We start from the raw sequence: 72,089 nt of genomic DNA on the forward strand, positions 1-72,089 counted from the left end.
TCACAGATCTGTAGAAGGGAGTCAAATCTGTAAAAGTTGTTTCATTCAGATTCAATAAAAGAGATGTTTTCCAAGTCCCATGTTGCCTGCTTTTCTCAAGAGTGCAACTGCAAGTGTTGGACCAAGCAATATCACCATAATACAGCAGTCTCTGAGCAGCTTGCAGACGAAAAGCCATAAGTCTTGATCTGATGTCCACAAGACCTTACACTGGCAAAAAAAAAAGGACAGCTGATCGGACCCAATGCTGTCCTGACCAAAATAAAATCGCCTTCTCCCTTTTTAGGTAATAGGAACAATACAGCACGTTGACATGTAGCAGGTAGAATGCCATCTTTATAACTTTCACAGAAAACTTCATAAATGTCCATTCCAATATATTTCAATTTTTTTTTATAAAATGCAGAAGTCAACCCATCAATTCCAGGAGAGCGTCCGGGTTTCAACTGTCCAACAGCAATAGTGAGATTGCAGAAAGTAAAGTAATTTGTGTGTCCAAAGCAGTCTTAGAAACAGTCTATTTGAGGAAGTTCATGCAAAAGTTGCGCTGCACAACTAGAGTTGCAATGATCAGCTTTGTAGAGAGAAGAATAAAAACCAACAGCATGACGACGCATTTCTATAATGTCATTTGTAATCTTCCCATCTGGAAGACGCAAAAATGTCATCTGCTTAAATTGTGCCACTGAACGTTCTAAATAAATAAAAAATAGGAACTTGGGGCATCCATCTCAGTAACTGATGTAAAACGTGACCTCACCAAAGCTGCTTTCACCCTCTCATTCAAATGAAAACTTAGCTGTTTCTTTTTCTGTTGTAAGTAGTTGAAAAAAGCTGTGTCATGTCTTATAATTTCTGTCTCTATAGACTCTACATCTCTTTCCAGAGCTTTAATTGTTTCTCTTTGAGTAGTTGTACTATATACAGTATACTGTTGACTGTTTTATTTGAGTTTTTCCAACCTCCCACCATTGTTTTAGATTTTCAAAATCATTTTTCTTCCCCTTCCAATGATTCCAAAATATCACAAAATGTTCGGAAAATAAAGCATCCTGTAACAGTTTAATAAGAAGATTAAACTTCCTGTAATAAGAAGATTTTCTTGGAAACTGTTTAACAGTTAACGGTCATACAGTGCGAGATAAAATGCAGGTAGCTAATCTAAACCACTGTTTTTCAATAGAAGTTTTAAATGACTGACAGAAATAATCAGTTTGATCAAAGACAGTGGATACTCTATGCTTAATTTAAAGGGGTCATATAATGGTATATGCACTTTTACGAGTTGATTGCACTGAAATGTGTGTTGGCAGTGCCTGTACACAACCATCATATAATGCTAAAAATCCATCCAGTGTTTTTTTTTATTTTTTTTATCTCCTTATATGTTTTCCCGTCTCAAATCGAGCCGTCTGACCGTGTGACGTCACACGGTCGGAGGCCCCTCCCACGATTGTTAATTGACAGCAGCGTTTCAACACAGACCCGCCCTGAGCGAGCTGTTGTCGCTCTGTTGTTTATTTATAGTAAATAACTAAATAAATAAATATATATATATATATATATAGGCAGTAACTCAAAAGACTGAGGTGGGCAGCTTGTGTCTATACCATGGATTCGAGAAGACAGGATGGTCAGCTGTTTCTTAGTCGTAATTCTGAGGACACAGAGTGCTTTAGTGACCCAGAAAGCATTGCTGATCTAATCTCTTCACTTCATTATGTCTCTGTCAAGGTCACAGTCAAGAAAGAGGAAGATTCTGCCCTTCCGGAGTTTAAATTCTTCAAGAAAGTCTTTATACTGTGGCCTTTCTTTTAAATTAAAAGATTTTTTCTTCTTCTTTAAAAGCACACACAGAGCTGTGTGTCTTCGTTGTGCATTTTCGGAAGCAGAGAAGCTCGCAAAGTTACAAAACATGCTGTGTCAGAGTGAACCCTGATCGCTGAACACAGAGGGGTGGGGCGGTCTATTTTTGTTAGCATTTTTTCTTTCGCCAAAAACAAAACGAAAATGCTATTTTTGGTGGCCGAAGTTTCAGTGCATCCTAGCTAAAACCAGATTCTTTTATGTCCACCCCAAAACCAGAGTCATCTTAGATTGTACTGAAATTTGAGTCCAAAGAGCCAGTTCAAATGTACTGAACTCCGAGACTTATTTGCACTACAAGGTACAACAACATTCAAGTCTCTGATTGAAATTTCCCCTGATGGAAGCATGACTTTTCTAAGTAGTCTTTAGAGATAGCCAAGTGATCTGGCATTTTTCATCATCTTGAAGAGGGTGATTTAGTGATGGTGGACAGACACAGGTTATTTGAATCAAAGACCTACTAGATGAAATTCATGCCACACTATTTATCCCACATTTTATAATCCCAAATGGGTAGTTTAGCAATGAGGAACTTGCCCTGGAGCTTAGTTTGGGCTAGTAAAAGACGATAAAAGTCATGTAAATTAAAATATTTTTTTTAGTTTCACAGACAGATTTTTTTAACCCTTTAGAACCGAATGTGTCGTCGCCGACACAGATCAGCAAGCTGTATTCATTGTACTGTAACACTTCAACCGTTTGCACTATCAAAACTATTTAAATTGCCCCTGACAGTAGACAACATGCGCTTTTCGGCAATATACGGCTTATTATGGTAATTTCATGCTTTCCGTCAGCAAACGACAGCGGCCTTTCTGGGAGAGCGGGAAGGAAGGATTTGAACCGAGAGATACGAAGCGCGGCAGGTTAGAGTGTTTTGGATTGCATAAAATAATAAAAGACACAAACAAATACATGATGAAAGAAGTGGTAGACAGAAAAAGAGGGGATTGGGATGATTTTTAATGAAACTTGGGAGGCGGATGGCCATTACTTTTTCACGTATCTTTACATGAGGTGTATGTGTGCGTGCCTAATATGAATGGACGCATTTGTATGTGTGCGTGAATAAAAAAAAAGTGTCCTAAATGTAAACTGTGCAACCCAATGTCACAAAAAAGACTTGTATAGTTGTATTATACTTAATTTTTTCTTTCGTTCGTGATGTTTCTGTTTTTTTTTTAATAAAAATCGGAAAATTTATTCTAGTTTTTTTATTTTTGTCTATTTAAATTCTATTTACAAACTCACCACACACAATAATGGTCAATAAATAACTGTAATTTGTTGAAAGCTAATCTTTTTCTGAAAAAGATGACACCTTGCACATGAAGATAGCACATTGTTTTAGAATTTTACAGTCAAAAAATCTAAATATGTGAAAAACACCTATTTTAGCTTCAGGTTCTAAAGGGTTAACAACATAAGGGGGTGGTAACACTTTAGAATACTGTTTCTTACTGCATACCTAATAAGGAATTATTGAAGAACTAATAGGTAATTCTTCATTAACTACTTCTTCACTACTGTTAACTACAAAGGAAGATGTGTTAACTAATCAGCATGTAATATAATTGTATGATTGTTAAGTAACAGTTCGTTAATCAATAACTAATGATTTCTGTCAAACCTCCTGAAGAACTACTACTAAGTATCTACTAATTAAGGTTAACAAAAACTAACTAAGAAGTAACAAATGAACAGTCACACAAAACTACATTGAGTTGTGGCAATTCTTATTTACTAATGTTATTAATAGAAGTAGTTATGAAAATACAATTTTAACAAATACATATAAAATCTACTTCAGAAAGGAACCCCACTCAAGTGTCTTGCCATAACTAACCTCAGATTAGTTTTTATATTTTATACAGTATTGTGTGTGTCTGTTTTCCTCAGCATAGAATGCCATTGAGTAAATTAATGTATTTCATGCAACGACTGAGGGAAACTGAAAATATAGGGAACTTATTAGTAATTCATAAAGAATTATCAAATATATATCCAGGAATTAGGATACTTATAACATGAAACAGTATTCTTGTAATGGTCACCAGCTGGGCCCTTGAGAGCCACCAGAGGGCACTCCACATCAGACTATTATTCACTCCCTCACAAACTACATTTCCCATAACTCACTGCCCGGACTCATCATTACTGATTCCATTAACCTGTGTCTCATTACCCTGTTAGTCTCAGCCTATTTATACCATGTTCACTCATTCACTCACTGTGATGTTTTGTATGTTGTTACACTGCATTTCCAAGCGGTTTCCCTGGTCTAATGTCTCTTGGATTTTTAGCCTGTTCTGTGGATTACTCTTTACTTTTGAGTCTGACCCCTGCCTGTTTTGTTTGTTCGTTTGTTTCTTTGTTTGGACTGCCTACCTGTGTTTTGACCTTTTGCCTGTTCTTTGGATTACGTGTCTGGATTGCCCCATAAAATAAAGCTGCATTTGGATCTCACCTTCAAGTCTCGGAGCAGTTTCGTAACAATTCTAAAGTGATAATATAGGGAACTTATTAGTAATTAATAGGGCTGGGAATCGATAAAAAAAATATTTAGTAGCACAATTTATTGTAATTAATTGCATTTCCCCCCAAGCTTGTAATCATCAATATTTAAACGTAGAATCACCTAATTAAATTAAACACAGAAAAAAAAAAAAAAGAAAATACCCTATATTCAAATAATATTAAACGTCAATATATCAATTCATTATTCTTCATTTAGTTCTATGCAACATCCTCAGATTTAACAGACCATTTAATTTTTTTACTAATTAGTAAGCTTAGAATTATAAGGATCTATCTCCGTTTAGGGTAGTTCTGAGATATTGAGCATCATTCCATCAAGTATTTTACATTCCATCTGGCAAAACTGAGATGGAACATTTTTATTTTATTAATAACTAATAACAAAATTTTTATTTTGTTTTTCACAAATAACACCACACAGGCATTAATAAACACCTAATGGATCAGATTATGTCAAAAAACTCAATTTCGACCAAAAGTGGAGATAGAACCTTATAATTCTACGCTCACGAATTATCTAAATAAAGTATAGTCCTACAAAGCTATTATTACCAGAGCATGTGATCAGATCAGGTCATTTTACCATTGTTGCCCAGCATGGCTATACCAGCTCAGGAGGGCTATTACAAACAGCAGTCTACTACTGAGAAATTTCACGTTAATTGAGCGGAGTTTGCTTTTCCAGTGCGTGATCGGTGTATGATTGGAGCGTTTGGACCGTGAACAACAGAGCAGAGAGCGTAGCGCGCCAACACACACACACACACACACACACGGAATGGAGAGCGCGGCCCACAGACGGAGCGGAAAAGACACGCTCGTGAAACCTGTTTGCCGAACACGGAGGGGCGGGGTGGTATATTTTCCAAAAAACGAAAATGCCATTTTCGGCAGCCGAAAATTCGGTGCATCCAGCTTCTATGATATTTGAATTTAGCTTTGCTAATTGTACACAGCATCTTTTTTCAAACGCGCCATCAGGCAACTTTTTAAATGCAAACATTCTTCCTAAAACTCCATCCTTGTCCTTCTCCATCATGACATGGTGAGTTGGTTCGGCACACTCACAATAGCAGCCGCAACAGGAAGTCGTTAAAACGAGGCAAAAAAAGTGCTGCGTCAATTGCGTTATTTTTTTTAAATGCGTTATACATCTCAATTGAATCGCAAAGATTGACGCAATAATTCCCCCAGCCCTAGTAATTAATAAAATAACTATTAGATAATTCTTCAGGAATTACTTACAACCTGAAACAGTATTCTAAAGTGAAAATATAGGGAACCCTTTAGTATTTAAAGGGGGGGTAAAATACTTAGTTTCAGTCAATCTCATGTTAATCTTGAGTACCTATAGAGTAATAGTGCGTCCTTCATATCTCCAAAAAGTCTTTAGTTTCATCATATTTATAAAATAAAAATACAGCTTTCCGATTCTATCCGGAAAAAGCCGAGGTCCTTGATTCTGGGCGTGGGCGGAGCTATAGAGTCAAGCGGGAGCAGCTTGAGCCAGCAGTAACACTGGGTTCTTTGGGAAGCTGAACAAGGTAAACTTTCCCTCACATCCCAAAACACACTTTTTTGGAGACATTCTTGACATCAACCATTCCTATTTAGCGCTGCAGATGATGATTTCCGGTAGTAACGCGTCGATGAGCGCGGTCTTTCTCTCCTCTGGTCGACGTGTGCGTGAACGCGCTTTTCCGAGAGCAATGCTCATATAAGGAGTTCCACTCTGGTCTACGTCATTAGATCTACGATAGAAAAAAACCAGCCGAAACGTGTTGCAACCCGGAAGTATGATTTTCAGCACAGAAATTCTCTGTTATTCGTTCAAAATAACTTTTCAAACTTTGGCCATTATTAGCATGAGAATCCATCTCTTTAACACTGTAAACAACTCTGAATATATGAAACACCATTGTACCCCCCCTTTAATAAAGAATTACAGGTCCTTCTCAAAAAAATAGCATATTGTGATAAAGTTCATTATTTTCCATAATGTAATGATAAAAATTAAACTTTCATATATTTTAGATTCATTGCACACCAACTGAAATGGTCTTTTATTGTTTTAATACTGATGATTTTGCCATACAGCCAGTGTTGGGTATAGTTACTTTGGAAAGTAGTTAATTAGGTTACAACGTTACCATCAATTAAAAGTAATCAGTTACGTTACAGCGTTATCTATTCATAAAAGTAACGCGTTAGAGTACTCATGCGTTACCAAAAATTAAAAGCCGTTTGCAGCGCCTCACACATGCTGCAGCTTAATTGACAGACAATTAAGTCATCAATAGGCTATTCCACATAGCGTTTTATTTATTTATTATCACAGAACATATTAATCAAAATTCACACCTTCCCAGCCCGGGTAGTAGAGATGCGCGGATGGGCTATTATTTCAATAAAAAAAATCAATAATTATAATGCCAATATTAATTCAGTATAGAAATGCAGACATCCCAAGTCTACCGGAAGGTCCGGGAGTCTCCCGCATATTGATAGCGGCTCACTGATGCCCGCGAATTAGTTAAAATCTCCCGGAATCTAGAGCGAGCGCGCCCGCGAGACAGAGTCTGTGCTCCAAACCGCGTACCGCGTGCATATGGCGTTATTTTCTTGTCAAATGTCGAGAGCGCATTATTGTAGCGCGAAAGTACATTAATATAATGCGCGAGCGCGAATCTCTCTGCTCGCGCGCGGGAACTGGGCGCGCGCTCTCAGATATACGCTGCTCTTGTAAGAATTTTCTCTGGGCTCGCTCAGAGAATATGCCTGCACTTAAAACCTGTTCAGTGCCATCGCGAATCTCTCCTCTTTGCTTAAAGTAAGCGTGTATGTGCTCAGACTGTGACCCGTGCGTTCGCGCATGCCTAAGTACTCTTCTCTTCCATTTCTTTCTCTTTGCTCTTGGCATAAACGCTGTCAAAACGGCAACAACCAATCAGAAATAGGCTTCAACGACTGACCAATGAAAACGCGACATCGTACATGGAATCTTATTGGTTGACATTGAACCGCAGTTCAATCAAGACGAGCCGAGATGGATCCGCCGAATCGACGAGTTTTATTTGTTTTGATGTTAAATATGTCAAATGTATCTTAGAAATGTCTGGGAAGAGGGCGATTGGATTATTTTACATAGGCCTATAAATTACCTAGACTGTTAACCACATTGTTCACACTAAAGGTGCCATGCCCATTGAAAGTGAGATTTTTGAGCCAAAAAGATTTGAAAGCCGATTCCAAAAGGCAAAAATAATATTTTACGTCTGATAATTAACATATTGTCTCGTGCAATCACACCAGTTATTAACCATTAAGTACGTAGCGAGATCAACTGCTAAATTCAAATCTGAACAAATATTTAGGGGAATCTAAGATAAGACTCTAAAGGTATATGAAGATACCTTTTCTACGTGTTGCCCGAACTATACCTTATTGTTGCTTAAAGGGAAAAATGAAAATTAAACCCAAAATTAAAATCAGTAAAGTCATAATTTACCCCCACTCAAGTAGTTTCAAACCAGTATGAATTTCTTTGATCTGTTGAACACAAAGGAATATATTTATACATATACATATAAGAATGTAAGTAACTAACGTAAGTACTCCACCACCACGTAGCCTACTACTAGTAGAATAGAAAAAATTTGATATGTGTATGAAATATGACAAGAGTTGAGCGCCTTTGTCTCTGGTTCAGTGCAAAAGCACATTTGAATTTAGCAGTGAATCTTTGCATTTATTCTTTGCCACTACGCCAATACTCTGTATCACTGGGTGTGTTACAGCTTCAGAATTATATTCGTATATATATCACAGTGATAAGGTAGCCTATAGCTAAGAGTGGTCCAGACCAACCTTACTAACGAATGACTTACAGAAGTTATAATTAAATAAGAACGTTTCGGGAAACACGTATTAACGTTAGATATAGCTTTAGCTTAAGGTATAATAATTTAAAGAAGGTTTCGGGAAATCCAGGCCTGTAACATTTCCTTTCAGATAACTTTGTCTGGAGTACCCATTTTTACAAAACATATTGTGCAGATAGACAGTCTAGGTCATTCATTTATATGTAAAATAATCCAATCGCCCTCTTCCCAGACATTTAAGATACATTTGACATATTTAACATCAAAACAAATAAAACTCGTCGATTCGGCGGATCCATCTCGGCTCGTCTTGATTGAACTGCGGTTCAATGTCAACCAATAAGATTCCATGTACGATGTCGCGTTTTCATTGGTCAGTCGTTGAAGCCTATTTCTGATTGGTTGTTGCCGTTTTGACAGCGTTTATGCCAAGAGCAAAGAGAAAGAAATGGAAGAGAAGAGTACTTAGGCATGCGCGAACGCACGGGTCACAGTCTGAGCACATACTTTAAACGAAGAGGAGAGATTCGCGATGGCACTGAACAGGTTTTAAGTGCAGGCATATTCTCTGAGCGAGCCCAGAGAAAATTCTTACAAGAGCAGCGTATATCTGAGAGCGCGCGCGCGCGGGAAGAGATTCGCGCTCGCGCATTATATTCCGTGCGCGAGCAGAGAGATTCGCGCTCGCACATTATATTAATATACTTTCGCGCTACAATAATGCGCTCTCGACATTTGACAGGAAAATAACGCCATACGTGCACAGCAGAGAGAGCAAGAGACCGCGCGCGTGTGCCTTAATGAAGCGCATGTAAACGAGACTCCCGAGGCTGAAAAGCCTCTCCACGGGTTCGCTGGAGGGTGGTGGGGTATTGAAGCGCAGAAACACTGTCTTGATCCTGGGGAAATTGTTTTATTCGGGATTTTCCTTTCCTTAAAATATCGGATTACTTTTTTTTAAAAATAACGAAGTTCCTGATTACTTAACGCACAAAATTACTGATTACTTAACGCACAAAACTAACGCGTTAAGTTACACATTTCACGAAAAAGGTAATTAGAGTACTCTAACACGTTACTTTATAACGCTTTACCCACAACACTGCATACAGCTCATGAAAACCCAAAATTCTCAAAAAATTAGCATATCATGAAAAGGTTCTCTAAAAGAGCAATTAACCTAATCATCTGAATCAACGAATTAACTCTAAACACATGCAAAAGATTCCTGAGGCTTTCAAAAACTCCCAGCCTGTTTCATTACTCAAAACCGCAATCATGTGTAAGACTGCTGACCTGACTGCTGCTGTCCAGAAGGCCATCATTAGCTGCGTTTACATGGACCCTTGAAGGCTCAATCGGATTGAAAAACCTTCATGTAAACACCTTAATTGATCCGATTGAGCTCGATCCGATTGAAATTTCGATCGGATTGAAAGGGGTGGTTTATTCCTTTTGTAATCCGATCAAGAGAACATGTAAACACTTAATCGGACTGAAAACCAAATCTGAAAGGAATGCGCATGTGCAATGACAGCTACCGAGTTTATACAGTACGATTGCGACTCGCATTGTCAATGGTATTGGTGCTCGCACCCATGGCCGTCAGTTTGGTTTGAAATGTGCTGGGGGACAGAGACGCATAATTTTTTCTTTAAACACTTGCATTTTCCTATCAACAGTGGAAACAACTTTAAATACTCAATATTTTCTGGTCATACAGAAAGGAATAATGCATCAGTCGCAAGTACTTTTATTTGGGTAAACTCACAATAACAAGAAAACGTTGTGCTTTTGTAAAATAAAATAAAACAAACAGGGCGCGCTATAATTATCTCCATTCCGTGAACTGTAGTGCGTTTCAATAATGAACTGAAGTACAGTGTATAGCCTCAAAAATATGATGAATATTTCTATATAGCCTAAAGCTCGAAATGTCCACTTTTAAACAAAAAAATTTGAATCGAAAGCAAATACCGGCTGATTAGGCTGTAATCCATATGAAAGGTGCATTTCTCTCTAAAGGCGCATCCACTTTACAGCGGAGATGTAGTAGATATGTTTGGAGCCGACACTGATTTAGAAATATATATTTTATTAAAAAACAATAAAAATGCCTCATTATTTTTTCAGACATATTATCATTAGTCTGCTTTTGCCGGTGCTTTGCGGCAAGATTTGTGCTTGAGCGCGGAATAGGCTATTCCTCCATGCACTCAGTATTTAAGCAGAAATTAATATAAACGTGAGAAAAAATAAAACGAGCTCCACAGAACATAAAATATTCATTTTATTTTATTTTTCGTGTTCGCATTTATGAGGAAAAAACAATGTTACGGACGTGACACTTCTCGGTTATGGACGCGACCGCTCTGAAATCGGCACTAAAAGATGCTTTAAAACATTCACAGACCTCAATCAGAAAGCACAAAGCCTTTCTTTAAAGTGAATTTCGTTTTGTATTAATTGTATCTTAATTTTAATCAATGTTTCATCAACCAATTGCCTGGATTTAATAAATAATAAGTAAAGCAAATATATCTATATCGCGCTCGTCGTCTCCTAATTAGCAGCTGGAGTATGTAAATGTTAAATCTGATAAAAAATAAATAAAAAAAAGCAATGGTAAGAGGGTGGCTGTTATGCGCATCGTGGAACGGCGGCGGGAATCGTCTTGTGCACTTGTGCGTAACTGCGTATGTCTAAAACGATCAAATCAGATGTAAAGCTTGTGACATGTAAACGCGCACATCAACCCGATTACTTTATTTGTCGTCCATGTAAACACCTTGTTCGGATTCTTTAATCGGATTGATTTCATTCGGATTGAGCCATGTAAACGCAGCTATTGACACCCTCAAGCAAGAGGGTAAGACACAGAAAGAAATTTCTAAACGAATAGGCTGTTCCCAGAGTGCTATATCAAGGCACCTCAGTGGGAAGTCTGTGGGAAGGAAAAAGTGTGGCAAAAAACGCTGCACGACGAGAAGAGGTGACCGGACCCTGAGGAAGATTGTGGAGAAGGACCGATTCCAGACCAGGTCAACGGTAACAATTTTTTTTCTCTCTTTGCCAGTCCTGATTACCCCATGTGCTCATTGTGAATATTGTGAAATAAACTTTGTTATATTTGCAACAAAACACACTGTGGTTGTGGCCCTCTTGAGTTCTCCACATCTCTTGCGAGATGTTGGGGTTACATCAATATCAATGCCTTTAACGATTCCCTTATCGATTCCTGATAGCACTGTGTGGAAAAAAGTAGTCATATGCTTTTTCGGCAAAAAAAAGAGTGGTTTTAATTGTTTTAAAGCTTACACTTGAGTAAGCAAACTGTACTTTTTATGTAATTTATGTAATAAATGGAACCTTATTGTAGAGTGTTGCCGATAGTTATACACCGATTCAGACATCTCATGAGTTCAGTGTTGGAAAGATCAGTTGTTTTAACCATTCATTAAAATGAAACGGTTCAAAGGAGTCATTAGTTCGCGAATTGGACGTGTCATTATCGGACGTGTACGCGTTAGCTGTGTCCCAATGTGAAGGCTGCATCCTTTGAAGGCCACAGACTTCGAAGGAGGCTCCAAATGTAGCCTTCATTGGATATCTAATTGAGCCACCAGGTGTTCCCAATTGACACCAAGCAAATGGTGCGAGAGAAGAGCTATTATGCGCAGTTGAGTGAACAACACAGGTTTACTGTGCGTGTGTCGCATTAGGTGGGCTTCTGCTGCTTGCAAGCGTACTCTTTTTGAGGAGAGTGGATTTCCAAATTTGTTGCCCTGATTCCATGCGCAATGCGCAAATACACTGCAGGCTCACTCTCGCTCGTTTCCAAGGGAAATCATCAACGCTATCATCCCTTACATGTGTTTTATTTAACTGAATACATCATAATAAGCTAAAACGCATGCGCAGGTCACTTTACTTCCTGAACAAGTGCGCACCCGAGTCTGTGTTGCTGTCATATTCACGCGAACCGCGGCACCCAAACTCAGACCTCCTCCTCCAGGTAGTCTCGGGTTAGGTACCCCAGTGTGCCCTCGGGTCATGCGAACCGTGCCCCGTTCCGAACTACCCAGCTAACACAGTTACGTTGTGAAGACGTAACCGGACCGGACCATATTCGTCGTAGCGACGTACCACATAACGTTCCAGCAACGTAACTTTGTGATTCCCATAATTGTCGTGGCGACGTTATAGTGGTACGTTGCAGGAACGTGACGAGGACGTCTCAATGACCAAACTGGCATGTTGCGAGGACGTAACATCAAAGGACCATATTAGTTGTAGCGACGTACCACATAACGTTCCAGCAACGTAACTTTGTGATTCCCATAATCGTCGTGGCGACGTTATAGGAGTACGTCGCTGGAACGTGGCTGGTACTTCCTAACGACCAAAATAATACGTCCACATTTATGTTTAATATACTTCTCACCTTTAGTCCTGGGAATTAAGATGTGCTTGATCCATAACCTCGAAATCCACATACAACTGATAAACTCAAACATTTCATCATCTGCAGTAAAACCTTATTCTAATTATAGGGAATTGTGTACTATCGTTTTCAGTTAATACATTTAGGGATCAATACGTAATGGAAACCAATACAAACCCCTATTAAATTCTAAATAGAAAATGGCCCAACACCCACACTGTATTAATTTATTAATCAGCATTTATTCAGTGTTACTTTGTACAATTACTAAGCCAATACATTTTTAACATTAATGTTACGAGTAAACAGTTATGAGTACAGAAATGAAACATCAATTAATTAATCAAAAAACATAATCAATGAATAATGTAACCAACTATTAAAACGCATTCTTTTTATTGAAAAAAGTGTCTTATCATTAGGGATGGGTGTAGTTAAATAATAATTTTACCACTGATACTTAGCAATACTCTTATTGATACTACTCTTCATATACTCTTTATAATTTGGCGGAAAAACAAAGACCTTAAAAAAATGAAAAGATTCAGCAGTTTCTTTATTATTAATTTTATTTGCAGAAATAGGTTAAATTATTTCCTGAGTGTCATGTGAGGCTACAAATGTCTGGTGGTGATGTGCTTCATTGCTTCACTACCAGTAGCTAAACCTGAACAATGTGACAATTACCAAAGATCTACAGTCCTTGAGCTTCTCTGAAGCTAACAAATAAAAAAAAACATATTGTTCGTAAAGAGTAAAGATATGTAAAAAATTAAAATAAAAAATATATAGATTTCTAACATCTCTCCTGTATTATTTCACCTACCAAAATATACATCAATAGTTTTTTGTTCAAGAAAATGAGCATGATGACTTTCTCAGAGAGAATCTGAGATCTCTCATTCCTGACTGTGTCCCAGCTGTGGTAAACGCTCCTTCAGACAGTGTTGAGGAGGCAGAGGGAGATGATGGAGCGCCGTGGGAGAAGAGGAAGAGTGTCTTTCTTACCCCACCAGCGGAGGCGGGTCTTCTGAGGCACGGATAGGAGGAGGGTCGCGCTCTATATATTCACTAGAAGCTGATAAATTAATTGTACCATGCTATTGTAGTCAGGTTTATAGCTTTTTGTTAGTAAGGTATAAGAAAATTGTCTAACTTACGCGTTCCTCCTCCTCTTCCTTGTCCCGAGCTGCACTGTCACCTCATCGTCCTTCTAGGCAGCTAAAACAGAGAAGCACTTTATTAAATGTTGCTAATCTACAACTTTTAATGCTTTTGAAAGTCATTTATGCTCACCAAGGCTACATCTATTTGATCGAAAATACAGTGAAAACTGTAATATTGTGAAATTTTATTACAATTTAAGCAACTGTTTTCTATGTGAATATATGTTAAAATGTAATTTATTCCTGTGATCAAAGCTACATTTTCAGCATCATTAACTTACTTCAGTCTTCAATGTCATATGATCCTTCAGAAATCATTATAATATTATGATTTGATGCTCAAAAAACATTTTATATTACATTCTAACATTTCTAATACTATCCAGTCATTCTAGATCAGTGGCTCCGTGTAAGTGACGTCATCGATAAACAGCAAATACTAATATTGGATAAATTATCAGTTGGTTAAATTAATTAGCCAATTTCCACTCACCCATTCAACTGCCAGCAAATCCTTTACAAAACAAACAAAAAAAATCTCACCTACACATAAAGTTGTGATTAAAAGCCTAAACTATAACCAAGAGCTTAGGTTAGCCTAACAGAGCTAGCTAAGAGCTCTTCTGAAAACGGTCCCCACTAACACAGAACGTTTAGGGAACGTTAGGGAACGTTAGTTTACGGTTCTCTAAAGGTTAGTTTGAACCAAACCAAAAACGAACGTTTAGGGAACGTTCCCTCAGGGTTATAACGTTCCCTAAACGTTAAGGGAACCAACCAACTAAAACGTTCTCCTGTGGTTGCACTGTACCTCCACACAACGTTCCCGTTTGGTTGTTTTTGGTTGTTTTTGGTAATGTTTATTTAAACAAGCTCCATTTAAGTTTTTGACGTAGCATATAAAAGGTTTGCAGTCAGTTGATTTAATTCACTCAAAAATGATTGGTCTTATGAAATCCAAGTAAAATAAGCAGATTATCAAAAGAATATACTGATCAATTTAGCAAACAATACTTTTGTGCCTGATTTCGTTTTTTTAACTGTATTGGTTGAAAATACTTAAAACAAGAATCTATCAATCGAACGATTTTCACAAATAAGAAAATTCACTTCCAACAAAGTAGCTAAGTTCAGTGTACAAATTCAACCGTTACACCCCCACGCCAGTAGGGGCAAGCCTCTGTTTTCAGGTGACCGATTGAAATCCTGTCCTGTGTCCTGACTTCCGTGTTCTGCGATTTACACCAAAGTCCTTCTGGATACACAACTTGCCTGGGAATCCGTCTTCTTTCAGTGGTTTCGTGTAAATGGACGCTCAAGATAAATTGTTTGAGCACAGGTATGGAGCCCTTAACGTTATAGTGCTAGTTCATTTTCGTCTCTTTAGAAATACACACGTTGCACCCACTGTTTGTGATTTTCACGTAGGATAATAATAGTTTGGTAAAATATTTTTAAAATACTTTTCTGCTATCACTGTTAGAATACATTCATGTTTAATTTATTCCTGTACCGTTGGCATTTTACACTCACTTATTTGCATGTATGCAAAGCAAGGCCTCTGATTAGGTGGCAATGGCGTCAATGCGTCTCTATTCAGTCATTTTCAGACATTCCAATGCCGTGTTAAATGTGTCTGATCGCTCCTCTATCAGCTTTAGAAACTGGTCAGACAATAACAGCTATAGTCTACATAATCCTATTACTGAAATTGACAATCTAAAACAGTGAAATTAAAAAAGCCATTTCACTACATGCTAATCTTGAGCAATATAATTTTCTCCTTCTTTCCACCTTTTCTCACACCAAACAACGACGTAATCAGAAAGCGCATTTTGGGAAATGTGTGGATCCGACCGTTCGCATTTCTGTGTTTCTATGAGCATCATTGTGGTAAGTGTATGTTTTTACGTATGTTTGCCTGAACCATGTTTGTACAACTAAACGTAGCACAATTTGTGTGTATATATTATAAAATAATCTGTATAGTGGATGTAATGTCCGTCCGTAATGCTCGAACGATGCAGTAAGTTATCGGTCTGCTTACTCGAGCACATACGGATGTGTAATGTCACACACTGTAGCATTATACTTTTACGTTTAAACAGTGCATTAAAAAAACAAACTCCTTATCTAATGTTTAAGAAAGAAATAACATATTCGTGGTCGGAGATAGCAACACTCCATTTTAGTTTAAAATTACCCTCTAAAATGCTGATTGGCCAGGTTTGCTGACGACAAGGCATGTGACGCAACACGGACGTTCCTGATTGGCTGGAGGAAATGGATAGAACTCAGTAGACCGTTCAGGAAGTCTTGGAAAAACAACCAACAACGACCAACAACAGCAACCATCGAGCTTCACATTCTCAAAAAGTAAGTGAAATACGTTACAGTTTCATGGTTGTAATGCAAGGGTTTGGGGTTTAACTTTAAGCCGTCTTTCTCGTGGGGCTTTGTTATATTGCGGTACTGCGTATGTTCATATGACTGTTCTGGGTCCTGTAGCCATGGTATTATCTTATGATACAGCCGAGGGATGTATGTAATGTTATGTATGCTGTAAAGCCTGTTACATGGGTGTAACGTTAACGTAATTAACGGTAGCGTTTCCCAAAACTGCCGGGGCTATTGGTTCAAGGTATAATGGAGCTAGGTAGCGAACGTTAACTTAATATCTTATATGTCCCTAAGAGCCGATGTGGGTTTAACGTTAGGGTTTAACACTTATCTTACGATACATCCGAGGGTTGTATGCTGTAAAGCCTATAACGGATATATTGTAACTTAATGTATTATGTATTGTATGTTGTATTAAGAGAAGCTCTGTTCACGAAACTGCAGGCTAACCTGACTTTACTAGCTAGTAGAGCGACAAAGATTGCATCTCCTTGGTTGTCTAAATATATCCATCGTCTATTTAAATAAGCATGTAAACGACCAGGAACAACATTAGTGAATATTTTAGACCAACATTTTCTTGACAGTCCTGCATGATTTTTAGGACATATGCAAACAACTTTATCCCCATATCTGTCTACAGCACAACCATGAACCATGACAGGGTACATAATGTACATGCATATCTCTCTATATGGTTCATACTGAATATTCTTATATTTCTGTTTTTCTAATATTACTGGTCACTGAATATTCTTTTTTCATTGTGTGTATTTGCTGTATACACTTGAAATTAATCTTAATGCAATCTATGTTGTGCTCTATGCCATGCCAATAATGCTGCTGTCTCTTAACAGATGAAGAACTTCACGATTGTTGAGTTTTCAGACAGTGCTATGGAGGTTGTGCCATCTTCATGGGTGGACAGATCTACAGGGGTATGGAGTTGTTGTGTAGATTTCTTTTTCTTCATAATTTCTTTTACCATTCTAAATGTTCTCCTCACCACACTGTAAGAAATTATCTGAAATAAAGTACATTTTTCCAAAAGGCCATCCTCTGCTACTGGACTGCACATAATATGAAGGCCCAAGTCAGCGCCTGCCATTTGCCCAACAAAAGCTGGGCCAAAAATGCAGTCAAGAAAATCTGGCTGTGTACAGGTGACTTATTGGTGCTATACTATATATAAATAAATATGTTTTCTCTGTATGGAAATACTGCTTTGTTCGGCTACTGTCTCACAAAAACTTTGTTCTCTTAATGTAGATTCCTATGACAAAGCCATGAAAAAAATGTCGGCGACTGATGGACACTTCCAGCATTGAGACGGAAGACGATGCGAGTGTCCACAAAAGGCAGTGTAAACGCCCAAGGAGGTTCATGACGGATTCTTCAAGTGATGGTAAAACCTTAAGTACAGACATTATTTACACAATTAAAATTTTCTTTTAGCAATCTGTACAAATTTTTTGGTCTTTTATTTCAGATGAATCTGTTCCACAAATGAGAAAGAGTGTGAGAATGGAGTGTGTGTCTGGAAGCCCTGTCCGTAAGTTAACATTTAAGAAACCTGAGTCATATTTCCTACCATGGAACTACTGACATTCAACCTAGTGCATATCATGTGACTATTCTGATGTGTTTGTCTCTTCCTGCCTGTTTTCAGGTCCGCAGCTGCCTCCACCACCTGCATGTAAGTTTTTTTTTTCTTCTTTTTTTTTCTTCCTCCTCCATTTGCAAGAAACCTACCATAAATGAAGTGACCAATATTCATATCTACTTTCTTTTTAGATGAGTCAACACCACACAGAAAACCAGCCGGTCGCCCAGAATTGGATGGGTCTATTATGACGCAAGCTGAGGGTACAGTGGCTTTGCATTTTCCATTTCCAATTAAATACTATTTCATGACAAGGAACTTGAGAGTAACTTGACTTTTTTGTTGTTGTAAACAGCAGAACTCATCACACAGAGGGAGGTGAGACATCACACAGAGGGAGGTGGCTCAGCCATGGAGACGGAAATGAGAGGTAAGAAGACTCACTTAAAGGAACGCACCGACTTTTTGGGACTTTAGCTTATTCACAGTATCCCCCAGAGTTAGATAAGTCCATACATACCCTCTTCATCTCTGTGCGTGCCGTAACTCTGTCTGACGCACCCACCACTAGCCTAGCTTAGCACAAATACTGGAAGTAAATAGTTCCAGCTAGCATACTGCTCCCTATAAGTGACAAATAATGGCAACATTTTCCTATTTACATGTTGTGATTTGTATAGTCACAGCGTGTACAAATAACAAGGTCACATGTGAGACAGCCATCTTCTAATCATATACATACTCTGAACTATATTCTCAGAAGGCCGAAGCACTGCTACTTCTGCGGAGTGATTTACTCCAACTCTGAGCGAACTCTCTGCTCCTCACCACGGGGCTTCTCAGGGGCTACAAGCAAATCACTCCCCAGAAGTAGCAGTGCTTCGCCTTCTGAGAATATAGAATATAGACTTATCTAACTCTGGGGGATACGGTGAATAAGCTAAAGTCCCAAAAAGTCGGCGTGTTCCTTAAGTTGTTCACATATTCAAGTAATGTATAACAACTAAAACTAACATAATTAATTTTTCCATAGCCATGTGGACATCCATTACCCGTATGGCACAGCGAATGGAAAAGATGGAGCAGAGGCTGGATGAGGTGCTCATGCTCTTAAGGAGCTCCCAGTCCCAGTCACCTCCCTCTGCTCCTGTCGATGATATGTTGCTGTCGCCCTGCTCGACAGTCACAGAGCTGGAGGAGTTTGACAGGAGTCTCGGTCAACAGGAGAGGAGGGGAAAAAATGGTAATTAGGTTGCCATAGTCCTGCCCTAAGATTAACACTATATAATTGCATAACTTCAAATATCATTATAACTGAACTGACGGCTCTTACAAAATGAGATTGTACAAGCTCTCCACTTTGTTCTACATGTATAATTTGTATTTCTATGTTTTACAGCAACTTTTCCTGACAACTCTTGGAGGTTCGACCAGAGGTACTGCCATCCGTCGCATGCTACGGCGAGTGGCAACTATTGACGTCCATCAAACAGTTTAGTCTGCGGGGCAGAAAGGCAAAGAAGGCCTTCCAGGACCTGACAATCTGCAGGGTTATAACAGGCAGGTGTTATTTTATTGTTCACATCAGTAATATGCTTAGCTTGGAGGTTTTAATTTGACTTGTAACTTTACTTCATTTTGACTTTACTCTAGCGGCCTTCCAGAAAAACTTCCCGGCGGTGACTGCAGCAGAGACGGAGGACTTGATTGGGCAAGTGCTGAAGTTTGCCCCACACAGACGGTAAATTAGAATACTTCTATGTGATGTTCATAATTATCAAAGGAATGGGAAAACTATCAATATTTGTCATAATAAAAAAAACAGGGTTGTTAGTAAGGCAATTTGTCTTGTCAACGTGTTCATTCTCAGTATGACATATCAAACTTTTGTTTATTTTTTAGGCCAGCTGAGAAGGACTGAGAAGGGCTGATCGGTCAAGACAATGGAGCTCTTTTTTTATTTATTTTTTATTAAACAATTGTATTTTTGCCACTTTGGCCATTCACTTTATTGTCCCTTTTCAATGTGAAATTTGTCTTGGACTCAAAGCTGCATTTATACACAACATATATACATACACACAACAACAAATGCACAACAACAAATGCACATTACATTATCATTCCAATATGCATCTTGCACACTACATTTGCACTCTTCATCACACTCTTTGTACTTAAATTTCTGTTTTATTTGTATAGTTGTAAAACTGATTCTATTCTTGTATTTTTTTTTAGGCCTTTTATATTTTTGGTATTTTGTAATTTTATATTGTCTATATTAAAGTTTTAAATCCCATCAAGTTTGCCTGTTCATTCATTCCTGCTAACATATAAATTAATTTCTGCTTGTATAATAATTAATTCCTGCTTATGCACAGACAGTTTAAAGTAATAATAAAATTGGTACCATTGTTAGATTTTTAAAGGTTAGTGGAATGTAAAAAATAACCTTAGGGGAACGTTCTAGGAACGTTACCTAAAGGTGGCAATGTTAGGGGAACGTTCTAGGAACGTTACCTAAAGGTTGCAACGTTAGGGGAACGTTCTAGGAACGTTCCCTAAAGGTTACAACGTTAGGGGAACGTTCTAGGAACATTCCCTAAAGGTTGCAACGTTAGGGGAACGTTCTAGGAACGTTCCCTAAAGGTTGCAATGTAACCAAAAACGAACGTTCCCGGAACGTTAAGAAAACTTTCCATGGGAACCAAAACCTAACCTTAAGGGAACGTTCCGCAACCAAAAACGAACGTTCCCGCAACCAAAAACGAACGTTCCCAGAACGTTCTGGGAACCATAAATTGTTACCTGGGGTTGAAATGCTAACGGACTTTTTCGAAGACACTAAACTATTTCTATGAAGTAAATATTCAACAGATGTGTGTCAATAACACGTAAGAAAAATGTCAAGAACAGTTGTGTGTATTATTTGTGTGATTTTAGACTTAACTCACCTGAAAGTAGTGAAAACAACAGCGATAGATGGAGTTTTGCTTTTTGTCAGTTGCAGTGGTCCGCGCCGTATCCATGGCAACCACTCCAGTGTTTGAGGTTTGAAAGCGACTCGCAATGTTCAACCAATCATAGTCAGCCAAGCAGCATTTACATAAATAAACATCTAGAATTAATACATTAGGCTACATTAATAAAAATCTCATGAATTTAAAACTCATTTTGAAGCTCGACCCGCTCATATGTGCAAAATGCCGCCACTCCACGTGAAGAGTCATTTTTATAATTTATTGTTTTTTTAATAATTAAAAATACATATAATATATTTTAATATATAACGTTTCAGAAACATTATGGGAACTTCCTCAAAATACGTCTTATCCCGAGGAGAACGTTAGAGATGTGGTCCACTGGTTCACTGATAACTTAATAAAATCTGAATATTAAATGTAGATTAAAAAATATATAAAAAAATATAAAACTAAAAAGTAAATGTCCCATATAGGACGTGCCCACGACGTTTCTGGAACGTTAGCCAAGATTATAAAAAATGGAACTTTATCACGACGTCCTCACAACGTTCTCTATGGAATAAACTAGCGACGTCTTTTGAGGACGTGCCCACAACGTTTCTGGAACGTTAGCCAAGATCATAAAAAATGGAACTTTACCACGACGTCCTCACAACGTTCTATATGGGATAAACTAGCGACGTCTTTTGAGGACGTGCCCACGACGTTTCTGGAACGTTAGCCAAGATTATAAAAAATTGAACTTTACCACGACGTCCTCACAACGTTCTATATGGGATAAACTAGCGACGTCTTTTGAGGACGTGCCCACGACGTTTCTGGAACGTTAGCCAAGATCATAAAAAATGGAACTTTACCACGACGTCCTCACAACGTTCTATATGGGATAAACTAGCGACGTCTTTTGAGGACGTGCCCACGACGTTTCTGGAACGTTAGCCAAGATTATAAAAAATGGAACTTTACCACGACGTCCTCACAACGTTCTATATGGGATAAACTAGCGACGTCTTTTGAGGACGTGCCCACAACGTTTCTGGAACGTTAGCCAAGATTATAAAAAATTGAACTTTACCACGACGTCCTCACAACGTTGTCATAAAGTAATGTCACGCTGACCAAATGACGACTAACTGACGACGTCGTCACAACGTACTGTGTTAGCTGGGTAAACTGCCAGTGTGAAAGCACCCTAAATGTTGCTTTATTGGTTCAATTTACTTGAATAATCTAATGATACATATGAAAATACAAATACACAAAGCTGTTTGAATGTTGACTTAACCCTCTGGGGTCTAAGGTGTTTTTGGGGTCCTTGAGATGTTTTGACATGCCCTGATTTGTTTTTTTTTTCAGTTGCTTATAAACATATTAATGGCAAAGGTGTAATTACACTCTATTTAGCACGAACATGGCTATCATAATATGTGAGCAACATGTATGTACATGTTTGCATTTTTGAGAGAATATTATTTATGCGTGGTTATTCAAAAAACTCAAACTTAAATTTTCTGATATAAGACCACATACGACCAACTTCACATATTCCCATAATACTTTTGACTAATGGATGTTGTCGGCTAAAGTGTTTACTTCAAAATGATCTGAAAATCATCCAAAATGATCCGAAAATCAGATTGATTTAAATTTTGTAAGACACTTTTGTTTGGAAAGGCAATATGCAGGTGGGCGTGAATGATCCAACAAGGTCATGAATAATGTCCTCATTCACACCTGAGGACACAAAGACCTGCTAATGCTGCATACTAATGAGCATTTCATAGGTGTCACTGAGCCACAAGATAGAAAATGCAAAGACAACACACACACACACAAATATATATATATATACATACACACACATATACACACACACACACACACACACACATACATACATACCTACAGAGTTGGTTCTGAGTTGGAAACATCTTGAAAAAAGTGTATTTTTCCACAAACTGTGTATGCTTGCAAATTGTATAATATCCAAGGTAAACATTTCTAGTAATTGTGCAGTTAATTCTCATTCGTATTTTCAGAAAGTTTTGGATGTAGGCTATCCTCTCCCCAAATTTGTCACTAATAAAACACAACAATAATTTAAAGAGAAGGCTTATATTGATCTTTTAAGATTTTGTTTGCACCTTGTAAATTAGGTTTTGATGTGGCAGTAAAAACTTTATAATCTATCCAAAACGAAATGTTGTCTTTCATATTTTGTCTGTAACATATGTCTTTTATAGGCTAATATATATTAGCCTAGGGCATAAATGTTAATTTGCAGTTTAATATGTTGCTTATACAAAGACATTTTATTTCAAAGTATTCAGTCGATTTTTACTCATCTCAGTTGGAAATATAGATAGTTTGCTAAAAGCAATATTCATTCACACACAGACACGCGCGAGCTGTAGTAGCTAAACAACAACATGCGCGTTCATTCATTCAAACACAGAAACGCGATTCAAATTTAAACAGTCTTTTGCGGTTTACAGACACCATTTCACATCGCGATTAGAACAAAGCACTTACTGATGATCTGCAGGATCCGTTGTTAGGCTACTCCAGCACGTTTGAGGTAAAATTTCCAGGATTATCACGATATTATTATTCCTCACAGCGAGTGTAGTACCAGCTGTTGTGGGCGTTGACTGGTTTGCATGTGTTGCTCCAGATAATCTGTGTTTGAATAGCGCACGCTCTCCATGGGCGTGTCACATTAGCAGAGTAATGAGGTGCCAGAACGATAATGAGAACGGCTGATCTCTCGCTCTTTATATATAGATTACATAAACAGAGAATATTTGTTTTAGTTTTGAATTAGATAATTTAAAACTACACACTTAAATGATTATAGAGATATATATCTCATGTCTGAGTGAATAGTATTCGCTGAGTTTTGTTTGAGTTTAGAGACGTGCTTCAGAAAAAAAGTTCACGGAGACGGAGAGGCAGAAAGCACTCCCTGTATATTTTCTTTATTTTACAAAAGCACAATGTTTTATTTCGATTATAAGTGGACACATAAAAAAGTAGACATTTAACAGCTTATTTTTTCATATTTCTTAAGTCTGTATGACCAAAACTCGGAGTATTTTAGGTCTATTTTGCTGCTATGTAAAAAAAAAACGAGGGTTACCTTACCAAGATTCGATTTTAACATGGTGAACATATTTTGACAGGTTTTTAACCCTGTTTTGTTTTTACACAATTGAAACATTGTGTACATTAAACATTTAAAAAAAAAAAACTCCAGGACAAACGTTACTGTAACTAGTAATTGGCAGCTGTCACAGTTGCTGCAACAAGATCTCCATAGGTTAGTTAGCAACAATTTGTTAATAATGTGATGGTGGACTGTAAGGAACTACATTCGTTAAGCATTCACGTACAAATGTAAAGTACTCAAATACTTTTTTCCCCTCACAGGACAGCAATACTAAAAAGTACTTTAAATTTAACAACCTTCAACATATTCAGAAGTAAAATGCAACATAGGCTACAGTTGGTCAACCAGAATGCCTATTACCGCCGCGCAGGGCCGCATTAATAGACTCACTGGGCCCCGGGGCTATGAGTTACTGCAGGGCCCCCCACCACTTACACCAACTGGTCACCAACTACAGAGAGAGAGAGAAAAAAACTAATTTTTCTAAAACACTGCTGAAGTTATATAATCTAGAATCATTCAGAATAACAGTTGCAAATTCCTTTACAATATACAATTAAGAAAATATCTTAAAATCTTTTTTCCTGCTTTTGCAGAAAGAGAAGTCCTTGATAATGTCACTGAAGTCAAGGAATCGGAGAATGTCATTTTCCAGGGACATAAAAGTAAGATGGTTTTGTCTCTGTTGCAACATGGATGAACGAAGACCGTTTTTGACCAAAGACAAAGCGTTCCAAAAGAACGCTCTCCAATGGCGTTAGTCACAGGCAAAGTCAAGAAAATACGAAGAGCTATATAGGGAACACAGACTGCAGTTTAATTTTTGGTATAGTCCTTGAATTGAGCAATTTCATCAGGGAAATTGTCTTGCAAATCTGTGTGGTATTTCTTCTGAAGACACATAGCATTAGAATGTAGTTCTTCAAATGTGATTATATGTATGTTGCTCAGAAATCCAAAACTTTGCTCAAGATCTTTGTATGATTTGTAGCGTATTGATACCTATTTCACAATAAAAGTGAGCTGGTCTGAATGTGAAATGTCTGGGGTGGAGTCAATGATTTTTCGAAAAATATTTGGCCATCCTGATTTTATCCAGGATTAGAGAGCAGCTTGTCACCCATCAAATCAATTAACTCCTCACACACAGTAGATGAAAGATATGAAGGAGTCCCCTTGCCTGCATTGCCAAATCGTGCAATATGCACTCTAAGAAATAGATCAAATTGACTGATTAGTTCAAGGCAACCCAAGTTTCCATTCTGGGGTGATCCAAATTGTTGGTTGTCTCCTCTGAAAGCAAGTCCTCGCTTAGATATAAATTTAATAACAGCAACTACTCTTTGAAGAACCTGAGTACTGGCTCTCTGTTTTGTACTGCTGTTTCAATTTATTGTCAATTTTAACCTGCTCTGCAGTTCTTGAAATCCTCTCAAGCATGCATTTGCGATGCGACTCAGATCCCTCATGCTTGACAATCCGTTCATTTGCATGCTTCCAATCGTTAACGCCACCACCACTTCCAAATTTTGAATGGGTGTTCTTGTCATTTACATCAAACAGCCGGCACACAAAACAATACACGGCTCCCTTAGATGGGGAATAGAGCAGCCAATCTCGTCGGACATTTTCACCATTCACTAGTCTGCAATTAAAAATACTTTTGATTTTTATATTGTTGTTCTGATGCAGATAAATCAACAGTCATATTTTGACAAAACTGTGGTCCTCTATCAGCCCAGTACTCCCGAACCTCGTCGTTGATCTCTCCCCAAGTTCCAGGATCAGTGCTTGTGTACGCTGGGATATCAACGGCGTGCAGGGTAGGAGAGGAAGCCGATGAAACACATTTTTACACATAAGCTGTTAGATTAACACTAACCTGTCAACATGGCTTGCTAATAGCGAATATAGGGGTGGGCGATCGAGTTACAAGAAAGTAAAGGATCACAACAATAGAAGCGGATCCGATCGGCATACTAACAAGTGGTTTGACCGCCTGGACACTTTGTTGGTACACAGCCCGGCATTTTCAGGAGCAGCGGTGACAAAAGACTCTGCAATTGCGTTGTTGGAATCCATTCAGGAATCTGAGGACCAGTCGGTTGACGGTAAATATCACATGTACATGATGTTGTCTTAAACTCATTGCAGTGATAAAACAAACTAACTTTTTTCAACGTGTTTTTACAGATGAAATTAATAGCTCCAATGATGTGCAGGCAACGGAGACCAGCATGTTTTCCCCTGCAATCACCAGTAGCCCTCGTTCCATGTATCCCGCCGAAATGCACACACACGCCGAGATATTAAACAATGTGGTCTGTTGACAAAAAATATTTTTCAAAACTGACCTAATTGTAATCCTAATGGTTTTGGGTCATTGTGTTTTTTTATTTTTATTATTGCAAACCTAAATGGCCCATGATAAAAAATATGGAGCATGATGGCCCAACACAAGTTTCAAAGTTAAGATTTTGTAGTTAAAACACTTAAGTATTTTATGGTTTTATTGTTTTCAGGGTGGGCTTTTGTTAGGGCTGGGCGATAAAACTATAACGATAATTAACGCGATATAATTTTTCTCGATAAAACGATATCAGGAGTTCGATAATGTTTTTGCGCTAAAAGCGGAACGAAATTCATTTGAGCCGCGCGCCACACGGACCGTTTATCCGCTCAGCTCAAAGTCCAAACGCAGCGCAGTGCGAGCTCACTAGAGCAGATGCGTTTATTCTGATCTTTCTCGGTCACGAGATCCAGTGAGAAGCGCTTGAATTCAGCGAAGAACACAAATGTCTCATTGATTTAAACCAGTTTAAAGGCAGATGAATCAGCACTGATGAATAGGAGAAACACTGTGTGCAACGATAGTCAGAAGGCTTTTCCGTCTACAAATTCCCATAATTTACCACGGATTGACTGTAACGTTAGCCTAGTAATATTAACTGCACTATGAAATGTGGGATATACATATTGAATTGTATTATATTATTAATGTAGACAATGTATTAAAGGACTAATGGAATATAATTACTGTATTTAATCATATATTTAGGCTACTGTTTTTCATACAAATAGCATATAAACCATAAAGTAATATTTTGCCATGATAGTGAGGTGCTATAGGCTATGCCTGGTTTTATCTGTGATTATCATTTGACATTTATCGTGATAATTATCGATATCGACTGATATAAAAAAATGATCGTGATATTTTCTTTCCCCGGCCATATAGCCCAGCCCTAGCTTGTGTATTTATTGTCATGTGTTTCTGCACTTATAGAAGAGGAAAAGGGATTGTGACTTCCTTGATACGCTGAGGGACATGGAAGATTCTAACTGGGCCGCCCTGCAGCTTGGACAAGAACAGCGTGACAAATATATGCAGCTGTTACTTGAGAGCCAGGCTGAGGAAAGCAAGATGAGGAGGCAGGAGTTGGCATTCCTGTAGTCGGAAGCTGAAGAAAGCAGACGGCAGCAGGCTTCCAGGCCGGGTTTCTGTCTGTTCTTGGACAGTTTGCCCAGTCATTCAAAAAGTAGCCACTTGATTGAACTCTGATTTTGCACTTGAAATTGCACATTTGTATTATTTTTTTCTTTGCACAATTATAATTTTTCTATATTGTTTGCATTCCTGCAGAGGGACTTTCAGGCTGGGTTTCTATCTGTTCTTGGACAGTTTGTCCATTTGTTCAAAAATACATTTGTTTTTCTTTACACATTAATATATTACTGTTCTCGTCATTTATCGCTCTTCACATGATTGTATTTTATACATTTTAATTTTGTAAGTAGTACTTGCATTGTGTTAAATAAAGTTTGTAAAATGTCACTTTCTTGAGATAAAGTGCCTTTTCATTTCCATGGTAATTTTAGCTCTTATGGTAAGGTTTTGAAGTGCTGGGTTGGGTAGATGTTAAAACATTTCAGGTGAAATTGCACAGGTTAAAATAAGCAAAGTGTAGTTAATTTGTTTAGTCACTTATGAAATTACATTTAGAAGAGAAGAGAGCTTTACTACTTTAGAAGAGAGCTTCAGACCATCAAGATCCAGAAACAGATTCTGGAAAACCTCAAAAGTGTACTTCAGCTTGGAGGGATACTGAAGATTTAAGGCATATATCAGTCCCATCAGGAGAGCACAAGCTTTCGCAGTATTTCCACATTTAGTTAGGACCTTGCTTCCTTCAAGCACAATGGACACCACACCACTGGCTCTCCGTCTCCATTTCCATGGACAAGAATCATCAGGACATCTTCTGTGAAGTTTTCTTGATTCTTATGCAATCCAGGAGGATGAGGGGGACAAGGTTTTAAAAGGTTAATACCCTCATAAGCTGTAATGTTGTATAAACATTAAAGAAAAAAAGTTTAGGACAATTTTACATCTTTCCACATGACATGTTGGAGCAGCCTACCAGGCTTTGCAGTCTTGTGTCACCAATATGAGAATGACTGGGCTTCGGTAATTGGGAAATTAGTCATTTTTACTTAAGGAGCCATCAAATATTTCATCCATCCAATCCAATAAACATCCAATATCCAGTGTGTGTTGTGTGGAGTCAGCATCTACCCCTCACAAGGATTACTGAGCTCTTAGGCCGGTTGCCTTGATGATTGTTGCCAGGGGTGACACTGACCCCATGCAACACACACTTGAGGAGAACGGTTTAAAAGGGTTAGTTCACCCAAAAATTAAAAAATCTGTCATCATTTACTCAACCTCAGCTAACAATCTGAACTAACATTTTAACAGTAAATATTTACTCTTCATTTTTGGGTGTACTATCTCTATACATATGAATCTTTACTTTCTAACACTTTGAATATCTTATGTGGCAGAATGGAAATTATTAGCATAACATGTCTGGGACTTACACTGCCGTCTTTGAAAAGATTATCCTCCACCTCACCAAGATATTCAATGAGACTGCGGTTCACGGTATCTCGTCTTTTCTCAATGGTGTGGCCCTGGGAAGAGATTTATTTCTAATAATCAATACTAAAGAATTGTCATTTGACAACCTTTTTTAATTTTTAAGATTTATAAAAGTTAATATTTTAAAAATGGTTTCAAGGGTTTCAATTAGTAAAATAGACAGAAAGATAGATGGGTGGACAGATAGAAGAGTGTGGAGGAATGGGTGTTAGTAACTGAATTACAAACAAGACACCTAAACGATAGGGCCTGTGTAGAGTCCAATGACTCTCTGTGATTTTTGGACAAATGAGAGTGAAGGGCACTCCAGGTCCTTAAGCAACAAGGACAATCTGAGTAAGGGCAAGGAATTGAGTGGTTTTGTGTGCTGTGGCAGTGCGCATCAGTCTGTAATGATTTAGAAGTTCAGATCTTGTCAATGTAGTAAAGTTACATGTTTTGCACAACCACCTCATGTGAAAATTAATAAAGATTTCATTGAAGAAAGTTCATTCTGAAATTCTTGAATCAATATAAAAAAAACACTGTACCCCTGTAGACTTAAGGAGGACAATTTAGTGTGTTCGGTCTCTCTCTTTGTCCCTCTCAACCGGTTTAGGACTGAATGTATTTGAGAAATATCATGAAATTAAGAAAAGAGAGGGAAAAAAACAATAATAAGTAAACAACAAATACTTATAAATTTAAAGTTAATTATTTGCATTCACATTATTTATTTCACTTATACCAAATCATATTAAAAACATCCTGCATGACCTGCAGGATAAACCGCGGATCGGGCGGATGACGTGACAAATTATATTTTAATTAAAATCGGGCGGGTGGTGGGCGGTTGAACCAATCAAATAAAAAATATATGTATACATTGTTAAATATTGTTATCATAAAAAAAAAGAAAATAGGGGAATGATATTACATGCGCTTCATGAAGCTCACGAGCGCGGTCTCTTGCTCTCTCTGCCGTGCATGCGCTACGCGGTTTGGAGCTCAGTCTCTGTCTCGCGGGCGCGCTCACTCTAGATTCCGGGAGATTTTAAGTAATTCGCAGGCATCAGTGAGCCGCTATCAATATGTGGGAGACTCCCGGAACTTCCGGGAGACTTGGGATGTCTGCATTTCTATACTGAAATAATATCGCCATTATAATTATTGATTTTTCATTAGGCTCTTTTTTTTGGTGCTCCCTTAGCTCTTGGTGCCCTATGCACAGTGACGCGTGTGGTGGGAGCGGCGGCGCTGTCCTATAGTCGTCACCCTGACATGACAGTGCGTAGAGTTTGACTATAATGTAAATCAGTGGTTCCCAAACCTGTCCTGAAGGACCCACAACACTGCATGTTTTCTTTGTCTCCCTAATCAAACACACCCGATTCAACTGATCAGCTCATTATCACATGGGTTAATGAGCTGATGAGTTGAATCAGGTGTGTTTGATTAGGGAGACAAAGAAAACATGCAGTGTTGTGGGTCCTTCAGGACAGGTTTGGAAACCAGTGATGTAAATTACTTGTTGTAATGTAAATGTAAAAATTGCACTAGCATGGTTTAAATCATACTTATCTGACCGTTATCAGTTTGTAGCAGAAAATGAAGAGATGTTTTATCAATCACAAGTTCAGTATGGCGTACCACAAGGCTCAGTACTAGGACCGCTGCTGTTCACTCTGTGCATGCTACCAATAGGAGAAATCATTAGGAAACATGGAATTAGCTTTCACTGTTATGCCGACGATACTCAGCTGTATATTTCTTCAAAACCTAACAAAACCTACCAATTCACAAAATTAACAGAATGCAAAGCTGATATGAAAAATTGGAAAAATTAGTAATTTCCTACTACTAAATTCTGAAAAAAAATAATTCTAATTACTGAGATTCTAATTATTGGACTGAAAACTTCCTCACGTAATAACCTAGAATACTGTCTAACAGGCCCGGATTGGCTAATCGGGAGGACCGGGAGAATTCCCGGTGGGCCGGTCTGTTTTATTGGCCAGGAGGGCCGGTGTTGTCATGGCACTGGGTTGAATGTTTTCCCTTTTAGGCTCCAGTCACAGCGCAGCTCCACAATTTTTTTATTATTATATCCTCGCAGCCCCACAAAAAATAAAGTCAGTTGTTAGAGATGTGCGGACAAAAAAATTAGAGATACAAAACATGGATAATAGGCGCAAAGGCGGCGCTGAAAAGGCCAGAAAGAATAATAAAAAATCTCTAGAAACTCAAGCGGCCAAATAGCCTACGAGTCAGAGCCATACCCACCATTGAGTTCTCCGATTTTTCTGAGTGTATAACGTTGTGAAATAATTGCCTAATATTAACTCTAATTTGGTGCTGCAATGACTCGCATATCGCGACGATAACCGACCTCTTCATCTGAGCTGCTTCAGCGCTCAAACACCGCTCGTCGGCAATGGCAAAATGTTTGAGATGACCGATCAAAGCAAGTGGGATTTATGTTCACAGAAGCGCGAGCGAGTCCCAACGCAACGCTTCACGAGATAAGATGCAAGTGGCTAAACTAAACAGCTGTTTTACGATAGAAGTTGTAAACAACCGACATAAATAATCAGTTTGCAAAGACTGTGTCAATCAAAGCTCAGCTTCGGGAAGGGGAGATTTACAGGTAAAGATAAAGAGACTGAGAGGGGAGAGCAGGTAGAGGAATAGCCTATTGCATACTGTGCCCAGAATGAGAATAACTTTATAACAATGAATTCCTATTTAACACAGATATAGCCTACATAGCCTATGTTCTTTGACAATGACAGTGGAATCATAAAATGCCCCCGAACCCCCTAGCCAGATCACTTTTGGGACCTTTGTATTTATAAAAACCCTGTGTACTGCTATTGCACTGAATAGAAAATTCTATTTTTTAAAAATACAATGAATTACAAGGCTGTACAAAGCAGTGCACTATTGCAGACTTATATACTGAGGGTTTAATTACATTATTTTAATATAGTCAGTCGGGAACTAAAGTGGGCCGGTCTAAGGCATGAAACTCCAGGGCTGAAAATGAGTCCCACTCCGGCCCTGCTGTCTAACACTTGATGGCTGCTCTGTTAAGTCTTCGTTGTCGGTTAGGAACCTGGGTGTGCTCTTTGATGCCAATCTTTCATTTGAAAGTCACGTGTCTAGTATCTGTAAAACCGCATTTTTCCATCTTAAAAATATATCTAAATTACACCATATGCTCTCATTGACAAATGCGGAACAATTAGTTCATGCGTTCATGACCTCAAGGCTAGATTATTGAAATGCTCTACTGGGTGGTTGCCCTGCACGCTTAATAAACAAACTACAGCTAGTTCAAAACGCAGCAGCTCGAGTTCTTACCAGAACCAGGAAGTATGACCATATTAACCCGGTTCTGTCAACACTGCATTGGCTCCCTATTAAACATTGTATAATCATTTCCATGTTGTTTGATTTTTCATTTTACCATGTAGGCCTACATGTACAGAGAATCATGTGAATGTTTAAGTCAACAGGACTCCATCAGTGGTCTCTCATCTGGTCCCTGTTAAAAAAATAAAAAAAAACTGTGAACATGGTGATATCAAGATAAACTATAGGACTGCACGATTCTGGGAATACATTTTTAGATTTTTTAAATTGGGTAAAAATTGTGATTTAAAAAGAAATGTGCCTATGTAATGAACACCTTGTTGTGCCTTGTATGCATACACGTGCAGTGCTGCATACAATAATAATCAGTGTTGGGGAAGTTACTTTTAAAAACTAGTGTTTGCTTGTTACTCGTTACTTCTTAAAAAAGTAATCCGTTACTTTACTTAGTTACCCCCCTTTGGAAAGTAACTTTTTATGTTACTTTTACGTTACATTGATGTTGCTTGAGTTTGGGCAGAACCCAATATCTGTTCCTAAATATGTAGGCCTACATAAAGTTCTACTATGAACTTCACTTATTGAAAAACTAGAAGAAGAAAAAAAATTGAAAAAGAGATTTTAAAATAGAAAAATAAATATTTTTATTTGGAAAAACATGTATAAAGTGAACACCAAAGAACAATATTAACTATTGAGCGGTGGTGACACGTTCATGAAAAATGTCACAAAGAACCGGCAAAAGTAATGATTATGAATATGTCAAATATAGCAAGGAGACATTTCAATTGTTTATTAATAAACAAGTGTTTTCTGTCGGTGTCGGCTGCGAAGATGAAGTTGACGATGCTGACTTACGATCTTCGCAATAGTGAACGCGCCAGAGAGAAATGCACATTTCATACGGACGATTACATAAGCAGAGGGTCTGTTTTCTTTCGTTTTTAATAGTTTTGTTTAAAAGTACACATTTCAAGCTTTCAATACATTTCCCAGGTATTTGAGGTATTATAAGCTTATACGCTGAGTTTGGGTTCATTTATGAGGCAAGCTCCAGTTCACACGCCGAAACGGAGCTCATGAGAAGTCCTGATTTTATTGCCTGCTATATTTCTTATTTATTAAATCCAGGCAATTGGTTGATAAAACATTGATTAAAATTAAGATTCAATTAATACAAACCGAAATTCACTTTAACCCTTGTGTTATGTTGGATTTCTGTGTACACCCCTTATGGTTCGGGTCAAATTGACCCTAATTGGATTCAATACAATTCCTCAAAAATTACACTATGAAAAACAACAAAGATTCAGGTACAAATTGTAAACTTTTAATATAAACATTTGTCAAACATTGTAATATCTTGTTGAAACATTGTAAAATTGTTGTAACAACAAAAAATATATGAACATGATTTATGAAAATGTTTTTTAACCATTTTTTTAAAACTGTTTTGTTTTGACAAAATTTTATTATTATTGATTAACAGTATACTGTTTTTTTTTCACGTTTTCATTTTTCTTTTTTTACATTTTATGCTTAGAACATCATAACTGATAAATTAAATTTAGCTGTATAATGAAAATAATGTTTACTTTTCCTAAGTTGGCTCAACTTTTGTTTTGTAGACTCATTTCATAAAGTCAAGAAGTTACTTCTGACATGATGAGCACACAGCAAGTGTGTGTTTTCTGCATATGAATTTCTTGCACTTCACACACAGTGCTGGTTTTGCTCTCACACTTGGATGGGCACACCTCACATCACAAGTGCCCTGCCATACATAAAATAAATGTTTTTATTTTGTGTCTGTACAGTTTCTTTTGAATAGCTGTCTATGAGGGTCAAATTGACACTATTAGTAATAATATGAATGAATAGTAATTTTGTTTGTATATGTCAAAACACATCAGCATGTTGAAACTTTGCATGCATGTTCATGATGATAAATGAGAAAAAGTCACAAAATATCAAGAAAAAAAACATAGGTTAACCAGTATTTCCAACAACTAGAAAATCGAAACGGGTCAAATTGACCAGAAAGGCTTTCTACAAAAACAGACTTAATGAAGTGGTCAAAATCATGTATGCCCACTCCATTTGTCTCCCGAGTGTGCATCTTATAATCTTACTCATGCTTTTCACTTTTCATATAATCAACATAGATGAAAAAAATGTGTATGTGTAGTGTCACTGTCAAATCTGTTCCTGGGAAAAGTAACGTCGTGGCGAATTGTAAAAGTAAATACGTTTCGTTACCAAATTTGCAGTAGTAGCGCGTTACACTACTTTTTACCCGAAAAAGTAGTTACGTTACTGTAACACACAACACTGATAATAATAACAAACCTATAGCAGCTAGGCAGCCTATACATCGTTAAACACTTCAGTAACACTACACTAGAGTAAAAATATAGTTGATTATCATATGTTACTTCAAATGTTTACAATTGCTATGACGTTATGAAATGAGATTGGAGTAAAACATGCGTATTGCCTTTCAAACAGACAGCGCGACTGACTCAGTCACAGCGCGTGCAGAGAACTGAAGCGATGGAGCCGCTGAATGTGAAGTTTATGCAACAATAATGTCACGGGGTGACGATCAAGTGGAACTGCCCCGCTCTAGTTTTGTTCCTAGAGGGAGCGAGTTCGATGGAACACCGGAACAGTTCCGGTTTCTTCCGGTGTAAACAACCCGACGGAGCTTGCTGATTAGGGAAACGAGTGACAGCTGGGCGAGAAGCAGAGATTGAGCCATGAGGGGGATTATAAAAGGATCCGGTTGATGGGCAGATGGGTGTGCTCTTTTTGTGAAACGTGACAGCGAAGTCTGCGCTTTGTGCTGGAGGTTGGGGCAAGAGGACTGTTGGACGAACTCAGGTTGGAGGCAATACGTTGCGGTTGAGCTACTGGTTGTACTGGACGATCAGAGGACAGATCGGGAAAGAACTCCCTACTAGGAAGAAAACGCTATGATGTGGTAAAACCGTCCGGTGAGTCCTGTTCTGAACTGTTTAATGCCAGTGGAGACTCTAACGCCAGCCATATACACCGGTTGGATGCACAGTTTGCCAGTGGAGCGGAGCGAGTCGACTGGGGGCTACGATAAGAGACCTTATTCACTGTGAGTTGATGTGAGTTGCAGTGCTTATTGTGAAAGTGAACACGTGTGATCATTTGAAGTGACTGAATTATGCACTAGTGTGGAAACTGAAGTTTTACGTCTGCCTGTTCTCAGTCGTCTCTTCGTAGGCTCTGAAGGCCGAACTGGAATGTGCTAACTGTTGTGTATTGAGTATACGCTGTGTAGGAATGCAACTTCGTCCTGTCCAAGTGGAAGAGGATTTATGAGAAACTGCTCGCTGCCGTTGAATGCTGACAGCGCTGTATTGCGGTAAGAAGATTCAGCTGTTGGATGTTTAGTCTGTTATTCATCACGTCTGCTCTGTGAATGTAGAAAACTGCCTGTTGCTATGGAATGCTGTTTTTGCTGCCCTGTGGAGTGAAAGCCCAGCTGTTGACGACCGAAACCCGTATACACTTCTTGGGTCCTGTGAACATAGAGACATTGTCCTCTGCCCGCGAACACTGCCATCGTTGCTCTGTGAGAAATTATTCTCTGCCATCGAATGCTGTCATCGCTGCTCTGCGGTAAGAAGATTCAGATGCTGGATGTTCAGTCTGTTATTCATCACGTTTGTTCTGTGAATACAGAGAAATTGTCCTCTGCCCGCGAACATTGCCATCGTTGCTCTGCGAGCACTTGTCCTTGGCCATCGAATGCTGTCATCGCTGCTCTGTGGTAAGAAGATTCAGTTGCTGGATGTTCAGTTTGTTATTCATCATGTTTGCTCTGTGAACATAGGGAAATTGCCCGTTGCTATTAAATGCTGTTGTTGCCGTCCTGTGGAGAGGGAGCCCAATTGTGGACGACTGAAGCTGATACACACTTTGGGGCTGTGTGAACACAGGGAGTCTGCTCGCTGCCCTCGAGATTCCGCCCTCGCTGTCCTGTGGTAAGAAGATACAGTGGCTGAATGTTAAGTCTTCGATTCACTATCATCATTCTGTGCACATAGAGAACCTATCACCCCCAGCCGAAGAGGAGCTGCTGTGCAGACCCCCGCCAGTGCCTGAGCCATTACTTACCTTCCGCTACTCACCTCCAGCCGAAGAGGAGTTGCTGTGCAAACCCCCGCCAGTGCCTGAGCCATTACTTGCCTTCCATTACCGGCCTCCAGTCGAAGAGGAGTTGCTGTGTAAACCCCCGCCAGTGCCTGAGCCATTTCTTACCTTCCATTGCTTACCTTCTATTACTTACCTCCAGCCGAGGAGGAGCTGCTGTGCAGACCACCGCCCGTGCCTGAGCCATTACTTACTCTCCATTGCTTACCTCCAGCCGAAGAGGAACCACTGTGCGAAGCTCCAACAGCGATAGATTCATCAGGTGCTTCTGGTCGAGAGGGACTGAAGAGTGAACTACCCACGCCACCTGCTGGAAAGAAAAAGGAGATTTGACTTGTTTTAAGTAAATAAAAATAAACGTTTTGATCATTACTTTGTCTGTCGCTTGGTGTCTCTGGGTAACTCCTCGAGGTGGTACGTTGCTGAAGGGGAGGGAAGTCCACCCCGACCTGTGACAATAACACTAACTAATATAATTCAGAATTATTTCTTACCTTCAAATCGTGTTCTTCTTCATCGGATGTAAATCCAATAAGCTTGCGCGCGTCTTCCAAACTCGGCAAACAGCAGAGGATTGATGAGGTTAGGTGCTTTGTTTTTTAAGGGTAATGAGCGCGATTTGTCTATATCTTTTGTGCATGTGGGTGTGGTCACATTAAAACTAATGAGCAAGGGTTTGAGAAACTGGATATCTTGTTGGTTTTATACAAATGACTTAAAGGATAATTCCGGTATTTAACACCTTGAGTCTATATTGTAGTTTGTTTTGGATGAACAAGAGTGGTGGACAACGAGTTTTTGACTATAATAGAATTGGCCATGGACCCATTTAACATTGGAGTCAATGGGCATGTCCGAAAATGTCATTAAAACAGCCAATAATATTCGTTTACAAAACTGTTAAACTCACAGAGTGGTTAGTGGTGTTCGTTGATGATTATAAACAATATATCGTCACAATATATGATTCCAATCCGTTTATTTTGCGATAGTGGAACTATTTTTTCAGACACTTCACAACCGTGTAACTTCCGCTCAATATTTGAATCTGAAGCGTTAGCACACTCTCGACCACTTGATGGCGATAACCGATGTTTATGTCTCGCGGGACACTCACGGTCACAGTCGAGTTAAACTTCATATTGCACTGGTCAGTGGTCACGTCTTTCAATATGGTTAGAATTTGTGCGGTCAAAAACTGCACAGTTGCTCTGCTCGCTAGCCTTATGAGAAACGGAAGCGAGCAAAAAGACTACATCGACCAAATGTAAACAGCCCCCTTTCCGTTTCCGGTAGCGCATTTATATTAACGAGCACTCAGTCCTTCAACAGAATTCAATGGGATTTTACAAAATGACGAATAAAACACGACAGAAACTGTATTTCGCAACACTTTTTGTTTCTGGAACATCAACTAACATCACTAATCACTCGGTGAGTTGCACAGTTTTGAAAACTAATGTTAAAGGTTGTTTTAATGACATTTTCGGACATGCCCATTGACTCCAATGTTAAATGGGTCCATGGCCAATTCTTTTATAGTCAAAAACTCGAGAGAGGTTTGTCCACCACTCTTATTCATCCAAAATAAACTACAATACTCAAGGTGTTAAATACCGGAATTATCCTTTAAACAAAGATTATTTGTTTTCTTTTTGAATCAGGTCATTTAAAAGTACACACTTAAATGTTTATAAATATATATATAGCTCATAAATGTGTGACAAGTATTCGCTGAGTTTTGTTTATGTTTAGAGACGTGCTCAAGAAAACAAAGTTCACGAGACGGAGAGGCAGAAAGCACACCCTGTTTTTTTTCCCTTTATTTTACAAAAGCACAACATTTTGTTTTGATTGTAAGTGGACACATACAAAAAGTAGACACCTCACAGATTCTTTTCTCATATTTCGTCTGTATGACCATAAATGATGGAGTATTTTAAGTCTATGTTGCTGCTATGTAAAAAAACCAGCAAAACGTGCCTGCGTGTTTGCCGAACCCAGAGGGTTAAAGGAGTTCTCTTACGTATTGTTCTCTCCTACTGCGTCGATATAGCGACGCTACGGGAAAGATATTTCTTTTTCGAGATTGAAGCCTAAAAATGAATCCTTAATTTTGTAATTATGTAAAACGCTTTTCTGTAGCATACAACCTTAGGCGGAGCAAATAACGCGCGCCCATTGGCTGCTCCGCCAGAAAAGCACAGCCTATGCGAGGCCAGTGACGCTGACCAATGAGGGCGCTTCGCGCCCTTCTGCGTCATCTCCCGCCGAAACGGGCGTGGCCTAGGTCTATAAATACCAAGCATAGCTGTTACCACTCTGATTTTCTATTCTTCACGAAGCTACACGCATCGTAGGACCGGATTCGAGCCACCACAGCCGTCTGATACAGCACCTCAGCAGGACGAGCCCTTACCTGAAGCCGCTGGTCTTCGCCGCCTTCAGCCGCCCTTCCCTGCTGCGCTTCTCCGGCGTGGAATATCCTTTTCACTTTGTGTGTGTTTTTGTGTGTGTGTTCGCCTACCGCGACACACATTTTTTCTCACAAAGAGCAACGAGTGTCTTTTTAAAGATGTCTCGTCTTTCCTGCGGCTCCTGTCGAGCTGCGCTCATCGACGGGGACCACCACGAGTTGTGTGTTTCCTGCTTGGGCGAGGAACATGCAGCTATCGCTCTCGGTGATGGCGGCTGCCATCACTGTGACATGATGCCCATCGCGACTCTGCGGACTCGTCTGGCATCATTCGCAGAAGCTGCTCACCCTCCCCCTGTAGCGCCGCGCCGTAAGAAGGTCCCGGAACCTCCCTCGACGAGGAGCTCGCCGCCGCCGCTAGCTCCTCTCCACACTTCGCTTGAGTCGCTCACCGACGGACAACAGCCGCAGCCCGCCGCCTTGTCCGTCATGGAGGACGACCAGCAAGCCGTATCTGAGGGGGATGACGACTGCTGTTCGCTTCTCGCTTCGGGGAGCGAGGGATGGGCGAGCTCCGTGGACCTCCCCTCCCCCGCTGTTCCGGAACGCCGAGGAGGGAAGATCAGCATCGAGGCAGAACTGATGCGTCTGCTCACACAGGCCGTGTCGAGCCTCGGCCTCGATTGGTCGACGCCTGAACAACCTGCTTTCAACCGGCTGGATGGCTGCTTCCTTTCTGGAGACCGCGCTGCACCACCCTCCAGACACGCCCCGTTTCTTCCTGAGCTTCACGAAGAGGTAGCGAAATCGTGGAAGGCGCCATTTTCAGCCAGAGTGCGTACTTCTGCCTCGCCAGCATTCTCCGTAGTGGACGGTGCTCGAGACAGAGGCTACCATGCTCTCCCTCCGGTCGAGGAGGCTGTAGCGACTCACCTTTGCCCACCCTCTGCTGGACGGCGGGCTAAGGGAGTCCTACCATCCAAAGCTTGCCGCACGTCATCAGCTTTGAACGGCCGCGTGTACTCCGCCGCCGGACAAGCTGCATCGGCGCTGCACACCATGGCGGTGCTTCAGATCCACCAGGCCAACCTCCTCCGCAAGCTGGACGAGGAAGGCCCGGGCGCGATCAGTGTTCCGGACTTACGTAGCGCCACAGACCTAGCTCTTCGTGCTACAAAGTCCGCCGCACACGCTATCGGCAGGATTATGGCCTCAGCTACTGTTTCCGAGAGACATTTGTGGCTGACTCTCTCCGAAATGGCGGAGTCGGAGCGCTCTGCGTTCCTCGACGCTCCCATTTCACCGACTGGCCTATTCGGATCTTCCGTGAAGGACTTCGCGGACCGATTCGCCGAGGTACAGAAGACTTCGCAGGCCATGAGACATTTCCTGCCAAAGCGCTCCAGTTCCGCAACAGGCCGCCCTAAACAGCCGCCTGCCCGAACTCAGCAGCGCCCCACGCCCGCCGCGCCGGCCCAGCAGCAACAGGCCCGAGAGAGACCACGGTCTTGCTCCGCCGGACGCCGCCCGCCACCGCGTGGTCCTCGGCCCAAGATCACACTCAAGCCCGAGGCCTCGGCGCCATCCTAGCCCTGCTAGGAAAAAGACGGTGTTCGGGTCCCGCTGCGGCCGGACTTCCACCCAAGATTCCCGCTTGTACAGCCCTAAGTTCCGTGTTTGTTTGTACCAGTGTATTTAGCAGCCAACAAACCGGCCGTAAAGCCCGTTTGCCTGCACACAAACGCCGTTTTCACGGCGACCCAGATAAATCTAAAAAAGAGTTTAATTTCTGGTGTCCCGGCCAAGGCCGATGGTGTAATGTGTGTAACTGCAATGCCCACCCAGTGCCCATTCATTCACACAAGCACAGCCCCGTTCAACACAGGGCTTGCACACATAAAATCGACTCATGTCGGTTGTGCTTTACATGTAGTGAGCGTGCCCACTGTCCAGTGCCCACAACCACTACATACTGCACGTTCCGCGGTTTCTGTAAAAACGAAACTAACGAACGGTCAGTCAGTTCACAAACACAGTTTTCCCGGTGTTATAAATGTGCCCGTCACCAAGCGCCCACATTTATTCACAAATATAACGAGCCCTACGGGGCTCGCCCCGCGCGCTCTCTCTCAACTCGGAGAGCCGAGCGCGCGCGGGATGCATACTGTGTTAAACATGCCCCCCGCCTCGGACGCCACGTTACATGTTACATGTTACAGCACACGGTTGCTCTCGTGTCGCCGCCATTTCGCGACCAGGGCCCAGATTACATTCAACCCCTAGTCACACGTGCAGATGCATGGGAAAGACTCCCCGGGGTCTCAGAATGGGTGCTAGAGACTATAAAAAGGGGCTATTCTCTACAGTTTTATCGACGCCCTCCCCGTTACACGGAGAGAGTCGAAACCACGGTAAAAACAGAAGTAGCACATCTACTTCGAGCCGAAATAGCGAAGCTATTGAGCAAAGGGGCCATAGAGCCTTTATCTCAAGCTCAGAGCGAGGGGGGTCTGTACAGCAGATATTTCCTGGTACCGAAGAAAGACGGGGGTCTCAGACCCATTTTAGATCTGAGGCATCTGAACAAAGCGCGCTAACAAAGCGAAAGTTCAGAATGCTCACGACCAGAAAAATCCTCGCGCAGATTCGCCGAGGAGACTGGTTTATGGCAATAGATCTGAAAGACGCGTATTTTCACATACAAATTGCGTCACGTCACAGGCGATTTTTGAGATTCGCCTTCGAGGGCCAGGCATATCAGTACACGGTTCTGCCATTCGGCCTGTCCCTAGCACCTCGTACATTTACAGTGTGCATGGACGCGGCGCTGGCACCCCTAAGACTCCGCGGCATTCGAATTCTGAATTATTTGGACGATTGGCTGATTCTAGCTCAATCGCCTTCAGAACTCATTCGCCACAAAACCCTAATACTCGATCACCTCGAGTGCTTAGGTCTGAGAGTCAATTGGGAGAAAAGTTCACTGTTTCCCAGTCAAAGGATCTCCTTTTTGGGACTGGAACTGAACTCGCTGTCTATGACAGCACGGCTGTCATCGCAGCACAGGCGAAACACCCTGCAGATGGTGAAATCCTTCCGCAGCGGTCACATAGTGCCGCTCAGGAGATTCCAGAAAATGCTAGGCCTCATGGCCTCAGCCTCGGCAGCTCTACAGTTGGGTCTGCTGCGCATGCGCCCACTGCAGTTCTGGCTGAAAGCACGCGTACTGCGCCGAGCATGGGTTCACGGTCGTTATCGCCTCAAGGTCAATCAGGAATGCATGTCAGCCCTGACACCATGGAGAGCGTCAGACTGGTACCGGTCAGGTGTAAGCCTGGGGACTTCCTCGAGCTTGAAGGTGGTGTCCACGGACGCGTCCACCTCAGGTTGGGGAGCACTGCTCGAAGGCAGACCGTTCTTTGCCCAGTGGGCGGAATGAGTCGAACTACCGCACATAAACTGCCTGGAAATGATGGCAGTGGACTTAGCGCTGAGGCATTTTCGTCCTCGGATAAAGGGACACCACGTCCTGGTCCGTTCGGACAACATGTCGGTAGTAGCCTACATAAATCGCCAGGGTGGCGTGAGATCCCGGAACCTCTTCAGGTTGACGGAACGCATACTGGTATGGGCCCAGCACAACCTGCGCTCGCTGAGAGCAATGCATGTGCCTGGCCATCTGAACGTAGGACCAGACAGACTCTCACGGGACAACGTCCCGACGGGAGAGTGGTCTCTACACACACAGACAGTGCGTCTGTTGTGGAAAACGTTTGGCAGAGCAGAAATAGACCTGTTTGCAAACCAGGAAAACGCTCACTGCCCGGAATTCTTTTCAAAAAGCACGAACGCGCTGGCCAGTGTCTGGCCCCGCCGTCCGCTCTATGCTTTTCCCCCTGTCTCACTCCTACCTCAAGTGCTGGAGCGAATCAGGAAAACCGGATGCTCAGTACTTCTTGTCGCACCATACTGGACGAATCAACCTTGGTTCCCAGTTTTGATGCGGCTCAAGAGTGCTGCTCCGTGGCCGATCCCAGTGAGGAGGGACCTTCTCACGCAGGGCATGGGCTCGATTTTGCATCCTCACCCGGAGCTATGGTCCCTACATGTGTGGGCCATAAACGGGTACCCGCTAACCTCCCAAGAGGAGTGTTAGACACGATCGAACAGGCTAGGGCCCCGTCTACTAGACGGCTCTACGCTTCCAAATGGTCGGTGTTCTCTGGTTGGTGTTCAGACCTAGGTCTGTCACCCCTCCAGTGCGGGGAAACGGAGATTCTCTCCTTCCTGCAGGAGCTGTTGGATAAGGGTAGGACCCCATCCACGCTCAAAGTCTATGTGGCAGCCATATCAGCGTTCGTTAATCTAACGCTTGGCCATTCACTGGGCAGAAACGACCTGGTGGTCCGTTTCCTTAGAGGAGCCAGGAGGTTAAATCCTCCGAGGCCTCCTTCAGTCCCCGTTTGGGACCTTTCTACGGTGTTAAACGCCATGAAAGGGGCCCCTTTCGAGCCTATTCACTCAGTTGACATGAAGCACCTGTCTTTCAAGACCGTGTTTCTTTTGGCTCTTGCTTCAGTGAAGCGTGTGGGGGATTTGCAAGCGCTCTCAGTTAGAGCCTCTTGTATGGAGTTCGGGCCCAACGACTCTATAGTCGTGTTGAAACCGAGGCATGGGTACGTACCTAAGTCCCTCAACACACCGTTCAGGGCTCAGGTCATCTCTCTGTCGGCTCTGCCGGCCTCTGAGGACGGAAATAGCTTCCTTTGCCCGGTCAGGGCATTAAGAGCTTACGTGTCCCGCTCCGCTGTTTTTCGACAGTCGGAGCAGCTCTTTGTTTTGTTCAGTGGGCGCTCTAAAGGGCGGGCTGCGACGAAACAGAGTTTGTCTCGATGGGTGGTGAACGCCATTGCGCTAGCCTACGCATCGAGGGATGTGGAATGCCCTTTGGGCATCAGGGCACATTCTACGAGAGGCATGGCCTCTTCGTGGGCTTGGTATAGCGGAATCTCGTTACAAGATATTTGTATGGCGGCAGGCTGGGCCTCCCCGTCTACATTTATAAGGTTCTATAACCTAGAGGTTCCTGCGTTGCAGGCTAAACTGCTCTCGGTCTAGAAGACTAGGTATGGTGTTCCTGCCCCGCACTGCGGCCCAGGTCACTCCAATGTTTTAAGCATCACTCACTGACAATGTGTCCCATGAGCATGCTATGACCCCTCATATACATCTAATATTTACATATATATGTTATTATGCCCTGAGGGGCACTATTATAAAGGGATGATGCTAATTCTAGCCGCTCTCCCTATATATATATATATATATATATACTCTTGGTGTAGGCGCTTGTATGCCAGGGCGCGTGCGCCCTCGGGTGTCTGTGTCGGTCCAAGAGCACGCACGCCGTCTTACGGAGGTTCCCGTAGCATCGCTATATCGACGCAGTAGGAGAGAACTCTACGTAAGAGAACGTACTCGGTTACTAACGTAACCTCGGATCTCTCTAGGAGAGGGAACGAGTACTGCGTCTCATGCCGTGCGTGCCCACGCTGTGTCGCTTCTGTGACGAAAATCAGAGTGGTAACAGCTATGCTTGGTATTTATAGACCTAGGCCACGCCCGTTTCGGCGGGAGATGACGCAGAAGGGCGCGAAGCGCCCTCATTGGTCAGCGTCACTGGCCTCGCATAGGCTGTGCTTTTCTGGCGGAGCAGCCAATGGGCGCGCGTTATTTGCTCCGCCTAAGGTTGTATGCTACAGAAAAGCGTTTTACATAATTACAAAATTAAGGATTCATTTTTAGGCTTCAATCTCGAAAAAGAAATATCTTTCCCGTAGCGTCGCTATATCGACGCAGTACTCGTTCCCTCTCCTAGAGAGAACCGAGGTTACGTTAGTAACCGAGTACGGTTTCTGTGACATGCTATTACAGTAGGGTTGCAATAGTATTGGATTTTTAGGGCAATAAACATCAAGAAAATATCAGTTTCACTATGTATAATATTACATAAATTAAATCTACATTTGAAAATAATTCAGCTACAATAGCCAGTTAGCTTTGAAAACATAAAATCCCACCTTTCCTTCAGAGTTCTCTCAAAGCCATGTCTCCTCCAACACACCAGAATATGGCGGCCGAGAGCTCAACATGCTGTAACACACCAGAATATGGCGGCCGAGAGCTCAACATGCTGCAACACATGCAGATTGTAAAAACACACGCTAAATATATATATATATATATATATATCACTGATTCTTGAGAGTCGGGACAAAACACGTTTTAAAAAACTTTTTTTTTAAATACACACTATATCAATTATAGTTATACGTTTCTGCAGAGAAAGGTCTTAGCTATTTAACCATGTAAAGGAACAGGTTCTAAATAAAAACACATTTTAAACAAATTTACATGTTTCCCTTCAGAACTGGATTTGTGTCAACTCCGTCAGACACACTAAAAAGTAAACAATTTTAATTCTTCCAATCCAACAAGAATCTAAAGTTCGGAAGTACATTGTAATAGTGTTTAGTTACTCTGATATGTAAAAAAAACACAATACATAAACTTAAGTTGTGATTTCACACTATTCTGAAACCTCAGATTTCTAAATATTTGCATTTTCAAACTTTGATTTTAATTTCAATATTGTAAAAACAAATTCCTTAAATAAATAAAACATAAGAGGATGTAGATCAGATGGTCCTTTATTACAAAAACCACATAAACTGAAGGAAGAATATTTTTTTCCCCAAAAAATTAACAAAAACATACATCCAAACGTCGAAGATCTGACGGTGTTGACGAAAAACTGACGGTGTTGACGAAAAACTGACGGTGTTGACGAAAAATATGTGCATTGCTGATTAGTGAACTGATGTGCTCTTTAAACACTACTACTAAAACTACTCCTTGTTATTAGAGTACTGAACTTACTGTAAAGCAAACTATAATAAACATATTGCACATACACCGTTTCAAACTGTTTTAAATTACACCGTTTTTCCCCCCAAAAAATAAGGGAAACCAGGGGCCGTGATAATTGTTTTTTTGGCCATATCGCCCAGCCCTTCACTGGCTTCTCATTTCTCTATCTCTGTCTCTACATATATAAATATATATATTAAAGTGCTGGCAAAGTTACACGTTACACAATAATAAGCAGACCACTGCCTGACCATTCTCTACAAGTCAGATGCATACGGTTAAATAATGTAATGCATGCTGTGTATGTGCATTTATGTGTAAATAAAACCCTGAAATAACAGTTTAACCCTTCACTATATTCACAAATAATATTATATTCGCACATTAAGAGGTTATTGGTGGATTTGTCAACTCCGTCATCTTACAGGTCAACTCCGTCAGACATAGAACCTGACGGAGTTGACGTCTGACGGAGTTGACGTAAGGGCATGTATTTTCCGCGAAAAAATGTATTGTACACTGGAGCTAGGTATTTTTTCCTCAGTTGCTAGCTGTCCCAATAACCTCACTAAAATTCTTAAATTCAATCCACTATGGTTTAAAAAAATGTATCTTAAAAGAAAGATGGTATTGACATGGTGCAGCTGTGACCATAGGAATATTGACATTGTTTGTCTAAAATATAAAAAAAAAACAAGGTACCAGAGCATGTGTGGTAGTACTGCATTCACCACAGGCAGGGGGATAAAAAGGGGTCCTCGGGATATAGCTGACCATGCTATTTCCTGATTTAAAGAGCTTTATAAAAATATCTGACGGAGTTGACAGAAACCGAGGACACAACTTTAATAGGCAGATTTCTATGGAAAATATTGTTTGATGTTCACTTCATGCATTGTTTTTTATATTTATACCCCTTATTTTTTATTTGATGTATATGTTTTCACAATTGTAGAGCTTTTTTAAAGTTTTTTGGGAAGGTTAATATTGTGACCTCTTGCTGAGGACAAGTGCAATAACATGGACCTTCTAACCACAGACCATACATTTAAACAAATTTTCCCCAAAAAGATAAAAAAGTTTATTCCAAAAATCAGATAGGTATATACAATTCCTTTAGATTTAACTTTGTAAGTATGTCAATCATGATGAATTTCTTAATTTTTGCTATAAATTAGACTTTTCTATGTGGGACATGTTTTGTCCCGACTCTCAAGAATCAGTGATATATATATATATATAAAAAAAATATATATATATATATATATATTATGTAAATTCTTTTTTTCCCCCTATTTTTAACATATATATTATTATATATATAATAATAGTATATATATTATTAACATTTTTGGATGCTAAACTATTCTTTTTATAGGCTTTGTACTTTGTACACTCACGTTCCAATATAAAAAAATAAAATAAAAATATTATGAACGGCACAAACTGTACAAATGACTATTTAAACAGAGCAGTGTAATTTTTATATGTAAGGTTGACTATTTTATTATTATATTTTATTAAGGCTATAATGAACATTCTGCGATGTCAAGATTGCAATGCTGGAATGCTGTGTGTGTGTGTGTGTGTGGCTCGATCGAACAATGGAGACATAAAAACACACACACACACACACACACACACACACACATCCCCCATCCCCTCCCCTCCCCACACAGACAGACACACACACAGAATGGCAGAGAGACAGAGAGAGAGAAAATACACATTCAAACCACAATATCTGACTTCCTGTTGGTCGGAGCTAATGACTGTAAATTAGAAAGTTGTCCGGATCGAAGAGAAGAATATACGTACCGAGATTGGTTACTGTAGGTAAAACTATAACTAAGTTATAACACACTTTATGCATCCTTTTTTAATCATAAATTTGTTTCCTCGCCACGGCCAAACCGTTCGAGATATAAAAAATCCCCTGGCAATTTATCATCTTCCATGTCTTGACTTCATGCTGACCGAGTTTCGTGGTCATCGTGGATGAATTCTCTAGGAGAAGTGTTTCAAATGCGAGAGCAAGCGTTCTCCAATCAACCCGTGATAGCCGACTTCCTGTTGGGCTGGCGTAAAACTTGACCCAGGGAAAGTTGTTCGGCCCGATTAAATCTATATGTGTACCGAGTTTCATATTAATTCATGCAAGCATGTTTGATATACGGACAAGTGTTCGAATCCCATTCCAGGGGGCGCTGTCGAGCCCCCCTGCCATGCCCAGGTACCAGCTTCAGCCTGGCTCTAATGGCCGCGGGTTCTGACCTGTGTGCAAAATTTCAAGAGTTTTCGAGCATGTTAAGGCCCTCAAAAGTGCCAGAGATTTTGCACACAGCAGAGAAATGGTTAAACTAAACTAGCCCCCCTCCTCACACACACACAGAGGGGCAGAGGGAAAATGCTCCAAACAGTACACATTCAAACCAAAATATCTGACTTCCTGTTGGTCGGAGCTAATGACTGTAAATTAGAAAGTTGTCCGGATCGAAGAGAAGAATATACGTACCGAGTTTGGTTACTGTAGGTAAAACTAATACCCCATTTTTGACTAAAGGTGGCGCTACTGAGCCCCTTACCACGCCCGTTTCTGAAACTTCGCACATGTCTATTACACAATAAATGTCAAATGCATGTTGAGTTTCATGCAATTTGAAGCATGTTAAGAGCCTCAAATGCATCCAAAAAGAATATAAAAGTTTAAAGCGTTGCCATGGCGACAGTATTAAAGATATCAATAATCCTTTCACAGGTCTACATCTGTCGTGTGTTTACATTATACAGATGAAGTTTGAAGCAAATCGGGTAAAAATAAGAGGGTGAATTCAAAGCATTTTGAAAGTGACACACTTCCTGCTGCCAGTTGGTGGCGCTATAACTTTGACTCACAATAGTCACATCCATGAGATCGGCCTCTTACAGCGAACACACTGCTGAAGTTTCATCAAGATCAGTTAATGTATGAGGATGTTATAACACACTTCCTGTTTCCAATATTCGCCATAAATTCGTTTCCTCGCCACGGCCAAACCGTTCGAGATATCAAAAATCCCCTCGCAACTTTTCATCCTCAATGTCTTGACTTCATGCACACCGAGTTTCGTGGTGATTGGTTGAATCGTCTAGGAGGAGTATTTTAAATTCCATTGCATGTGTTTTTTAAACTACGCCAAATAGCCGACTTCCTGTTGGGCTGGGGTAAAAAGTCAGAGCATGAAGAATATATGAACCGATGAGATCTATAAGTGTACCGAGTTTCATATTATTTCATGCAAGCGTGTTTGATTTATGGACCAAGGTTTCGGACCCGGTTCCAGGGGGTGCTGTCGAGCCCCCCTGCCACGCCCGGGTACCAGCTTCAGTCCGGCTCTAATGGCCGCGGCTTCTGACCCGTGTGCAAAGTTTCAAGAGTTTTTGTGCACGTTAAGGCCCCCAAAAGTGGCAAAAACCTTGAAAAAAAAATTATTATAAAGAAGAAGAAGAATAACAAAAAACCCTTAGAAGAACAATAGGGCTCTGCGCCCTTTCAGGGCTTGGGCCCTAAATATAGCTGCAAGCAGCGATTACGGGCCCAAGCCGGTGGCACCGCCACCCTGGTGCCTTTAGTTACACTAAAGGCACCGGTCTGGCGCTGCCACCGGCTTGGGCCCTCCATCGCTGCTTGCAGCTATATTTATTTATATATATATATATATATATATATATATATATATATATATATATATATTTATTTATATATATATATATATATATATATATATATATATATATATATATATATAAAAAAAGCCACCACCCCGTTGCCTTTCGGGTTCCTGTGCACGACGGGCAATAACGTAACCCCGCTTTGACTGTCGAGAAGAAGTCTGCTTTAGAGCTTGCATCAGTGTGAGTCTTTCTGCTCCCCTCCAAACACACACAGAAAAGGGGGGGGCTGTCTGTGTGTGTGCCCTCCCTCCCTCCCTCCCCACACACACACACACACACACACAGAGAGAATGGCAGGGGGAACTCTGTCAGAGAGAGACAAAACCACATTCAAACCAAAATATCTGACTTCCTGTTGGTCGGAGCTAATGACTGTAAATGAGAAAGTTGTCCGGATCGATAAGCACAATATACAGACCGAGTTTTGTGACTGTAGGTAAAAATAACCCCCCCACTTTAGTCAAAAGTATCTTGAAAGTAACACACTTCCTGCTGCCAGTTGGTGGCGCTATAACTTTGACTCACAATAGTCACATCCATGTGATTGCCCCCTTACAACAAACACACTGCTGAAGTTTCATCAAGATCAATAAATGTATGAAGACGTTATAACACATTGTGTTTTTCTTTTCTCGCCATAACTTCATTTCCTCGCCACGGCCAAACCGTTCGAGATATCAAAAATCCGTCCGCAATTTAGCGTCCTCAATGTCTTGACTTCATGCTGACCGAGTTTGGTGGCGATAGGATAATTTTTCTTGGACGAGTATATCAAATTCCAGGGGCATGCATTTTCATACAGCCCATAATAGCCGACTTCCTGTTGGACTGGCGTAAAACTTAGAGCACGAAAGTTGTTCGGCCCGATTAAATCTATATGTGTACCGAGTTTCATATTATTACATGCAAACGTGTTTGATATATAGACCAAGTTTTTCGGACCACGTTCAAGGGGGCGCTGTTGAGCTCCCCTGCCACGCCCGGGTACCAGCTTCAGCCCAGCCCTGATGGCCGCAGGTTCTGACCTGTGTGCAAAGTTTCAAGAGTTTTCGAGCACGTTAAGGTCCCCAAAAGTGCCCGAGAAGTCCCACACAGCAGAGAAAGGGTTAAAATAAAGCCCCCCTCCTCTCTCACACATACAGACACTGAGGGCCCTATTTTAACGATCTGAAACGCAAGTGTCAAAGTGCAAAGCGCAAGTAACTTTGTGGGCGGTTCCCGGCGCTGTTGCTATTTTCCCAGCGGGATAAATGACTCTTGCGCCCGACGCAAATCTAAAAGGGGTTGGTCTGAAGTAGCTTCATTATTCATAGGTGTGGTTTGGGCGTAACGTGAAATAAACCAATCAGAGCGTCCTCTCACATTCCCTTTAAGAGCAGGCGCGCTTGTTTCATGGCGGATCGCTATTATAACGGCGGATTTGCCAGGCGCACGCCAGAAGCGGTTCACAGCCGAGGAAACAGACGTTCTCGTCAGGGCTGTAAAACACAGAGAAGTGACATTGGGGATGATGGGAGAAACCCACCCAAATTAGCTTCGGTTAAACAGGCGTATAATTTGGGTAGTAAATGTGTAGCCTAATCTAGATTTTTTTTATTTTTTTTTAATCTAGATAAATCTTTTTCACATCTTCACGTACACAACAATGATTTCCCTCGTGTGTTAATATTTTTCCTTGTAATAATGTATGATTTGCAAAAATGAAAACTGCTGCATCTGTTTATATTAGAGAATCAAATGGATGCGCGTTAACATTATGGCCAAGCACGCGCCCTTAAAATACCATATCACTAACGCGCAACGCGCCACTGTCTTTAGACTGTTTTTTTCTTGGTCAATGGCGCAATTGCTTTCTAAAACTGGAAAATAGCACCATGGAAGTTTTGCGCCGGAACACGCCTCCTCTTTGCGCTGAACCGCCCCTGCGAGCGCAAGTTCATTTCCTAATTTACCGACGTGCGTCTGTGGAGGGAAAAGGCCGCTGTGCGCGGGTGCAAAATAGGAATGATACATGCGTCGGTGTTCAAAGTCAATTGCGCTGGGTGCAAGATAGGGCCCTGAGAGAGACTGGCAAAATTCCCATCAAATCACATTCAAACCAAAATATCTGACTTCCTGTTGGTCGGAGCTAATGACTGTAAATTAGAAAGTTGTCCGGATCGAAGAGAAGAATATACGTACCGAGTTTGGTTACTGTAGGTAAAACTAATACCCCATTTTTGACTAAAGGTGGCGCTACTGAGCCCCTTACCACGCCCGTTTCTGAAACTTCGCACATGTCTATTAGACAATAAATTTGATATGCATGTTGAGTTTCATGCAATTTGAAGTATGTTAAGTGCCTCAAATGCATCCAAAAATAATATAAAAGTTTAAAGCGTTGCCATGGCGACAGTATTAAAGATATCAATAATCCTTTCACAGGTCTACATCTGTCGTGTGTTTACATTATACAGATGAAGTTTGAAACAAATCGGGTAAAAAAAAGAGGGTGAATTCAAAGCATTTTGAAAGTGACACACTTCCTGCTGCCAGTTGGTGGCGCTATAACTTTGACTCACATTAGTCACATCCATGTGATCGGCTTCTTACAACGAACACACTGCTTAAGTTTCATCAAGATCAATTAATGTATGAGGATGTTATAACACACTTCCTGTTTCCAATATTCGCCATAAATTCGTTTCCTCACCACGGCCAAACCGTTCGAGATATCAAAAATCCCCTGGCAATTTATTATCCTCAATGTCTTGACTTCATGCACACCGAGTTTCGTGGTGATTGGTTGAATCGTCTAGGAGGAGTATTTTAAATTCCATTGCATGTGTTTTTTAAACTACGCCAAATAGCCGACTTCCTGTTGGGCTGGGGTAAAAAGTCAGAGCATGAAGGATATGTGAACCGATGAGATCTATAAGTGTACCGAGTTTCATATTATTTCATGCAAGCGTGTTTGATTTATGGACCAAGTTTTCGGACCCCGTTCCAGGGGGCGCTGTCGAGCCCACCTGCTACGCCCGGGTACCAGCTTCAGTCCGGCTCTAATGGCCGCGGGTTCTGACCCGTGTGCAAAGTTTCAAGAGTTTTTGAGCATGTTAAGGCCCCCAAAAGTGGCAAAAACCTTGAAAAAAAAATTATTATAAAGAAGAAGAAGAAGAAGAAGAAGAATAACAAAAAATCCTTAGAAGAACAATAGGGCTCTGCGCCCTTTCAGGGCTTGGGCCCTAAAAATCCTTAGAAGAACAATAGGGCTCTGCGCCCTTTCAGGGCTTGGGCCCTAAATATATATATATATATATATATATATATATATATATAAAAAAAAAAAAAAAAAAAAAAAATATATATATATATATATATATATATATTATGTAAATTCTTTTTTCCCCCTATTTTTAACATATATATTATTATATATAATAATAATAATATATATTATTAACATTTTTGGATGCTAAACTATTCTTTTTATAGGCTTTGTACTTTGTACACTTTGTACACTCACGTTCCAATATAGAAAAATTATCCTCTTCAAATGCGCAAAAATGTGCTTGGAAACATCACAGTGGAGCGGTGCTTACTATGAACGGCACAAACTGTACAAATGACTATTTAAACAGAGCAGTGTAATTTTTATATGTAAGGTTGACTATTTTATTATTATATTTTATTAAGGCTATAATGAACATTCTGCGATGTCAAGATTGCAATGCTGGAATGCTGTGTGTGTGTGTGTGTGTGTGTGTGTGTGTGTGTGTGTGTGTGTGTGTGTGTGTGTGCTTGTGTTTGTGTTTGTGTGTGTGTGTGTGTGTGTGTGAGAGAGGCTCGATCGAACAATGGAGACATAAAAACATACTCCGTCATTTTGTTCATACAGAACACAACATTGTGCTTTTGTTAAACTATAAACTCTTGTCAAACTGTAACCTACAACTGTCACCCAACCAAAATCACACACACACACACACATCCCCCCTCCCCTCCCCTCACCTCCCCTCCCCTCCCCACACAGACAGACACACACACACACAGAGAATGGCAGAGAGACAGAGAGAGAGAAAATACACATTCAAACCACAATATCTGACTTCCTGTTGGTCGGAGCTAATGACTGTAAATTAGAAAGTTGTCCGGATCGAAGAGAAGAATATACGTACCGAGTTTGGTTACTGTAGGTTAAACTATAACTAAGTTATAACACACTTTATGCATCCTTTTTTAATCATAAATTTGTTTCCTCGCCACGGCCAAACCGTTCGAGATATCAAAAATCCCCTGGCAATTTATCATCCTCCATGTCTTGACTTCATGCTGACCGAGTTTCGTGGTCATCGGATGAAATCTCTAGGAGAAGTGTTTCAAATGCGAGAGCAAGCGTTCTCCAATCAACCCGTAATAGCCGACTTCCTGTTGGGCTGGCGTAAAACTTGACCCAGGGAAAGTTGTTCGGCCCGATTAAATCTATATGTGTACCGAGTTTCATATTAATTCATGCAAGCGTGTTTGATATACGGACAAGTGTTCGAATCCCATTCCAGAGGGCGCTGTCGAGCCCCCCTGCCACGCCCGGGTCCCAGCTTCAGTCCGGCTCTAATGGCCGTGGGTTCTGACATTTGTGCAAAGTTTCAAGAGTTTTTGAGCACGTTAAGGCCCCCAAAAGTGCCCAAAAGGTAGTAATATAATAATAATAAATAATAATAAAGAAGAATAATCCGAAGGAAAACAATAGGGCCTTCGCCTTTTCAAGGCTTGGGCCCTAATAAAGAATAACAAGAGTTTTCGAGCACGTTAAGGCCCTCAAAAGTGCCAGAGATTTTGCACACAGCAGAGAAATGGTTAAACTAAACTAGCCCCCCTCCTCACACACACACACTCACACACACACACACACACACAGAGGGGCAGAGGGAAAATGCTCCAAACAGTACACATTCAAACCAAAATATCTGACTTCCTGTTGGTCGGAGCTAATGACTGTAAATTAGAAAGTTGTCCGGATCGAAGAGAAGAATATACGTACCGAGTTTGGTTACTGTAGGTAAAACTAATACCCCATTTTTGACTAAAGGTGGCGCTACTGAGCCCCTTACCACGCCCGTTTCTGAAACTTCGCACATGTCTATTACACAATAAATGTCAAATGCATGTTGAGTTTCATGCAATTTGAAGCATGTTAAGAGCCTCAAATGCATCCAAAAAGAATATAAAAGTTTAAAGCGTTGCCATGGCGACAGTATTAAAGATATTAATAATCCTTTCACAGGTCTACATCTGTCGTGTGTTTACATTATACAGATTAAGTTTGAAGCAAATCGGGTAAAAATAAGAGGGTGATTTCAAAGCATTTTGAAAGTGACACACTTCCTGCTGCCAGTTGGTGGCGCTATAACTTTGACTCACAATAGTCACATCCATGTGATCGGCCTCTTACAGCGAACACACTGCTGAAGTTTCATCAAGATCAGTTAATGTATGAGGATGTTATAACACACTTCCTGTTTCCAATATTCGCCATAAATTCGTTTCCTCGCCACGGCCAAACCGTTCGAGATATCAAAAATCCCCTCGCAACTTTTCATCCTCAATGTCTTGACTTCATGCACACCGAGTTTCGTGGTGATTGGTTGAATCGTCTAGGAGGAGTATTTTAAATTCCATTGCATGTGTTTTTTAAACTACGCCAAATAGCCGACTTCCTGTTGGGCTGGGGTAAAAAGTCAGAGCATGAAGGATATATGAACCGATGAGATCTATAAGTGTACCGAGTTTCATATTATTTCATGCAAGCGTGTTTGATTTATGGACCAAGTTTTCGGACCCCGTTCCAGGGGGCGCTGTCGAGCCCCCCTGCCACGCCCGGGTACCAGCTTCAGTCCGGCTCTAATGGCCGCAGGTTCTGACCAGTGTGCAAAGTTTCAAGAGTTTTTGAGCACGTTAAGGCCCCCAAAAGTGGCAAAAACCTTGAAAAAAAATTATTATAAAGAAGAAGAAGAAGAAGAAGAAGAAGAATAACAAAAAACCCTTAGAAGAACAATAGGGCTCTGCGCCCTTTCAGGGCTTGGGCCCTAATAAAGCTGCAAGCAGCGATTGCGGGCCCAAGCCGGTGGCACCGCCACCCTGGTGCCTTTAGTGGAACTAAAGGCACCGGGTGGCGGTGCCACCGGCTTGGGCCCTCCATCGCTGCTTGCAGCTTTAATTATATATATATATATATATATATAAAAAAAAAAATATATATATATATATATATTATGTAAATTCTTTTCCCCCCCTATTTTTAACATATATATTATTATATATATTATAATAATATATATATTATTAACATTTTTGGATGCTAAACTATTCTTTTTATAGGCTTTGTACTTTGTACACTTTGTACACTCACGTTCCAATATAGAAAAATTATTCTCTTCAAATGCGCAAAAATGTGCTTGGAAACATCACAGTGGAGCGGTGCTTACTATGAACGGCACAAACTGTACAAATGACTATTTAAACAGAGCAGTGTAATTTTTATATGTAAGGTTGACTATTTTATTATTATATTTTATTAAGGCTATAATGAACATGCTGCGATGTCAAGATTGCAATGCTGGAATGCTGTGTGTGTGTGTGTGTGTGTGTGTGTGTGAGGCTCGATCGAACAATGGAGACATAAAAACATACTCCGTCATTTTGTTCATACAGACCATCTTTCAAAATGCAAAGTGTTTCCTTATATTTGTGTACACTCGCAATGAAACACAACATTGTGCTTTTGTTAAACTATAAACTCTTGTCAAACTGTAACCTACAACTGTCACCCAACCAAAATCACACACACACACACACACACACACACACACACATCCCCCCTCCCCTCCCCTCCCCTCCCCTCCCCACACAGACAGACACACACACACACAGAATGGCAGAGAGACAGAGAGAGAGAAAATACACATTCAAATATCTGACTTCCTGTTTGTTGGAGCTAATGACTGTAAATTAGAAAGTTGTCTGGATCGAAGAGAAGAATATACGTACCGAGTTTGGTTACTGTAGGTAAAACTATAACTAAGTTATAACACACTTTATGCATCCTTTTTTAATCATAAATTTGTTTCCTCGCCACGGCCAAACCGTTCGAGATATCAAAAATCCCCTGGCAATTTATCATGTTCCATGTCTTGACTTCATGCTGACCGAGTTTCGTGGTCATCGGATGAATTCTCTAGGAGAAGTGTTTCAAATGCGAGAGCAAGCGTTCTCCAATCAACCCGTAATAGCCGACTTCCTGTTGGGCTGGCGTAAAACTTGACCCAGGGAAAGTTGTTCGGCCCGATTAAATCTATATGTGTACCGAGTTTCATATTAATTCATGCAAGCGTGTTTGATATACGGACAAGTGTTCGAATCCCAACCAGGGGGCGCTGTCGAGCCCCCCTGCCACGCCCGGGTACCAGCTTCAGCCTGGCCCTGTTGGCCGCGGGTTCTGAACTGTATGCAAAATTTCAAGAGTTTTCGAGCATGTTAAGGCCCTCAAAAGTGCCAGAGATTTTGCACACAGCAGAGAAATGGTTAAACTAAACTAGCCCCCCTCCTCACACACACACACACACACACACAGAGGGGCAGAGGGAAAATGCTCCAAACAGTACACATTCAAACCAAAATATCTGACTTCCTGTTGGTCGGAGCTAATGACTGTAAATTAGAAAGTTGTCCGGATCGAAGAGAAGAATATACGTACCGAGTTTGGTTACTGTAGGTAAAACTAATACCCCATTTTTGACTAAAGGTGGCGCTACTGAGCCCCTTACCACGCCCGTTTCTGAAACTTCACACATGTCTATTACACAATAAATGTCAAATGCATGTTGAGTTTCATGCAATTTGAAGCATGTTAAGAGCCTCAAATGCATCCAAAAAGAATATAAAAGTTTAAAGCGTTGCCATGGCGACAGTATTAAAGATATCAATAATCCTTTCACAGGTCTACATCTGTCGTGTGTTTACATTATACAGATGAAGTTTGAAGCAAATCGGGTAAAAATAAGAGAGTGATTTCAAAGCATTTCGAAAGTGACACACTTCCTGCTGCCAGTTGGTGGCGCTATCACTTTGACTCACAATAGTCACATCCATGTGATCGGCCTCTTACAGCGAACACACTGCTGAAGTTTCATCAAGATCAATTAATGTATGAGGATGTTATAACACACTTCCTGTTTCCAATATTCGCCATAAATTCGTTTCCTCGCCACGGCCAAACCGTTCGAGATATCAAAAATCCCCTCGCAACTTTTCATCCTCAATGTCTTGACTTCATGCTGACCGAGTTTTGTGGTGATTGTTTGAATCGTCTAGGAGGAGTATTTTAAATTCCATTGCATGTGTTTTTTAAACTACGCCAAATAGCCGACTTCCTGTTGGGCTGGGGTAAAAAGTCAGAGCATGAAGGATATATGAACCGATGAGATCTATAAGTGTACCGAGTTTCATATTATTTCATGCAAGCGTGTTTGATTTATGGACCAAGTTTTCGGACCCCGTTCCAGGGGGCGCTGTCGAGCCCCCCTGCCACGCCCGGGTACCAGCTTCAGTCCGGCTCTAATGGCCGCGGGTTCTGACCAGTGTGCAAAGTTTCAAGAGTTTTTGAGCACGTTAAGGCCCCCAAAAGTGGCAAAAACCTTGAAAAAAAAATTATTATAAAGAAGAAGAAGAAGAAGAAGAAGAAGAAGAAGAAGAAAAACAAAAAACCCTTAGAAGAACAATAGGGCTCTGCGCCCTTTCAGGGCTTGGGCCCTAATTAAAGCTGCAAGCAGCGATTGCGGGCCCAAGCCGGTGGCACCGCCACCCTGGTGCCTTTAGTGGAACTAAAGGCACCGGGTGGCGGTGCCACCGGCTTGGGCCCTCCATCGCTGCTTGCAGCTTTAATTATATATATATATATATATATATATATATATATATAAAAAAATATATATATATATATTTATATATTATGTAAATTCTTTTTTCCCCCCTGCGCTGTCGAGCCCCCCTGCCACGCCCGGGTACCAGCTTCAGCCTGGCCCTGATGGCCGCAGGTTCTGACCTGTGTGCAAAATTTCAAGAGTTTTCGAGCACGTTAAGGCCCTCAAAAGTGCCAGAGATTTTGCACACAGCAGAGAAAGGGTTAAACTAAACTAGCCCCCCTCCTCACACACACACACACACACACAGATCCCCCCTCCCCTCCCCACCCCACACAGATCCCCCCCTCCCCTCCCCAACCCACACAGACAGACACACACACACACACACACACAGAGGGGCAGAGGGAAAATGCTCCAACAGTCCACATTCAAACCAAAATATCTGACTTCCTGTTGGTCGGAGCTAATGACTGTATATTAGAAAGTTGTCCGGATCGAAGAGAAGAATATACGTATCGAGTTTGGTTACTGTAGGTAAAACTAATACCCCATTTTTGACTAAAGGTGGCGCTACTGAGCCCCTTACCACGCCCGTTTCTGAAACTTCGCACATGTCTATTACACAATAAATGTCAAATGCATGTTGAGTTTCATGCAATTTGAAGCATGTTAAGAGCCTCAAATGCATCCAAAAAGAATATAAAAGTTTAAAGCGTTGCCATGGCGACAGTATTAAAGATATCAATAATCCTTTCACAGGTCTACATCTGTCGTGTGTTTACATTATACAGATGAAGTTTGAAGCAAATCGGGTAAAAATAAGAGGGTGAATTCAAAGCATTTTGAAAGTGACATACTTCCTGCTGCCAGTTGGTGGCGCTATAACTTTGACTCACAATAGTCACATCCATGTGATCGGCCTCTTACAGCGAACACACTGCTGAAGTTTCATCAAGATCAATTAATGTATGAGGATGTTATAACACACTTCCTGTTTCCAATATTCGCCATAAATTCGTTTCCTCGCCACGGCCAAACCGTTCGAGATATCAAAAATCCCCTCGCAACTTTTCATCCTCCATGTCTTGACTTCATGCACACCGAGTTTCGTGGTGATTGGTTGAATCGTCTAGGAGGAGTATTTTAAATTCCATTGAATGCGTTTTTCTAACTACGTCAAATAGCCGACTTCCTGTTGGGCTGGGGTAAAAAGTCAGAGCATGAAGGATATATGAACCGATGAGATCTATAAGTGTACCGAGTTTCATATTATTTCATGCAAGCGTGTTTGATTTATGGACCAAGTTTTCGGACCCCGTTCCAGGGGGCGCTGTCGAGCCCCCCTGCCACGCCCGGGTACCAGCTTCAGTCCGGCTCTAATGGCCGCGGGTTCTGACCAGTGTGCAAAGTTTCAAGAGTTTTTGAGCACGTTAAGGCCCCCAAAAGTGGCAAAAACCTTGAAAAAAAATTTATTATAAAGAAGAAGAAGAAGAAGAAATATAGCTGCAAGCAGCGATTACGGGCCCAAGCCGGTGGCACCGCCACCCTGGTGCCTTTAGTTACACTAAAGGCACCGGGCTGGCGCTGCCACCGGCTTGGGCCCTCCATCGCTGCTTGCAGCTATATTTATTTATATATATATATATATATATATATATATATATATATATATATAAAAAGCCGCCACCCCCGTTGCCTTTCGGGTTCCTGTGCACGACGGGCAATAACGTAACCCCGCTTTGACTGTCGAGAAGAAGTCTGCTTTAGAGCTTGCATCAGTGTGAGTCTTTCTGCTCCCCTCCAAACACACACAGAAAAGGGGGGGGGGCTGTCTGTGTGTGTGCCCTCCCTCCCTCCCCACACACACACACACACACACACACACACACACAGAGAATGGCAGGGGGAACTCTGTCAGAGAGAGACAAAACCACATTCAAACCAAAATATCTGACTTCCTGTTGGTCGGAGCTAATGACTGTAAATGAGAAAGTTGTCCGGATCGATAAGCACAATTTACATACCGAGTTTTGTGACTGTAGGTAAAAATAACCCACCCACTTTAGTCAAAAGTATCTTGAAAGTAACACACTTCCTGCTGCCAGTTGGTGGCGCTATAACTTTGACTCACAATAGTCACATCCATGTGATCGCCCTCTTACAACAAACACACTGCTGAAGTTTCATCAAGATCAATAAATGTATGAAGACGTTATAACACAATGTGTTTTTCTTTTCTCGCCATAACTTCGTTTCCTCGCCACGGCCAAACCGTTCGAGATATCAAAAATCCGTCCGCAATTTACCGTCCTCAATGTCTTGACTTCATGCTGACCGAGTTTGGTGGCGATAGGATAATTTTTCTTGGACGAGTATATCAAATTCCAGGGGCATGCATTTTCATACAGCCCATAATAGCCGACTTCCTGTTGGACTGGCGTAAAACTTAGAGCACGAAAGTTGTTCGGCCCGATTAAATCTATATGTGTACCGAGTTTCATATTATTACATGCAAACGTGTTTGATATATGGACCAAGTTTTTCGGACCACGTTCAAGGGGGCGCTGTTGAGCTCCCCTGCCACGCCCGGGTACCAGCTTCAGCCCAGCCCTGATGGCCGCAGGTTCTGACCTGTGTGCAAAGTTTCAAGAGTTTTCGAGCACGTTAAGGGCCCCAAAAGTGCCCGAGAAGTCCCACACAGCAGAGAAAGGGTTAAAATAAAGCCCCCCTCCTCTCTCACACACACAGACACTGAGAGAGACTGGCAAAATTCCCATCAAATCACATTCAAACCAAAATATCTGACTTCCTGTTGGTCGGAGCTAATGACTGTAAATTAGAAAGTTGTCCGGCTCGGGGAGATAAATATAGATACCGATTTTTGTTACTGTAGGTAAAACTAATACCCCATTTTTGACTAAAGGTGGCGCTACTGAGCCCCTCCACCGCGTCCGTTTCTGAAACTTCACACATACCTAGTACCTAATAAATCTGATATGCATGTTGAGTTTCATGCAATTTGAAGCATGTTAAGAGCCTCAAATGCACCCAAAAAGAATATAACAGTTTAAAGCGTTGCCATGGCAACAGTATTTAAGATATCAATAATTCTTTCACAGGTCTACATCTGCCGTGTGTTTACATTATACACATAAAGTTTGAAGCAAATCGGGTAAAAATAAGAGGGTGAATTCAAAGCATTTTGAAAGTGACACACTTCCTGCTGCCAGTTGGTGGCGCTATAACTTTGACTCACAATAGTCACATCCATGTGATCGGCCTCTTACAGCGAACACACTGCTGAAGTTTCATCAAGATCAATTAATGTATGAGGATGTTATAACACACTTCCTGTTTCCAATATTCGCCATAAATTCGTTTCCTCGCCACGGCCAAACCGTTCGAGATATCAAAAATCCCCTCGCAATTTTTCATCCTCCATGTCTTGACTTCATGCACACCGAGTTTCGTGGTGATTGGTTGAATCGTCTAGGAGGAGTATTTTAAATTCCATTGCATGTGTTTTTTAAACTACGCCAAATAGCCGACTTCCTGTTGGGCTGGGGTAAAAAGTCAGAGCACGAAGGATATATGAACCGATGAGATCTATAAGTGTACCGAGTTTCATATTATTACACGCAAGCGTGTTTGATTTATGGACCAAGTTTTCGGACCGCGTTCCAGGGGGCGCTGTCGAGCCCCCCTGCCACGCCCGGGTCCCAGCTTCAGTCCGGCTCTAATGGCCGCGGGTTCTGACATTTGTGCAAAGTTTCAAGAGTTTTTGAGCACGTTAAGGCCCCCAAAAGTGCCCAAAAGGTAGTAATATAATAATAATAAATAATAAATAATAAAGAAGAATAATCCGAAGGAAAACAATAGGGCCTTCGCCTTTTCAAGGCTTGGGCCCTAATAACAAAAAACCCTTAGAAGAACAATAGGGCTCTGCGCCCTTCCAGGGCTTGGGCCCTAATTAAAGCTGCAAGCAGCGATTGCGGGCCCAAGCCGGTGGCACCGCCACCCTGGTGCCTTTAGTTGCACTAAAGGCACCGGGTGGCGGTGCTACCGGCTTGGGCCCTCCATCGCTGCTTGCAGCTTTAATTATATATATATATATATATATATATATATATATATATATAAATATATATGCTTGGAAACATCACAGTGGAGCGGTGCTTACTGTGAACGGTACGAACTGTACAACTGACTATTTAAACAGAGCAGTGTAATTTTTTTATGTTAGGTTGACTATTTTATTATTAAATTTTATTAAGGCTATAATGAACATGCTGCGATGTCAAGATTGAAATGCTGTGTGTGTGTGTGTGTGTGTGTGTGTGTGTGTGTGTGTGTGTGTGTGTGTGTGTGTGTGTGTGTGTGGCTCGATCGAATGGAGACATAAAAACATACTCCGTCATTTTGTTCACACAGGACATCATTCAAAGTGTTTCTCTATATTTGTGTACACTCGCAATAAAGCACAACATTGTGTTTTTGTTAAACTATAAACTCTTGTCAAACTGTAACCTACAACTGTCACCCAACCAAAATATCACACACACACACACACACACAGAATGGCAGAGAGACAGAGAGAGACACAATCCACATTCAAACCACAATATCTGACTTTCTGTTGGTCGGAGCTAATGACTGTAAATTAGAAAGTTGTTCGGCTTGATAAGATCAATATACACGCTGAGTTTTGTAACTGTAGGTAAAACTATAACTAAGTTATAACACACTTTATGCATCCTTTTTTAATCATAAATTTGTTTCCTCGCCACGGCCAAACCGTTCGAGATATCAAAAATCCCCTGGCAATTTATCATCTTCCATGTCTTGACTTCATGCTGACCGAGTTTCGTGGTCATCGGATGAATTCTCTAGGAGAAGTGTTTCAAATGCGAGAGCAAGCGTTCTCCAATCAACCCGTAATAGCCGACTTCCTGTTGGGCTGGCGTAAAACTTGACCCAGGGAAAGTTGTTCGGCCCGATTAAATCTATAAGTGTACCGAGTTTCATATTAATTCATGCAAGCGTGTTTGATATACGGACAAGTGTTCGAATCCCATTCCAGGGGGCGCTGTCGAGCCCCCCTGCCACGCCCGGGTACCAGCTTCAGCCTGGCCCTAATGGCCGCGGGTTCTGACCTGTGTGCAAAATTTCAAGAGTTTTCGAGCACGTTAAGGCCCTCAAAAGTGCCAGAGATTTTGCACACAGCAGAGAAAGGGTTAAACTAAACTAGCCCCCCTCCTCACACACACACACACACACACACACAGAGACGCAGAGGGGCAGAGGGAAAATGCTCCAAACAGTACACATTCAAACCAAAATATCTGACTTCCTGTTGGTCGGAGCTAATGACTGTAAATTAGAAAGTTGTCCGGATCGAAGAGAAGAATATACATACCGAGTTTGGTTACTGTAGGTAAAACTAATACCCCATTTTTGACTAAAGGTGGCGCTACTGAGCCCCTTACCACGCCCGTTTCTGAAACTTCGCACATGTCTATTACACAATAAATGTCAAATGCATGTTGAGTTTCATGCAATTTGAAGCATGTTAAGAGCCTCAAATGCATCCAAAAAGAATATAAAAGTTTAAAGCGTTGCCATGGCGACAGTATTAAAGATATTAATAATCCTTTCACAGGTCTACATCTGTCGTGTGTTTACATTATACAGATTAAGTTTGAAGCAAATCGGGTAAAAATAAGAGGGTGATTTCAAAGCATTTTGAAAGTGACACACTTCCTGCTGCCAGTTGGTGGCGCTATAACTTTGACTCACAATAGTCACATCCATGTGATCGGCCTCTTACAGCGAACACACTGCTGAAGTTTCATCAAGATCAGTTAATGTATGAGGATGTTATAACACACTTCCTGTTTCCAATATTCGCCATAAATTCGTTTCCTCGCCACGGCCAAACCGTTCGAGATATCAAAAATCCCCTCGCAACTTTTCATCCTCAATGTCTTGACTTCATGCACACCGAGTTTCGTGGTGATTGGTTGAATCGTCTAGGAGGAGTATTTTAAATTCCATTGCATGTGTTTTTTAAACTACGCCAAATAGCCGACTTCCTGTTGGGCTGGGGTAAAAAGTCAGAGCATGAAGGATATATGAACCGATGAGATCTATAAGTGTACAGAGTTTCATATTATTTCATGCAAGCGTGTTTGATTTATGGACCAAGTTTTCGGACCCCGTTCCAGGGGGCGCTGTCGAGCCCCCCTGCCACGCCCGGGTACCAGCTTCAGTCCGGCTCTAATGGCCGCAGGTTCTGACCAGTGTGCAAAGTTTCAAGAGTTTTTGAGCACGTTAAGGCCCCCAAAAGTGGCAAAAACCTTGAAAAAAAAATTATTATAAAGAAGAAGAAGAAGAAGAAGAAGAAGAATAACAAAAAACCCTTAGAAGAACAATAGGGCTCTGCGCCCTTTCAGGGCTTGGGCCCTAAATATAGCTGCAAGCAGCGATTACGGGCCCAAGCCGGTGGCACCGCCACCCTGGTGCCTTTAGTTACACTAAAGGCACCGGGCTGGCGCTGCCACCGGCTTGGGCCCTCCATCGCTGCTTGCAGCTATATTTATTTATATATATATATATATATATATATATATATATATATATATATATATATAAAAAGCCGCCACCCCGTTGCCTTTCGGGTTCCTGTGCACGACGGGCAATAACGTAACCCCGCTTTGACTGTCGAGAAGAAGTCTGCTTTAGAGCTTGCATCAGTGTGAGTCTTTCTGCTCCCCTCCAAACACACACAGAAAAGGGGGGGGGGGCTGTCTGTGTGTGTGCCCTCACACACACACAGAGAATGGCAGGGGGAACTCTGTCAGAGAGAGACAAAACCACATTCAAACCAAAATATCTGACTTCCTGTTGGTCGGAGCTAATGACTGTAAATGAGAAAGTTGTCCGGATCGATAAGCACAATTTACATACCGAGTTTTGTGACTGTAGGTAAAAATAACCCACCCACTTTAGTCAAAAGTATCTTGAAAGTAACACACTTCCTGCTGCCAGTTGGTGGCGCTATAACTTTGACTCACAATAGTCACATCCATGTGATCGCCCTCTTACAACAAACACACTGCTGAAGTTTCATCAAGATCAATAAATGTATGAAGACGTTATAACACATTGTGTTTTTCTTTTCTCGCCATAACTTCGTTTCCTCGCCACGGCCAAACCGTTCGAGATATCAAAAATCCGTCTGCAATTTACCGTCCTCAATGTCTTGACTTCATGCTGACCGAGTTTGGTGGCGATAGGATAATTTTTCTTGGACGAGTATATCAAATTCCAGGGGCATGCATTTTCATACAGCCCATAATAGCCGACTTCCTGTTGGACTGGCGTAAAACTTAAAGCACGAAAGTTGTTCGGCCCGATTAAATCTATATGTGTACCGAGTTTCATATTATTACATGCAAACGTGTTTGATATATGGACCAAGTTTTTCGGACCACGTTCAAGGGGGCGCTGTTGAGCTCCCCTGCCACGCCCGGGTACCAGCTTCAGCCCAGCCCTGATGGCCGCAGGTTCTGACCTGTGTGCAAAGTTTCAAGAGTTTTCGAGCACGTTAAGGGCCCCAAAAGTGCCCGAGAAGTCCCACACAGCAGAGAAAGGGTTAAAATAAAGCCCCCCTCCTCTCTCACACACACAGACACTGAGAGAGACTGGCAAAATTCCCATCAAATCACATTCAAACCAAAATATCTGACTTCCTGTTGGTCGGAGCTAATGACTGTAAATTAGAAAGTTGTCCGGCACGGGGAGATAAATATAGATACCGATTTTTGTTACTGTAGGTAAAACTAATACCCCATTTTTGACTAAAGGTGGCGCTACTGAGCCCCTCCACCGCGCCCGTTTCTGAAACTTCACACATACCTAGTACCTAATAAATCTGATATGCATGTTGAGTTTCATGCAATTTGAAGCATGTTAAGAGCCTCAAATGCACCCAAAAAGAATATAACAGTTTAAAGCGTTGCCATGGCAACAGTATTTAAGATATCAATAATTCTTTCACAGGTCTACATCTGCCGTGTGTTTACATTATACACATAAAGTTTGAAGCAAATCGGGTAAAAATAAGAGGGTGAATTCAAAGCATTTTGAAAGTGACACACTTCCTGCTGCCAGTTGGTGGCGCTATAACTTTGACTCACAATAGTCACATCCATGTGATCGGCCTCTTACAGCGAACACACTGCTGAAGTTTCATCAAGATCAATTAATGTATGAGGATGTTATAACACACTTCCTGTTTCCAATATTCGCCATAAATTTGTTTCCTCGCCACGGCCAAACCGTTCGAGATATCAAAAATCCCCTCGCAATTTTTCATCCTCCATGTCTTGACTTCATGCACACCGAGTTTCGTGGTGATTGGTTGAATCGTCTAGGAGGAGTATTTTAAATTCCATTGCATGTGTTTTTTAAACTACGCCAAATAGCCGACTTCCTGTTGGGCTGGGGTAAAAAGTCAGAGCACGAAGGATATATGAACCGATGAGATCTATAAGTGTACCGAGTTTCATATTATTACACGCAAGCGTGTTTGATTTATGGACCAAGTTTTCGGACCGCGTTCCAGGGGGCGCTGTCGAGCCCCCCTGCCACGCCCGGGTCCCAGCTTCAGTCCGGCTCTAATGGCCGCGGGTTCTGACATTTGTGCAAAGTTTCAAGAGTTTTTGAGCACGTTAAGGCCCCCAAAAGTGCCCAAAAGGTAGTAATATAATAATAATAAATAATAATTAAAGCTGCAAGCAGCGATGAAAGGGCCCTCGCACCCGTGCCAACCGCCACCCGGTGGATTTAGGAAGACAGAGCACGGTGGGCATTGTGCATTTAAGTAGGTAAATATAGGAGTATGTCAAAGTCAGTTACAAAAATGTCCTTTATTATGGGGATAATAGCATGCGTTATCACTCAGATAAGTGTTGCTAGCATGTTTTAGCATGTTTCTAGCATGTTTAGAACTCAATGGCATATTAAATATGTCGCTAGCAATGCATCACAGTTTAAAACGTGTCACTTCCTGTTGACAGTAGGTGGCGCTATTACTTTAACTTAAAATTGTCATGTAGATGTGTTCAGGGCAGGACTCTTATCAAACGTGTGAAGTTTGGGGCAGATTGGACATTGCCTTCTTCAGTAACAACAACTTCCCGTTTCATTGCATTAGCGTGCTTTAGCACTTAGCTAAGAATTGCTAGCATGTTTTAACATGTTTCTAACATGTATATAACTCAATGGCATATTTAATATGTTGCTAGTAATGCATTGCAGTGTTAAACATGTCACTTCCTGTTGCCAGTAGGTGGCGCTATTCTATAACTGAAAAGTGTCATGTAGATGTGTTCAGGGCAGGACTCTTATCAAACGTGTGAAGTTTGGGGCAGATTGGACATTGCCTACTTGAGTAACAACAACTTCCTGTTTCATTGCATTAGCATGCTTTAGCACTTAGCTAAGAATTGCTAGCATGTTTTAACAGGTTTCTAACATGTTTATAACTCAATGGTTTATTTAATATGTTGCTAGTACAGCATCACAGTGTTAAACATGTCACTTCCTGTTGCCAATAGGTGGCGCTATTACTATAACTAAATATTCTCATGTAAATGTGTTCAGACCAGAACTCTTATCAAACGTGTGAAGTTTGGGGCAGATTGGGCATTCAATGCCTGAGTTACAGCAAATTCCTATTTAATTGCAATAATAGCATGCTTTAGCACTTAGCTAATGTTTGCTAGCATGTTTTAGCATGTTTCTAGTATGTTGTTAACATGTTTAGCACTTGCTGGCAATTTTGTATATGTTATTAGGAGTCCAAAACAGTGTTAAACATGTCACTTCCTGTTGCCAGCAGGTGGCGCTATGACTGTAACTGAATTTGAGCATGGTCATGTGTTCAGGACAGAACGCTTATCAAACGTGTGAAGTTTGGGGCAGATTGGACATTCAATGGCTGAGTTACAGCAAATTCCTATTTAATTGCAGTAATAGCATGCTTTAGCACTTAGCTAATGTTTGCTAGCATGTTTTAGCATGTTTCTAGTATGTTGTTAACATGTTTAGCACTTGCTGGCAATTTTTTATATGTTATTAGGAGTCCAAAACAGTGTTAAACATGTCACTTCCTGTTGCCAGCAGGTGGCGCTATGACTGTAACTGAATATTCTCATGTAAATGTGTTCAGGGCAGAACTCTTATCAAACGTGTGAAGTTTGGGGCAGATTGGACATTGTTTGCCTGAGTTACAGCAACTTCCTGTTTAATTGCAGTAATAGCATGCTTTAGCACTTAGCTAATGTTTGCTAGCATGTTTTAGCATGTTTCTAGTATGTTGTTAACAAGTTTAGCACTTGCTGGCAATCTTTTATAAATTATTAGGAGTCCAAAACAGTGTTAAACATGTCACTTCGTGTTGCCAGCAGGTGGCGCTATGACTGTAACTGAATTTGAGCATGGTCATGTGTTCAGGACAGAACGCTTATCAAACGTGTGAAGTTTGGGGCAGATTGGACATTGTTTGCCTGAGTTACAGCAACTTCCTGTTTCATGGCGAAACATCAAAATTTGTCAGGCCGCCGAGGACACGCCCTTCGACGAAAACTCAAGATCTTCGCAATTTAACGTCGCAAAGGCCTTAAGATTACACTCACCAAATTTGAAGATGATCAGATTAAAACTGTAGGAGGAGTTCGTTAAAGTACGAGGCCTGAAAATGGCAAAAACTGCACAAAAATCAGAGAGGAAGTTCAAAATGGCTGACTTCCTGTTGTGTTTAAGGCTATGCTCCAAGAGACTTTTTTGTAGGTATTGGGTCATTACATGTATGTACCGAATTTCGTACACGTACGTGAAACGTAGCAGGAGGCGCACTCCGTTGAACATTTATAGGTGGCGCTATTGAGCCATTTTGCCCCGCCCAATTCTGAAACGCATATCAGATGTCAATTTTCGCCGGTTCTGACGCGTGTGCAAATTTTCGTGAGTTTTCGTGCATGTTTAGGCCCTCAAAAATGCGATTAAATGCGGAGAAGAATAATAATAATAATAATAATAATAATAATAAACAGAGCAATTCCAAGAGGGTCCTCACACCATCGGTGCTCGGGCCCTAATAAAGAAGAATAATCCGAAGGAAAACAATAGGGCCTTCGCCTTTTCAAGGCTTGGGCCCTAATAAAGAATAACAAGAGTTTTCGAGCACGTTAAGGCCCTCAAAAGTGCCAGAGATTTTGCACACAGCAGAGAAATGGTTAAACTAAACTAGCCCCCCTCCTCACACACACACACTCACACACACACACACACACACACACACAGAGGGGCAGAGGGAAAATGCTCCAAACAGTACACATTCAAACCAAAATATCTGACTTCCTGTTGGTCGGAGCTAATGACTGTAAATTAGAAAGTTGTCCGGATCGAAGAGAAGAATATACGTACCGAGTTTGGTTACTGTAGGTAAAACTAATACCCCATTTTTGACTAAAGGTGGCGCTACTGAGCCCCTTACCACGCCCGTTTCTGAAACTTCGCACATGTCTATTACACAATAAATGTCAAATGCATGTTGAGTTTCATGCAATTTGAAGCATGTTAAGAGCCTCAAATGCATCCAAAAAGAATATAAAAGTTTAAAGCGTTGCCATGGCGACAGTATTAAAGATATCAATAATCCTTTCACAGGTCTACATCTGTCGTGTGTTTACATTATACAGATGAAGTTTGAAGCAAATCGGGTAAAAGTAAGAGGGTGATTTCAAAGCATTTTGAAAGTGACACACTTCCTGCTGCCAGTTGGTGGCGCTATAACTTTGACTCACAATAGTCACATCCATGTGATCGGCCTCTTACAGCGAACACACTGCTGAAGTTTCATCAAGATCAATTAATGTATGGGGATGTTATAACACACTTCCTGTTTCCAATATTCGCCATAAATTCGTTTCCTCGCCACGGCCAAACCGTTCGAGATATCAAAAATCCCCTCGCAACTTTTCATCCTCAATGTCTTGACTTCATGCACACCGAGTTTCGTGGTGATTGTTTGAATCGTCTAGGAGGAGTATTTTAAATTCCATTGCATGTGTTTTTTAAACTACGCCAAATAGCCGACTTCCTGTTGGGCTGGGGTAAAAAGTCAGAGCATGAAGGATATATGAACCGATGAGATCTATAAGTGTACCGAGTTTCATATTATTTCATGCAAGCGTGTTTGATTTATGGACCAAGTTTTCGGACCCCGTTCCAGGGGGCGCTGTCGAGCCCCCCTGCCACGCCCGGGTACCAGCTTCAGTCCGGCTCTAATGGCCGCAGGTTCTGACCAGTGTGCAAAGTTTCAAGAGTTTTTGAGCACGTTAAGGCCCCCAAAAGTGGCAAAAACCTTGAAAAAAAAATTATTATAAAGAAGAAGAAGAAGAAGAAGAAGAAGAAAAACAAAAAACCCTTAGAAGAACAATAGGGCTCTGCGCCCTTTCAGGGCTTGGGCCCTAAAAATCCTTAGAAGAACAATAGGGCTCTGCGCCCTTTCAGGGCTTGGGCCCTAATAACAAAAAACCCTTAGAAGAACAATAGGGCTCTGCGCCCTTTCAGGGCTTGGGCCCTAATAACAAAAAATCCTTAGAAGAACAATAGGGCTCTGCGCCCTTTCAGGGCTTGGGCCCTAATTAAGAAAACACCTTTATCAGTTTGACAACACGTACTACAAATGCTTACACTGCAACCAAATACAGAAACATGCTACAAAGACCCACAAGGCAAACCAAATACAGAAACACCCTGCAAAAAGTACTTTGTTCAAAATGAGGGTTCAAAATAAAGGTTAAAATTAACAACAGAGCACAATTTAAATTACAATCAAACATAATACTTTTAATTTAATACCGATTTAATTTAAACATTTAAATTGCACAAAATGTAGTTTTTATAAAAAGTTGTCTGCATGCCATTTATTCAAGCATACATACATTATTAATAAGTGAGCTCCTCTAGGATCGTTCTTCTGGGCCATACCTTTCCCAGTCCACCAAATCCAAGAGGCGGTTAACTGTGAAAACTGGCTCACGCTCAATGACTCTAGGGGGCAGTGGAGGTCTTGTTGCTGGCGCTAGTGGACTGGTGGCAAGCTTGCGGGACGCCACCCCGCAGGGGAAGGTCTTGTGTCGACAGCCAGACTCTTTGCCCAGGGCGTAGTGGTGGAGCAGGTCTGCGATGGCGGTTGGACTGAAGCTGGTATCGTCGTGCAGACCTTTGAAGAGCTGACCGGACCCTACGCCAGACACGTCTGCACCGTTGGACAAGGTTCTGGGCTGAAGAGACCCCAACATCTGCCTCTTGGTCTGGAATCAGTGGAGGCTGAAACCCAAACTGGCACTCAATGGGCAAGAGACCTGTAGAAGAGCAACGCAGGGTGTTATGAGCGTATTCTGCCCAGATGACATACCTGCTCCAGGACGAAGGGTTGGTGGAGGCCAGGCAATCGGAGGGTGGTCTCGAGGTCTTGGTTGAGCCTTTCCGTTTGACCATTACACTCTGGATGAAAGCC

At 41.1% G+C, this 72,089-nt stretch overlaps 1 protein-coding gene across 3 annotated transcripts; it reads left to right on the forward strand.

Annotated features, from left to right (window-relative positions):
- The first annotated feature begins 14,538 nt into the window (after positions 1 to 14,538).
- Positions 14,539 to 20,197, forward strand: LOC307003428 (uncharacterized protein). 3 transcript variants are annotated; one of them, XM_079621793.1, is made up of 14 exons: positions 14,539 to 15,237; positions 15,724 to 15,791; positions 16,125 to 16,274; positions 17,156 to 17,236; positions 17,350 to 17,461; positions 17,568 to 17,703; positions 17,788 to 17,850; positions 17,968 to 17,994; positions 18,093 to 18,164; positions 18,260 to 18,331; positions 18,935 to 19,144; positions 19,301 to 19,461; positions 19,555 to 19,642; positions 19,804 to 20,197. In XM_079621793.1, exons 6-12 carry the CDS (start codon positions 17,607 to 17,609, stop codon positions 19,378 to 19,380), a joined length of 621 nt encoding a protein of 206 aa, XP_079477919.1. In that variant the 5' UTR covers positions 14,539 to 15,237; positions 15,724 to 15,791; positions 16,125 to 16,274; positions 17,156 to 17,236; positions 17,350 to 17,461; positions 17,568 to 17,606; the 3' UTR covers positions 19,381 to 19,461; positions 19,555 to 19,642; positions 19,804 to 20,197. The 3 variants fall into 3 exon arrangements, with proteins under 3 accessions (XP_079477919.1, XP_079477917.1, XP_079477918.1); XM_079621791.1 differs by having other exon boundaries at positions 18,257 to 18,331; positions 19,804 to 20,190; XM_079621792.1 differs by lacking the exon at positions 16,125 to 16,274 and having other exon boundaries at positions 18,257 to 18,331; positions 19,804 to 20,190.
- The last annotated feature ends 51,892 nt before the right edge of the window (positions 20,198 to 72,089 follow it).

The sequence above is a fragment of the Phoxinus phoxinus genome, assembly GCF_949152265.1.
Source record: "Phoxinus phoxinus genome assembly, chromosome: 8".
In the NCBI taxonomy this organism is placed as follows: domain Eukaryota; kingdom Metazoa; phylum Chordata; class Actinopteri; order Cypriniformes; family Leuciscidae; genus Phoxinus; species Phoxinus phoxinus.

What these genes read in the sequence shown, in the direction of transcription:
- LOC307003428 (XM_079621791.1), top strand. Translation starts at nt 17,607, where the DNA reads ATGGACACTTCCAGCATTGAGACGGAAGACGATGCGAGTGTCCACAAA. An exon ending in GCTGCCTCCACCACCTGCAT is followed by an intron (nt 17,995 to 18,092) that starts GTAAGTTTTTTT and finishes CTTTCTTTTTAG; the next exon opens with ATGAGTCAACACCACACAGA. An exon ending in TATTATGACGCAAGCTGAGG is followed by an intron (nt 18,165 to 18,256) that starts GTACAGTGGCTT and finishes TGTTGTAAACAG; the next exon opens with CAGAACTCATCACACAGAGG.